The sequence below is a fragment of the Bubalus kerabau genome, chromosome 4 (assembly GCF_029407905.1).
Source record: "Bubalus kerabau isolate K-KA32 ecotype Philippines breed swamp buffalo chromosome 4, PCC_UOA_SB_1v2, whole genome shotgun sequence".
Lineage (NCBI taxonomy): Eukaryota > Metazoa > Chordata > Mammalia > Artiodactyla > Bovidae > Bubalus > Bubalus kerabau.
The window spans coordinates 140,386,983-140,459,071 of record NC_073627.1 but is presented as its reverse complement, the minus strand read 5'-3'; the positions used below and the strand labels follow the sequence as shown (position 1 = coordinate 140,459,071).

The window sequence follows — 72,089 nt, the reverse complement described above, 5'->3', positions numbered from 1 at the left end:
AACCACAATTGTGTAGATGATTTCCTCCAGGGACACATGCCCAGAGATGAACTTCTGGGGTGCGACCCTCTGTGACTGCAGCCTAGGGGCTGGTGACACCATCTGTATGCTACAGGTTTGCTTCTTACCCTTCTCTTGCCTTCCCTTACAGCTGAGTTTAAGCCTATCAATACCCTCCTCAGAAAGGATGGGGTGGGGCAGAAAATGCTGAGTCCAACGAGAAGATTCTGTATCTTGCCCATCACTTAACAAAAGTTTTAGAGGTGGATGAGACTGAATGAAACTATTGTGTGTGAATTTTTACAACAGGCTCCTCACTGTGCTCCTGTTTTCTTTATTCTCTGTGCTCTCTGTATTTCTTCCATCCATTCTCTGTGCTCCCTTTCCAGTGGTTATATGGCCAGTCATTTGATGAACACATCCCTGCTCAACCTAAAATCTTTCATTGATCTCTACTCCTTTTAGGTGGTGGCGGGGGCGGGGGGAGTTTAGCTGGGTGCCGGGGGGGCACCCTGAAGATCCCTGAATTGAATGTAAAATATAAAAATGTGAATGTGTGTGTCACTGTAATTTTATTTTCCCATTAAAAACAATAACCATAGATTGCACTATCATTTGCATCCCAGGTAAGATTAAGAATTATTCATATATAGCAAAGTTCAAGCTCCTTGTCATGGCTTTTGGGTTCCTTCATGACTCAGTCTTTCCTTGTCAAACTCATATCACATTCTCACGCTCCTCCTCTCCTGTTTTGGGGACAGGCCATGAGTCCTCCAGGCCAATGTACAAGCTGCTCCCTCTGCCTGGATACTGTTCCCATCCTTCAGTTCCTCCTCCAGGAAACGGATTATCTCTTCTGCAGTCCCAGGGCATGCTTTTCTGCCTACTGAGGCAGCGTTTCTCAGCCTATATTGTAAAAGCTTATTTATTGGACTGGCTCCCCACTAAACCATGTGCACTCAGAAGGTCAGGACTGTATTTTTTGTTTTTGAGTCCCAAGCACTCAACATAAACCTCCACACAATTGATATTCAGCCTAGAAGATAAAACTTGCAATAACATGGTAATTGATGTCAAAAAAAAAAGAAAATCCTACTGTGTGAAGTGTGGTCCCTCATCAGCCCATAGTTAATGTAATGACTGTAGACTTTGTACATGGACCAGTCTGAAATTCAGGAGGCATTCCAGGGGTCTGGCTGTGCAATCCAAGGCCTTTTCTAATGGGCTGTGGTTGGATGACAGTTCTTCAGTCTGGTTTAAATATTGATAGAGATGATCTGGGTCTTCAGACTGGAATTTCTAGGACAATGGGAAGAATTCCAAGAACTCCCAGCTAGAGTCTGTAGTGTCGTGCAATATGGGTAGTGCAGGCTGGGAGAACACTGAGGATGTGAGAACCCACCCCCACCCCCAACATGGGATTTCATACCATTTCTAGTGCTGCTGTCTCCCCACTTCCATCTCATCCATCTATGTCATCCTCCAAAAATATCAGAATTTCAGCTCCATTTGAGACTATGAGCTGGTCAGAAGACATGAGCTCATCACCAATCCCACAGCAGGTAAATGTGCATATGGTATGGAAGTATTTGGGCTTCCCTGGAGGCTCAGTGGTAAAGAATCCACCTGCCCATGCAGGAGACTCTGGTTCAATCCCTCAGTCAGGAACATCCCCTGGAGAAGGGAATGGCAACCCACTCCAGTATTCTTGCCTGGAGAATCCCAGGAACAGAGGAGCCTGGCGGGCTATAGTCCATGGGGTCACAGAGTCTGACATGACTGAGTGAGCACTCAAGAACACCTTCTCAGGGCTTGGTAAATGGGAGAGCCACTGTGGTTGGTGATTGTGACGTATGCCTAATACCTTAGTGACCATATTTTCCAAACAAAGCTTCGGATAAACAGTCTGACAAGTAAAGATGCATCGAGGGCTTGGACAGGGTGACAGGCCAGAACATTAGACTCGATCATGGTCCAGACAATGACAACTCTATCTCTGTCTTAGGGACCACTGATGGGCATTTTCCTTCTTGTTGTGGCCCTTACCATGGATTCACTTTCTAAGCTACAAAAAAGCATTAGGATAATAACTTACAGAGTTTTTTTCTCCTAAAATAACCTCTAAATGCCTCTCTTCATCAGTATGCTGGTAGATATATCTATTTAATATGGATTCTTTCTCTCTTTCCCTCCCAGTGCTTCTCCTCAGCACTCAGACTGATTATTCTGTGTTTTCATTAAGAACATTTTCCATTTGCCGATCCCCAAAACAACTCTCCATGTGACGGCATCATTTTCTGCAGAGAAGAGTCTTTCCATTTGCAACCAATTCCAAGGCCAGATTCACACACGAATTAGCTTCCAACCCATATGCCTCAAACATACATGGGAAAGTCAAAAGTCAACCCTAAAGACAGCTTCCTGCCCACTTCAGCATATAAATTCCAGGGATTTTTATAATGTCTTGGTGATGAATTTTTCCCCCTGTTTCTGTTCTATTTCTCTCATGCTCTAATTTGGTTAAAAAAAAAAAATTCTAGCAGCTTAATAAATGTCTCCTGAGAACCTTGCAAGGATAACATTAAAGGCTGTGCCTGAGAAAGCATGGTGTGATGATTAATTTCATTACAATGCATTATTTTGATATAGAGAGATCTAAGTTACTTAATAGATTTATCTTAAGAACTGACAAAGAGTCACAGACTAGAGAGAAGATGAATAAAGCTAGGTCCATGCCTTTGAGAAGTTCAAATTAGAATGGATTAGAATGTATACATGTTATACGTATAGCTGAGTCCCTTTGCTATCCACCTGAAACTATCACAACATTGTTAATCGGCTGTACTCCAATATAAAATAAAAAGTTTTTTTTTTTTTAAGTCTGGAGAGTAAGAAAACAGGTTCAGCATCCCATGAAGAGAGCTGCAGGAGAGGTAGAAACTTCCAGCTCTAGGAGACAAAGGAGAGAGCCACTCACTGCATGAGGAAAAGAAGAAAAGCTCCTGTGATGTTGTGATGCATAAAAAGAAATGTAACATTTGGTCTTTCCTCCTCTTTTTGGCTTGCAAATCTCTTGGGATTTCCTAAGCAACAAGAACAATGGAAGCATCTTCTGTTTTAGACTTTTGTCCTTGTTTCTTGAAATAGCTCCAGAGCCATAAAGGTGAAAGGAATGTGTTATGATCGACAACAAACCCCTTTCAACCACACTGGAGTTCATGGTACTGAGATAACTTTCAGAAAGTCACTGAGGAGATGAGGGCTGGTTGCCAGGGAGGCCAACTTTGATGAAAAAGTTGGAACTTGCAACCTCTTCCATGATCTTTAGCCAGGGAAGAGGCCCTGGAGATAGTGTTCAGTCACCAAAGATTTAGTCAATTATGACTATGTAATGAAGTCTTCCCTGGTGGTGCAGCAGTAAAGAATCCACCTGCAATGCAGGAGACACAGGAAACACATTCGATCCCTGGGTTAGGAAGATCCTCTGGAGGAGGAAATGGCAACCCGCTCCAGTGTTCTTGCCTGGAGAATCCCGGACAGAGGAGCCTGGTGGGCTACAGTCCGTGGGGTCACAAAGACCTGGACATGAATGAATGAATAAACAGCAAAATATGAAGTCTCCATAAAAACCCAAAGGAACATGTTCAGAGAACTTCCAGGTTGGTAAACCAGAGTATATCATGTGCCAGGAGGGTGTGGACAAAACAAACTCCATGCGGACAGAAACTCATGTGTGTGTAGGGGGTATCCTTCTAGATCTCACCTTGTGTATCTCTTCATCTAGCTGTTCATTCACATTCTTTATTGTAATTAAAAAATTTTAAATGAATATTGCAATATTCATATCCTTTGTGTAATAAATTGGCAATAATCTAGTAAGTAAACTGGCTTCCTGGGACTGCCCTGGTGGTTCAGTGGTTGAGACTCTGTGCTCCCAATACAGGGGACACAGTTTCGATCCCTGGTCAGAAAACTAAGATCCCAATTATAAAAAAAAAAAAAAAAAGAACAAGGCAAAACAAAAAAACAAACTGGCTTTCTGAGTTCTGTGTACCACTGTAGCAATTTAATCAAACCTGAGGAGAGGGTCATAGAAACCTCAGATCTGCAGCCAGTTAGGCAGAAGCACAGGTGAAATCCTGGACTTGTGTTGACATCTGGAGTGAGGGCAGTCTTGGACTTGAGCTCTTAACCTGTGGAGTCTAATGCTGTCTCCAGGTAGACAGTATCAGAATTGACTTAAATTTATGGGATACCCAGTCAGTGTCTGATGAGGACTGGAGAACTGCTTAGTCACATAGGGGAAAAAAACACATCAGAGCGTCACAGAATAGGCAAAGTTCAAAGAGTTGGGCTTCAAACATAAGCAAAAATTTGCTCTGGTGGATGTAAGACCACGGAGGGAAGCTGAGGAGTGGAGAAGCAGATGTAGAAAATGAGCAAGTGTAATGACACCACATAGAATATATTACAGACTGTATTTAGGTGAACAAGATGGTTGAGTTTTCTTTGGAAAGACCATGGAAGTTCCAGCACTGAGACAGACTCAACACTGCAGAATCATCTCTTTGAGAACAATGGACTAAATTAGTGTTGCTGTTATTTAGTGGCTAAGTCGCATTCAACTCTTTGTGACCCTGTGGACTATAGCCTGCCGGGCTCCTCTGTCCAGAATTCTCCAGGCAAGAATACTGCAGTGGGTTGCCGTGCCCTCCTCCAGGGGATCTTCCTGATCTAGGGATATAACCTGTGTCTCCTGCATTAGCAGATGGATTCTTTTACCACTGAGCCACCTGGAGAGCCCAGATTAGTGTTATGCAAGGGTAAGTTAGATATACAGACTCTTTGTAGTGGGAAAAATTGTTTTCCTGACCCGCAATGTTGACTTAACATATTTTTTTTATGTTTTGTACAAACATTAAATTAGGTATAACTTCTTTATTGCTATTGCTATTGCTAAGTCACTTCAGTCGTGTCCGACTCTGTGCGACCCCATAGACGGCAGCCTACCAGGCTTCCCTGTCCCTGGGATTCTCCAGGCAAGAATACTGGAGTGGGTTGCCATTTTCTTCTCCAATGCATGAAAGTGAAAAATGAAAGTGAAGTTGCTCAGTCGTGTCCGACCCTCAGCAACCCCATGGACTGCAGCCTAACGGGTTCCTCCATCCATGGGATTTTCCAGGCAAGAGTAATGGAGTGGGGTGCCATTGCCTTTTCCGAACTTCTTTATTAAACAACTATAAATTCATATTCACAAAGTGAATAGACACAAAACTCAAAAAGCAATAAAATTCATTAATTTAAAATTATAAGCAGTATTGTCTGGCAGAAACTAAATTTCTATCTCCCCCATGAATAGAGTGTCGAAGGCTACAATTGGAGTTTGAGATGTCTATACTTCTGCATATTATGTGATGATCAAATTCTTATATCACTTCTCTCTTTTTAAATTACTGGAAATTCTTATTCATTTAGTGTGCCATGATAGTATTTCATCTTCGCTTTATGAAATGCATAAATTCATCTATTAATCCCGACTCTGTTCTTTTTCATTAGCCATATATTTTAGTATGTCATTTCCATGATGTCAAGTCAAAGTCTTAATTTATTAAAAAACTTTAGAACCAGTATCACTGAAAGTGTCATTCAGTTGTAAATTATCATTGGAAAATAAGCCTTGTATTTATTACTGGTAAAGGATTTAGTGTGAGGACAGAGGGACCCCGCTTGGTGGCTGTCATTGTGGCATTAAGACTTAAGCTACTCCCAACCAGAGAAGACCAAGTACAAGTTCCCTTTGGGTGCTCCCCTCATCCTCCACTCTGCAAATGTAAACACACTGCTAGGATCACCTGGTTCCAGGTCTGCATTCAGATGCCCTGATTATTTTGCTAATGTATTTACATCATCATCAAAATGAGAAGACACAATTTTAAATCTCCTAAAAAACTTGTGGACTAAAAATATGTTTGTGGACCTCAAGAGTCTGCTGAACCCAGACTGAGTAAAGTTGGACCAGATGATCTTAAAGATCTTTTTCAACTCTGACACTCCCCCATTATTCTAAACATCAGGAAGGACAAACACCAACCTAGACAACAAGTGAGCCATTCACCCTCAGGTTATCCAGATTTATGATCCCCTCCTCCCATTAATGCCCAATATCTTCCTCACTCCCAGACATCTCAAAACTCTGTCCTTACTAAAACCCGCTCCTAGAAAAGAGAAGAACCTCGCCCTTCCTTCATGTCTGAGTATGGATTTAATCTACATCGCTTCTTCCAGAAATACCCATTAAGCCAGAGACCTGCGTTTTCAGGGTTTCGTTTTGACCTTTTTTATTTTTCAGTCCCTATGCAGGCATTCTGAATATCAATAAATAAGTCCCAGGGAAAACTATTTGGTGGGGGAAAAAAGAGAGCTTGGAGGCATACCAGGGACGTAGTGAGCCCTGGGGACATTGCAAACCTGAACATCTGGTGCTTGAACCACATGAGTGATGACAGTGAGAGTCGCACAGCTATAAACTGGGCAGATTTGAAAATTGATCCTGAATCAAACAACTGCTAATTTTTCCTGGTCCCCTCTGGCAATCATCCTTTCAAACTATTCAGGGCTTTAAAATATGAAAATAATAAACTTCAGGCCAACCCCCTCCTTTTCTCTTCCCTTTCCACCAGCTTCCCATCCCCCTCCCTGTAGAAGCCCTTCTGGTCGGCCATCTATATTCAAGTTACACTTTCCAAGCTGTCCCTTCAGTAAGTTCAAGTAGAGTTGATACCCCCACCCCACAACCGTGGCTAAACTATAATTGCCTGCTCCATCTTTTGCCCCTGTTTTGAATAAGTGGTGTTAGATTTGCCACTTTGGCTAATCTTCAGGAATCTGACCTGTCATTATGCAAACTTCTAAAAATATCAGCTTGCACTTCACAGTTTCCATTTTGGTTTCATGTAATTCCTCTTCGCTGTTTTATTTGAACCCGCTAACCTGCTTTGAAGCGGGAAAAAATTGCTAGCTAGCATTGCCTGTCATCTGCTGTGTTTGCTTCCTTTTCAAAAAGCCTCAAATAAGAATGCTGGTCTCTAGGTAGTTGAATAAAAATAAGAAGAATGAAATAGAGGGAAAACTTATTGACACACACATTTCCCTTTGGTCTCTGTGATCACAGTAGAGAACACACCTCTCTTCCATCATCTCTCAACTAGTACACTCTGGAAAGGTGAGACTAATATTAATAGAAAGAATCCAGCACCTACCTAGGTGCCAGGCACTATGTTAATGGTGGAAACTTGCAAAAGCTGACTGGTGCAAGATGGTCCAGAAAGATTCCTGGTGGGGCAAGGGGTAGGCGGGAGAGGCAGAGTTGCAAATAAGAGTCTGAAATCATTCTGTGATGGTAGTGGTTTAGTCGCTCAGTCATGTCCGACTCCTTCCAACTGTAGCCTGCCAGGCTTCTCTGTCCATGGGATTCTCCAGGCAAAAATACTGGAGTGGATAGTCATTCCCTTCTCCAAGGGATCCTCCCAACTCAGGGATCAAACCCAGGTCTCCTACACGGCAGATAGTCTCCTTCATTGGCAGGTGGCTTCTTTACCACTGAGCCACCAGAAAAGCAGAAAGACAGGCTTTTTATGTGAAAACAGCAGTCTGCCCACTTTGGCTGTCCATGGCGGGGATGAGGCATGCCCCTTCAGATTATGAGGTTGCTTCTGTGAAAGCAGATCAAAGTTGGTGAGGGGAAGCACTGTGACAAGAAGCTAGCCACTGCCCTCCCCACATACATGGATGACCTATGGTTCTCTGTAGGCTCTTCCTGGTCATAACTACAAAAGGGAAGAAACAGGGGTACTCTATTCTGTCCTGAAGAGGCGACTGACTGATTCCTAGCCTGGACTCTACTTTTTCAAGAGCAGTTGTCCCTGGCAGACAACTTTCCATGTGGATTGATCCACTGCACCTCCACTGGTCTCCACAGCAGCACAGAAAGAGCTGTCCAAGGTAGGATTTCGGAGATGCTGGCTCCCTAGGCCAGGTTAAACTCATTTTATGGGTTCTGGGCTGAATAATGTGAAGACCACTGTGTCTCTCTGACCCACAGCATGCCTAAAGACCCATCACATCTTGCAAGGTGTCACACTACCTACCATCCAGGGCCAGCCCTGGAAACCTTACCCCAGTGACCCAAGTTCTGATGTGAAGGCCTTACTAAGGCTGCTTCCTTCTCCAGGTCCATTCCTTCTCAGTGAACCTACCCACAATGGGTTTAAAACCATGGTTGAAAGAGCCCAGTGTTTTCTCTTCTGTATTCAGTTTAATCATTTCTAGGTATCTCAACATGGATAAGCATTGGATAGGTTAAACATAAAAATATGATGAGTAATGGACATTACAACTAATTTTACAGAAATAAGGAGAATTATCAGAGGGTACTATTAAAAAGTACAAATTGGATCTCCTAGACAAAATGGACAGATTCCTAGAAATGCACACTCTACCAAGATTGAATCATGAAGAAATAGAAAATTTAAATAAACCAATAATCAGTAAGACTGAACCAGTAATAGTAAAAACCACCTAACAAAGAAAAGCCCAGAACCAGGTGGCTTCACTAGTGAATTCTACTAAGCATCAAAAGAACAATTAACATCAGTTTTCCTCCAACTCTTTCAAAAACTTAAAGAGGAAGAATCAATATTTACATTCATTCCATAAGGTCAGCATTACCCATTACACTGATACAAAGGTCAAACAAAGAAAAGAAAACTATAGATCAATATCCAAATAAGTGAATACTCATACAAAAATCTTCAACAAAGTGCTAAAAGATAGAATTCAATCATTAAAAGGAACATAACCATGACCAAGTGGGATTTATTCCTGGGATGCAAGGATGGTTTAACATATGAAAACCAGTCAATATAACTTAACAACCAAAGTAACAGAATGAAAGAAAAAAATTACTTGATAACTACAATTAACACAGAAAAAAAAAACACGTGACAAAATTCAACACTCTTTGTGATAAAAATACTCAACAGACTAAGACTAGAAGGAAACTATGTCAACATAATAAAGATCACATATGAGAAGCAGAAAGCTAACATTATACTCAGTAGGGAAAGTCTGAAAGCTTTCCCTTTAAGATATGAAACAAGACAAGGATGCTTTCTTTTCACATAGTACTAGAAGTCTTAGAGCAATTAGACATGAAAAAGAAATTATAAGCATCCAAATTGGAAAAGAAGGAGTTAAAAAAATTATCTCTGTTTTCAGATGACATAGTCTTATATGTAGAAAACTCTAAACATTACACACACAGAGGATATACAACCAATATAAAAAATCAATTTCTATATGTTCACAATGAATAATCCAGAAAGAAAATTAAGAAAACAATTAAATTTCCAATAACATTAAAAGAGTAAAATGGTTAGGAATAAACTCAACCAAGGAGGCAAAGTACTTATATATTGAAAACTACAAAATATTGCTTAAAAACTTAAAGAAATCACAAATAAATGGAAAGACCTCACATATTCATGGATTAAAAGACTCAGTATGGTTAAAATGTCAATACTACCCCAGTGATCTATAGATTTAATGCAATCCCTATCAAAAACTCCTGGTAATTTTTGTAGAAATAGAAAAATCCTTCCTAAAATTTACATAGGATTTCAAGGAACCATTTGAAAACAGAACAAAGCTGGAGGTCTCACACTTCCTGATATCAAAACTTATTACAAAGCTATAGCAATCAAAATAGTATGTTACTGGTATAAAGACAAACACATGAACCAATGGAGAGGCTTCCCTGGTGGCTCAGCAGTAAAGAATTCACCTGAAATGCAGAAGCTGCAGGAGATATGGTTTGATTCCTGGGTCAGGGAGATCCCCTGGAGGAGGAAACAGCAACCCACTCCAGTATTCTTGTCTAGGAAATCCCATGGACAAAGGAGCCTGGGAAGCTACAGTCCATGGGGGTCACAAAGAGCTGGACACAACTCCAGTGACTTAGCACACACCCACGCATGCGTGCATACACCAATGGAACAGAACAGAGTCCAGAAATAAACCCTTGCATATATGATCAAATGATTTCAAGGATGCCAAGACCATCCAGTGGGAAAAGGCCAGTCTCTTAAACAAATGATACTTGAAAAACAAGATATTAGTATGCAAAAGAATGAAGTTGGAACCTTATCTTACACCATATACCAAAATTAACTCGAAATGGGTTTAAGACCCATTTCTAGTGTTGTAAGACCCAACACTATAAAGCTCCTAGAAGAAAACAAAGATATAAATGTCATAACATGAGATTTGGCAACGATTTCTTGGATATAACACCAAAAGCACAGGCAGCAAAAGAAAAATAGAGAAATGAAACAATATCAAACTTCAAAAACTTTTGTGCAACAGTGGACACAATCAATCAAAAAGTAAAGGGAATCTTCAGGATGGGAGGAAATGTTTGCAAACCATATATCTAATAAAGGGTTAATATTTAGAATATGCATGTAACTCAGCAATGAAAAATCAAATAGTTTGATTAAAAATGGACAAAGGACTTGAATAGAAATTTCTCCAAAGAAGATACACAAATACAACAACAAAATGAAAAGATGTTCAATATCACTAATTAACAGTGAAAGGAGAATCCAAACAACAGTGAGATACCACTTCTCACACATTAAAATGGCTACTACAAAAAATCAGAAAAATAAGTGCTGGAAAGAATTTGGAAAACTCGAAATCTTTGTGCACTGATGGTAGAAATGTAAAATGGTACAGCTGCTACTGAAAATACTACAGCGATTCCTCAATTCATTAAACACAGAATTACCATATGATCTAGCAATTCAACTTCTAGTATATACTAGAATTGAGAAGAATTGAAAGTAGGGTCTTGAAGAAATATTTGTACACCTGTATTCATAGTAGCATTATTAACAAAAGCCAAAAGGTAGAAGCAACCCAGGTATCCATCACTGGATGAACAGTTCAACAATATGAATTATATACAAACAATGGAATATTGTTCCACCTTTAATAATAAGGAAATTCTTACACATGCTGCAACATAGATGAACCTTGAGGTTGTTATACTAAATGAATTAATAAGCCCATCGCAAAAAGACAGACACTGCATGACTCCACTAACGTGAGGTAGAGCAGTCAAATTCATAGAGACGGAACATAGAATGGTGTTTGCCAGGGACTATAGGAAGAAGAAGTGTGTGTGTGTACTCAGTCACTTACCAGTGTCTGACTTTGTGACTCCATAGACTGTAGCCCGCCAGGTTCCCCTGTCCATGAAATTTCCCAGGCAAGAATACTGCAGTGGGTTGCCATTTCCTTCTCCAGGGTATCTTCCCAACCCAGGGATAGAACCTGTGTCTCCTGCATTGTAGACAGATTCTTTCCCACCAAGCCACCTGGAGAGGAGAAATTTAATAGTACAGTTTCAATTGAGAAGGTGAAAAGCGTTCTGGAGATGGATGTGGTGATGGTTGCAGAACAAGGTGAACATACTTAATGCCAGTGAACTGTACACTTGAAGTGGTTGAGATGGTAAGTTTTATGTGATGTGCACTTTACCACAGTCGTAAAAATTGAAGAAGTCTATACTCATAAACATATGGTAAGATACAAGCTATGTCCTTGAGAAGCTTATGATAGAGGAGACAGAAGAAAAAAACAGGAAATTCCAATAAGATGGAGCAACAAGTTGGTAGGAGAGGACTTTTCTAATGTCCTAGGATTGTGGGCTGGGCCCCCTAGCCAAATTTAAAGGCACCAGGACTCTCAGACCTTAATGAAATCCACGGGAAGAGGTCAGTGGCTGGGAGCAGACACTACGCCATGGAGCTCACCAAGAGGTGTCAGAACAACTCACCTGCATCACCTCCCACCCCACTCCTGTTGGGGAGAGAGGAGGAGCAGTGGACAGGGAGGAGGGTGGTGTCTGTGCATAGATGCTCTTCCCTCCCATTTGGAGAAGAAAGAGGGGCTTGCCCTCCTGCAGGCTATCACCTTCCTGATCCTGAAGAGCGTCAGATATATACACTGAGAGAACTTGCCAAAGCAAAGGAGTCCTGCCTCTTTCAACCCACCTGGGTACCCACTGAAATGAGGGACTGGCAGGTCCTCTATGGAGCTTCCATGTGAACAGAACATGGAGAGAACTGCAGCTGGCTTCTCTACAGTTTAGAGCATATGGAAATGTATGAAGTTCTGCCGGCTTCTCATCCTGAAATTCTGAACATAGGCGGTCCCTTCACCTGAGCTGTCAGGGTTTAAAGGCAGTGTGATGCCATGTGCCCAGAAAGAACATGGAGAAAATTCCTCCTCCTCCCAGTTCTCATAGAGACTTGGAGGATGAGGCAAAGAAGGCGATGGCACCCCACTCCAGTACCCTTGCCTGGAAAATCCCATGGATGGAGGAGCCTGGTAGGCTGCAGTCCATGGGGTCGCTAAGAGTCGGACACGACTGAGCGACTTCACTTTCACTTTTCACTTTCATGCATTGAAGGAAATGGCAGCCCACTCCAGTGTTCTTGCCTGGAGAATCCCAGGGACGGGGGAGCCTGGCGGGCTGCCGTCTATGGGGTCGCACAGAGTTGGACACGACTGAAGTGACTTAGCAGCAGCAGCAGGAGGATGAAGAAGAGGGCACACAGGAACAGCGCTGGGTGAAGCTGAGAGCTTAGCAGAGAGGCAGAAGTGATGGGTAGTCCAGGCCCTAGTGGGCCAACCCAGAGGACAGGTAGGGTGCTCTATGCTTGTAGGGCTGACAGCCAACATGGGTGCCCCACCAGGGATGTCCTCAGCAATGGAGGGGGACTTGGGTGAGCATCCCTCAGGAAAGAAATGTTGCCATCCACCTATTCCAAGAGCACAACTGCAGCAGAGGTGTGTAAGAGACAGAAGCAGATGAAAGCAGGGCGAGGCAGGGGCACAATTGCAACCACAGCCAAGAGCAGCCTGCTCCCTCTTTCTTCCTCTGTTGGCCCCAATGTCAGAGAAAACACACCTTGATAAGTGCAGAGGGACAGTAAAGATCAGTCTTGTTCCCACCCTCAGTCCCCAAGCCATAAGCCCCACCTCTGCATGGGGGAAGGAGGGAGAAGGATACAGGAGGAGATTCGGATCATATATGAGGCTAATTTTTTTTTAAGAGTTTTTGTTGTGGACTCTTTACTTTATTGGATTTGTTGCAATATTGCTTCTGGTGTTTTTGGTGTTTTGGCCTCGAGGCATGTGGGACTTTAGTTCCCCAACCAGGGATCGAACCTGCACATCCCCTGCACTGGAAGGTGAAGTCTTAACCACTGCACCATCAGGGAAGTCCCTGAGGCTAAAGTTTTACATGGAACCAGACCAGGTTTTTATAACTAAAAATCATTAAATTATTAGATTTTTTTCAGAAGATTTTTTAACATTTAAATTTATTTATTTTAACCGGAGGCTAATTACTTTACAATATTGTATTGGTTCTGACACACATCAACATGAATCCACCACGGGCATACACATGTTTAAAATGAACAAAATGTCATTTAAGGACCCATTTCCCCGTGAGCAGGAGCATGGACCTTCAATACAGAACATTTGAGAGCAGCAAGTGGGGAAGAGGTAACATCGTGTTACATCTCTTCTCAGGTGGAAGAGCTTATTTTGTTGAACAGTTATACTGGGGCTTCCCTGGTGCTTCAGATGGTAAAGAAACTGCCTGTAACGCAGTTGAACGGTTGTACTAACAGCAATGCACAAGGCACTGGAGGATGCAGAGGAAGGTACATAGGATGCTTGGGGAGGTTACATAGGATTGCAGACCGTGCTCAGACCCCAAAGTGTTTGGCTCGGGACAGTCTGCATGGATCTGTCAGACCCTCTTCTTTCCCAACTCCCAAGGCTTTGTGCTTTGGGTGCCCTCAACAAGAGGGGTGCAACCCTCATTCTCTCTGCAAAAGCCTTTACTAACCCCAGAGCAAAGAGGTAAGACTGCCCACACTAGCCACACTACTCACAGCACCATAATCTTAAGCACTCTGCCAGCAGTATTATCCTGTCTCTCGAATTTTTCCTACGGCTCCCTGCCATGTCCCATGTCACGGAGACAGGATAACCTCTCCCTTTTCCAGTTCAAGCAGCCTTTCTTAGTTACATTCACAAGTGTGCATAACTCCTAATGCTTGGAGCAGGAGAAGGAGTCCTCTTAAAGGTGTACATCCTATCAAGCTCCTGGGTTTTGCACATATACAACAAAATACAGCATCATGTGGGACTTCCCTGGTGGTCCAGTGGTTAAGAATCTCTGGTCGGGGAATTAAGATCCCACATGCCCTAGAAAAACTAAGCCCACAAATGACAACTACTGAACCTACACACCACAACTAGAAAATCTGTACATCACAACAAAAGATACCGCCTGACCTAGAGAAGATCCAGTATACTGCGACTAAGACCAACGCAGCTAAATAAATATATTTTTAAAAAATACTGCTGTATGATGCAGAGAGGTCAACCCGGTGGTCTGTGACAACCTAGAGGTGTGGGATGGGGGTGGGGGGAGTGGGAGCAAGGTTCAAGAAGGAGGGAACATATGTATACCTATGGCTGATTCACACTGTATGGAAGATACCAACACAATATCGTAAAGCAATTATCTTCCAGTTAAAAATAAAAAAAAATTTTTTTAATATAGCATCATGTGATACGTGAACCAATCTCTTGGGACTAGAGGGGGACAGTGAGCTCATATGAGATCTTGAAGGACAGTAGTCAATGCAAGCATTGTCATCGTGGTGGTAGAAACAATAATAATATTAATCTTAGTAGCTCATCTTTATTGAGAGCTTAAATAAAGCATAGCACCAGGCATGGTGTGTAAGTATTTTCAATATGTCATCTCTTCTTTCTCAGAACAAGTAGCTACCTAACAGAGACAGCTAGGCAAATGACTGTAGATTGTTTATACTTCACACATGAATACCCTTTCTCAGTCTAATGCTAAGCATTTTATTAACCTATTTTTATTGATGAAAAAATTTAAATTTAGAGTGATTGAATAACTTGACCAAACATTATCCAGATAAAAGAAGTGACTTGTCCTTGATCACAGGACATGGATGTATCATAGTATTTTGGGTGAATGGAGGAAGGCGTATATCACCAAATAGTCAAACTCTACCATGTAAACCCCAAATTAACAACACTGTTTGAGGAAGACCTTTTCACATATTGCAAAACCAAAAACCCACAAATTTTTCTAGAATGTTCTCTGGAAAAGGAATTTTGCAATCATTTGCTTCAGTTTCAAATGAAACTGAAATGCATTTTCTGCAATACCTCTATGATAATTTGTAACACATTCATATGTATCAAACCTTTTACTTTTTCAGAAATGCTCTGAGCAGAAAAAAGTAACAGACTACAAGAGTTCACAAATTTCAGTTTAAGCATGGTGTTCTAAAATTGAGTGAGTATCATTTACTAGAATCACTGAAAAGAAAAAACAAGTATTATTGTTATAATCCAGCTTGTATACAGGGAGTTTTTAAAATTTCACCCTCTTATACTTTATTCTCTAGGTCTTTTCACATCTAACAATCAAGATTATTGTGCCAATTAAATAAAATTGAAATTCAGAATACCTGCCCAACCTATTTTATAGTGTGGTTTGGGAAATAATAATACTAATAATAGTTACAGCTAACATTTGTTGAGTGCTGGCTATGTGCAATGTATATATCTTAAATTCATCTGATACTCAAAAAAATATCCCTATGACGTGGGTACTATTATTATCCCCATTTTACAAATAAGGAAACAGGTTCCAAGTAGCTAACTTGAGCTAAGTAAGCAATGGAGACATTTGAATGCAGGCAGGCTGGCTGCCAAGCCCAGGTTCTTAACTGTTAACCATAAAATATGATAGTATATTTTTAAAAGATCAAGAGTTTCTTGACCAGTTCTCAGCCAATCAAGGCACCAAGAAAATATCTCCAATGTTAGTTTAAGCCCCCTCTCTTTTTTAACGATACCTGAAGGGGTTAAAAATCACTGCAATCAAATATTGCCTCATTGGAACTTGGTAACCACTGCATGTGGGTTCCAAAGGCCCCCTGAAGAAGTTAAAAGCATTGCACAAATGTTAGTATTACTAATTTTATTGGCTTGAAATACCAGTCCTTTTTAATAGTCCCCAAATAAAATGATATTGATACTCCAAATTCAGAACTGAGTTTAGATTGTCCAAATATCATTCAGTGTAAAGTTCTTTTGGAATGCCTTCTATTATTTCTCCTTACCCTTCCCAAAACTAAAATTCTTGAACTCTGTGATATAAGTCAGAGAGATGATGGGAGCTACAGTGGGAGGGGGGGAGTGTTTAATAATTATTTTCTCCAAAAATTAGAATTCTCTGCCAAATCACCTATCATTCACAACTGAGGTCATCATGACTTTTGGCTCTTTCCTCAAATCCAAGACATCCTCCAAGAATGAAGACTCACCACTGATGATGTGCAAAGGAATGTGACAAGTCCTCCAAGACCATTTCCCAAGATGAGTTCCAACACCAAGAATGGTCAGTGTTAAGAGCAAGATGGCATCAGCGTACAGCCGGCCTCAGGGAGTAAGAACATCGAAGTCAGTGGTATTCAATCAAAATCTTCTGGTTATTTTTTTTGTAAAAAGACTTCATAGTACTTAATATACATACCTCATATAGTTGTTTCCATGTAGGCCTGTTAATAATTCAGAGTCATGCTACCTTCTGGTACCAAACTTCTTGCCAAATGATCAACAGTAAGCTATGCTCAGAGCCAGAGCAGCAGGCTGACCCGGTGAACTCCCACCCTACCCCCAGCTCCTCGACATTTAATATCCCGAGCTCAGGACAGCTAATGGTGCTTGTGTTAGAAACAGCCAGGACAAAGGTCACCTAGTGAGGAATGTCCCTAGGACCCCACGTAGCCAGCTCAGGGCACTGATGCCGAGGGCGTGATGATGAGAAAGTAAGACCACAACTGTTCAAGCCCTGTTATCCGAGCCAATATAAACACCTAACCACAAATACTTCCCCTTCCTCCTCCAGGATCCAAATGTCAATTGCTTCCAGCTTCAAAGTTCTGAATTTCTACCACACCTCCCTTTGATTCGAGCCTGCTTGGAAAGTGAACAACATGCCTGAATCCATCTGTGTGGCAAAACTGAGTCTCTCTAGCGAAGTCGTTAGGAGGTACTAGGCGTGCCCCAAATCTGGATCCCTGCAATATAATTCACCCTAGAGAAAATTCTGGCCATCTATCAAACGACCACACAGACCATGGGTCATAGAATTCTCTAGGCAAGAATACTGGAGTGGGTAGCTATTCCCTTCTCCAGGGGATCTTCCCAATCCAGGGATCAAACCCCAGATCTCCTGCACTGCAGGCAGATTCTTTACCGTCCAAGTCATCAGGGGAGCCCTAGAGAAAATTCTGGCCATCTATCAGATGAGCACACGGACCACAGATCAGTCTCTGAAAGGCCATTCTATAGGTGGACAGGACCCAGGAGAGAACCGTCCAAGTCGCAGGGTCTGACTAGGTGGGCTCCAGAGCACCTGAAAGATGTCACTCTCCTAAACTTAGGGGTTACTCACATTAAGGGCTTCACCTGGGAACTGTGACAAAAATACAAAGAATGCCAGCTTTTCGCTGTTCCCTTCCCAGCCCCATGTTCACTTGACCAATAATACTGAACAGTGTTACATTTCCAGCCCTGTTCATTACTAAACATATCCCCAGACCTTTAACTCAAAAGCAGTTGATCTAATAATCCATTATAATCATCCTGCTTAATAGTCTACCCGCTCTGAGTGCTTTTTGCATTGGTATGGGTGTTCCAGAGTTTGTTTTTTTTTTTTTTTTTGGCATTTTAAGGACTTTTATATCACTCCCTTTGTGACCAGTACTGTAATGCCTCAGTCCAGCATTTGGGTTTTTCTGTGTTAGGTATCTCCCTTTCCCCATCCTGCTCCAGAAACGTTGCTCTATTCCCAGGCCTGGGTGATGAGAACACAGGAAAACCTGTCAGGTAGGTGCTAGGTTTGGACAGTTCCTCCTGGTTGTTGAATGGCTTGTTAAAGTGGTAATGAGGAATAAAGCTGGAGGTGGAAGTGGAAGTGAGCCCTTTAAGTTAACGATCATGGGCTGACTCATGACTCTATTGGGTGGCACCTTCCAAGCTAAGACTGAATTCTTCACCTTGTCCACCTCTCCTCCACCCAAGGACAGCTGTCTCCAGCCTCATCCTTCTTTCCACTGCTCTAATTCCTGTTTCCAAAAAACAGGCTTTTTTTTTTCCCCCTTGGTTCCAGCTCCCAGGCCATATTTTCATGATACATAATTCCCCTCGGGTTCATAGGTTGGAATGCGACCTCTGGATTCAGAGGGCTCTGGTTCCTGGCAAGTACGAGAAGGCTTCTTGTGAGAGCAACTTAGAATTCACGGTGCTCTGGCCAGCCATTCCCAGAACTCCTGCTGATCTGCACGTTAACTCCATGCGTTCTCGTTTCCCAAAGTGAGAAATTGCCTGACCACAGCCTACTTTATAGGCAAGTGGAAAGGAGCACAAGAGGAAAGGATTTAGGTTTTAGAGTCTGATGGGATCCCAATTCTGTTTTAACCACCAATCAGCTGTGTGCCACTGGGAACATGACTGCTATTTCCTCATTTGTGTGGCATTGGGAACATAGTCTTCATTTCCTCGTCCATAAACTGGGATTAATCACAGCCTCTTAAGAGGCTGCCCTGGAGAAGCAATGGGATGATGGTCATATGATATTGGGCTGGTTTACTTTTCTTCAATAGAATATGCTTTTCTTCCAGTAGCATGCGGATCATCCCACTCTTGTGGTTTTTAGTCATCTTTCAGGCTTTAGTTTATATACTGGTTTGTCAAAGAAACCTTTCTGCCCCCACTCACCAGACTAAATCAAATACCACTTATTCTATTCCTAAAGTAATCTGCATATATTGTATTTTATTCATGTTTTCTTAATTTTTACCTAATACCCCCTTTCTATCCTAGGATCCCATCTGTGAAACCATATTACATTTAGTCATCATGTTTCCTTAAGTTCTTCTGGACTCTGACATTTTTTCAGAATTTCCTCACTGTTCAGGACCTTGATAGTTTTGAGGAGAAAACTGGTTAGATATTTCATAAACTATTCTTTAACCTGAGTGTGCCTAATGTTTGAACCATGGCTAGACTGCATTATGGGATTGGGGGAGGAATTCTCATCACATCTTCTTAAGGGTACATGCTATCAATATGACTTAAGATTCTTTTTTTTTTTTTTTTTCTGTACTGGTCTTTGTTGTGTGGGGGAGCTCTTCATTATAGTGCACGGGCTTTTCTCTAGTTGCAGCATGCAGGCTCTCCAGCTGTGGTACACGGGCTTAACTGCCTGCCTCCCTTTCCACCTTTCTCCCCTCCCCCACCCAGCCCCCAGCATGTGGGATCATAGTCTCCAGACCAAGGATTGAACTTGGGTCCCTTGCATTGAAAAGCAGATTCTTAACCAGTGAACCACCAGGGAAGTTCCTGACTCTTCACTCTCAAGGTTGATCACCTGATCAACCTTGGCTACAACCTGGCTAAAACCCTGATCACCTGGCTACAGGTGTCTTTATCAGATTTCTCTGTTGTAAAGTTTTCCATACTTTACTCTTTGGAAGGATGTCACTACATGCAGCTCACATCTGAGGATTGAGGAGCTATGCCCCTCCTCCTCAAGGGGTGCTAGTCTATAGGGTCTGGCAACATGAAGGTCATGAGGGTCTTTGACAAGATCTATGAAAATAAAGGGCTTCCCTGGTGGCTCAGATGGTAAAGAATCCGCCTGAAATGTGGCAGACCTGGGTTTGATCCCTGTGTTGGGAAAGTTCCCTGGAAAAGTGAAGTGAAGTAGCTCAGTCGTGTCTGACTCTTTGCAACCCCATGGACTGTAGCCTACCAGGTTCCACCATCGATGGGATTTTCCAGGCAAGAATACTGGAGTGGGTTGCCATTTCCTTCTTCAGGAGATCTTCCTGACCCAGGGATTGAACCTGGGTCTCCCACATGGTAGGCATTGTAGGCAGACGCTTTACCATCTGAGCCACCAGGGAAGAGCCTTTCCCTGGAAAAGGGAATGGCCACCGACTCCAATATTCTGGCCTGGAGAATTCCATGGAAAGAGGAGCCTAGAGGGGTACAGTCCATGGGGTCGCAGAGTCAGACACGACTGAGTCACTTTCACTTTTTCAATGGGATGAAAGAACAAAATGTGCTGAAAGTGAACTTGAAGATGAACTATAGATGACTAAGTTTAGACCATAAATTCCATGATGGTGTAAACCATTAGGTTTTGGTGTTTATTTTCAGTGCCTGCAAATACTTTACATTTAAGTATCTCCACATCCTCACAAGTGTTTCCAGCCCTTACCGGGTAAGCTATTTACAAAAAGGATATAAGTTGAAAGCGTCTCTGAAAAGAAATTAGGACTATTAGAATGACCTATAAAAAGCACCTATTTAGTTATGCTACTTTTCCTTTTTTTTTGTAATTGTCATCCAGGTAGGAAAAAATTGGCAGTCCCCTATTTTCTTCATCTTCTTCATAATCATCAGTGCTCCATTTAAGGCAACCTAGAAATCCATGGGTGTTCCTATTCTATTACACTGGAGCACTCCAGTTTAAGAAGGAAATGGGCTATTTAAAACAATAAATTAAGAGCAATAATCTTGAATTAAAATCCCAAATCATATCAGCAAAACCAAGAAGTAAAAATGAAGGAGGAATTTATATGCTAAATTCCTCATCTAAAGTGGTTGGAGACAAGTGATCATATTTCACTTTTGATTTTAACATTTAAGAAAATATAAAATAAAATATACTTTGGGGTTGACTTTCAGGCCTCCTAACTATTGTTGCCAAATGTTTCTTGAGCTAAGGAAGGTAAGAGAAAGTAGAGCTTTGAGACCAAGGGGAAAAAACAAGCCAGGCTGAAGTTATGACATCTCCAATTTCACTGCAGAGCTGGAGTCCTAGACCTCCAATATAAGACATGGTTTTGGCTGGCCTTGTTACTTCAGTCGCTAAGACTCTTTGTGACCCCATCAACTGCAGCACACCAGGTTTCCTTCACTATCTCCTGGAGCTTGCTCAATTAAGTTGATGATGTCACCCAACCATCTCATCCTCTGTTGCCCCTCTCTCCTACTGCCATCAATCTTTCCAAGCATCCAGGTCCTTTTCAAGCTTTCCTGGCTGGCCTAGGGACAATTATTTCAAGGTCACTAAATGGAGAATAAGTCCAAAGAAAAAGAGTCAGAGAAATATCCACCCATTCAAAATGACCCTAAAAATATAAATTTCCAAAAAAAGTCCACAAAAGATATGAAAAAGTCAACAAAATCAATAATCAGAATATGAATTCACTATGGGTAGAAATAAATAACAGGAAAATCTGAAATAGATTTCAAAATAAGTATGTTTAGTGTCTTCAGAGAGAGAAATGAAGGTATAATATCTACAAATAAGAACAAAATTATGAAATGGAAAAAGAACACGTGGATTTTTAAAAGTAAAATCATTAAGTTGAAAAATACAGTTGTCAATAAATTCAGTAACAGGATAATCTCTTTATAGGGCATAATTAAACGAAGAATTAATAAATTGAAATAAAGCACAAAAATATTTTCTCTAAATACACATAGAGAAATAGAGAAATTTTAGAATGAACTGTTGAAAGATAATATGTTGAGAATTCTCAACTTCCATCAAACAGTTGTGTAAGGAGAATCCGAGATACAGACGGAGAAGCAACATTCAAAAAAAAAAACAAAACCCAACTGTTGATAGTTTTCCAGCAATGAAGAGAGACATGAGTCCCTGGATTATAAGTATGTACCAATATTGAGCAAAGGGTTTCCCTGGGGGCTCAGCTGGCAAAGAATCTGCCTGCAATGCGGGAAACCTGGGTTCGATCTCTGGGTTGGGAACATCCCCTGGAGAAGGGAAAAGAATACCTACTCCAGTATTCTGGCCTGGAGAATTCCATGGACTCTATAGTTCATGGGGTCACAAAGAGTTGGACACAACTGAGTGACTTTCACTTCAATACTGAGCAAAACAAAGAAAATAAAACCAGTGAAACTGGAGCATCCAAAAATAAAATTTCTAAGAATATAAATGTCAAAAGTGAACCTTTACAACTCCAGAAAAAAAATGTGTGGATGAATGTCTTTCTGGCCTTGTGGCAGGGTAGGATTTCTTAAATAATACACTGAAAGCACCAGCTTTAAAAAGAAAAGGTTGATAGATTCAACTACATTAAGACTGTTAAAACTTCTGCTCAGAAAAAGACACTTCAAAAAAATACTTATACAACCAACAAAACATTCCAAACAAGAATATATTTTTAAATTTCTACACATCAATAGGAAACAAATAAACAACTCAATAAGGGGAAAATGGTTTTCTGAATTTCATCAAAGGGGAAATCATATGGCTAATAAAGAAGGGAAGAGATGTTCAACCCTTGCTGTAACCAGGGAAATGCAAACTAAGACAAACTGAGATGCTGTTTTTTACTAAGCTGATTTGGAAAAACTAAAGAAATCTGATTACATTGAGTTTTTGGCAAAAGTATGTATCAATGGTATCCCCATGTGCAATTTTGAAGAGTGTGTGCAGTTTTGAAGAGTATAAAAAAGTAAAGTGAAAATGTTAGTCACTCAGTTGTGTCTGACTCTTTGAAACCCCATGGACTGCCAGGCTCCTCTGTCCACAGGATTCTCCAGGCAAGAATATTGGAGTCGGCAGCCATTCTTTGCTCCAGGAGATTTTTCCAACCCAGGGATCGAACCTGGGTCTCCTGCATTGCAGGCAGATTCTTTACCATCTAAGCCACCAGGGAAGCCCGAATTCCAAGGCTAGAATTTATCAAACTATAATAAGAAAGATGCTAAAGCTTTGGCTATAGGGCTGTTTATCACAGAGTCATCTGTAACTATGAAATATTCAAAACAAGATAAATGTCCAACAATATATTGTTTCCTGATACATGGATATGAAAGAAGATGAACAACCATCAAAACTTATATTCTATTATGAAAAAGAAAAACTTATGTTCTATTAAGAATACTTAATTACACAGAAAATATTCAGAGTATATTAAGAGAAAGAAAGCAAATTAAAGATGGTATTGTCCCACGTGCTGTATGCTCAGTCCCTTAGTCATGTCTGACTCTTTTGTGACCCCATGGATTGTAGCCCACCAGGCTCCTCTGTCCATGGAATTTTCCAGGCAAGAATACTGGAGTAGGTTGCCATTTCCTCCTCCAGGGGATCTTTTGGCCCAGGGATCAAACCTGCGTCTCCTGTATGGGCAGGCAGGTTTTTTACCACTGAACCACCAGGGAAGCCCATTGTCCCACAGTTAGGAAAAAGAGCCCCTAAGAATATATACCAATATATTAACAGATTTATACCATGAAAGGAAGTTATAGGTGATTTTAGTTTTTCCTTCATGCTTTCTGCACTTCACAAATTTTCTAGAATGAACACGTATTTATTTTGTAATCAGAAATATGTAATAGATGTTAGTTCTATAGATTACACTGGAGCAGTGGAAATATAAATGTATTTTCCTTTTACATACACTTCCATCCATGTATTCACATTTAAATATATTCAGGGAAATGTAGTATCAGGAGGCATTAATAATTTATATGTAGTGAGCCTGGAGAAGTAATATAAGCATTTCACTTGGCTTCTGTTTTTACTGTCTACTCTACTAATTGGCACAGAAGTTCTACATGGGACCAACAGCCACAAACTCCAAGATATGGCTCAATTAGCCCAAACATTCATGGTCCTTTAGACTAGCTGATTTCTTGGCCTGATTTCTCTTGAACACATGCTTCATTCAGTGTTGGCACGCTCAGATAGTTATTAGGACTTGCTGAAATGTATACAAACTGTGGAAAATTCTTAAAGAGATGGGAATACTAGACCATCTGACCTACCTCTTGAGAAATCTGTATGCAGGTCAGGAAGCAACAGTTAGAACTGGACATGGAACAACAGACTGGTTCCAAATAGGAAAAGGAGTACGTCAAGGCTGTATATTGTCACCCTGCTTATTTAACTTATATGCACAGTACATCATGAGAAATGCTGGGCTGGAAGAAGCACAAGCTGGAATCAAGATTGCTGGGAGAAATATCAATAACCTCAGATATGCAGATGAAACCACCCTTATGGCAGAAAGTGAAGAGGAACTAAAGAGCCTCTTGATGAAAGTGAAAGAGGAGAGTGAAAAAGTGGGCTTAAAACTCAACATTCAGAAAACTAAGTTCATGGCATCTAGTCCCATCACTTCATGGCAAATAGATGGGGAAACAGTAGAAACAGTGAGAGACTATTTTTCTGGGCTCCAAAATCACTGCAGATGGTGATTGCAGCTATGAAATTAAAAGATGCTTGCTCCTTGGAAGAAAAGCTATGACCAACCTACACAGCATATTAAAAAGCAGAGACATTACTTTACCAACAAAGGTCCATCTAGTCAAGGCTGTGGTTTTACCAGTGCTCATGTATGGATGTGAGAGTTGGACTATAAAGAAAGCTGAGCGCTGAAGAATTGATGTTTTTGAACTGTGGTGTTGGAGAAGACTCTTGAGAGTCCCTTGGACTGCAAGGAGATCCAACCAGTCCATCCTAAAGGAAATCAGTCCTGAATGTTCATTGGAAGGACTGATGCTGAAGCTGAAACTCCAATACTTTGGCCACCTGATGCAAAGAACTGACTCATTTGAAAAGACCCTGATAAAAGTGGGAGGAAACAGGGATGACAATGAATGAGATGGTTGGATGGCATCACCAACTCAATGGACATGAGCTTGAGTAAACTCTGGAAGTTGGTGATGGACAGGGAGGCCTTGTGTGCTGTTGACCATGGGGTTGCAAAGGGTTGGTCATGACTGAGTGACTGAACTGACTGATATATATAAAAGTAATGGAGGAAAAGTCATTCTCAACTACTTCATCTATTCATTCCTTCTGCTGCTGCTGCCGCTGCTGCTAAGTCACTTCAGTCGTGTCCGACTCTGTGCGACCCCAGAGACAGTAGCCCATCAGGCTCCCCCATCCCTGGGATTTTCCAGGCAAGAACATTGGAGTTGGTTGCCATTTCCTTCTCCAATGCGTGAAAATGAAAAGTGAAAGTGAAGTCGCTCAGTTGTGTCTGACTCATAGCGACCCCATGGACTGCAGCCTACCAGGCTCCTCCGTCCATGGGATTTTCCAGGCAAGAGTACTGGAGTGGGGAGCCATTGCCTTCTCTGATTCATTCCTTCTAGTCTTCAGTTATTCATTCATCCCTGTTTTATTGTTTCATTTTATAATAATTTATTCAGCATTTATTATATATGATATGATGGGCTTGGAACATGGAAGCATTGAAAATAAGTGAAACACAATTTCTACCCTCTTAAAGCTTTAACTCTCCTAGGTGTCATAAAACATATGAGTGACTAGCTACACCACAAGTAAGAAGGCAATTTATATAATCAGTATATATAACAAGATTGATACATACTCAGAGGTACAAGTCTTTCTGCCTACGTAATTGTAGAAATAATTCTAATTGTATAAAATGCTATTTGAGTTGAGTCTTAAAGCATGGATGGGTTTCTGACCAGTAGAATGGTGAAGGACATTACATTCCAGATGGAAGGAACGGCTCAGTAGGTGGGGCTGTCTGGTGCATGCCCAGGAGATGAATAGCAGATGTTTGGGAAAACCAGAGGGTGTGAGATCACTTTGGAAAGCTAAGCCATGGCCAGATTGTGGAGGACCTTAAATTCCAGGACAGAGTATTTGATACAGATTTGGTCTACAGTGACAAACTCTAGAAGGTTTTTGAACAAGGAAGTCATGTCATGATCAAACTGTGTTTCAGGAAGTTTACTCTGGCATCAGCAACTGGGATTTCAAACTCAACGTGCTTAAAATTGCATTAGTAATTCTTACTTTTCTTTTCTTTCTTCCTCCTCTTCCACATTCTCTTCCTTCTCCATTCCCTGTCTAACAACCACCATCTCTGTAGTAGCTAAAATTTCAAGTTAGGGGTAACCCTTGTACTTACCCACAAATAACATCCAATAAATCACCAAATTTCACACCCACCATATATGAGACACTATGTCTGGCACTGTGCTAAGCTCTTGGCGATACAATGGTAAAGTTTATTGCCTTCTTGTAAGATTAATTTTTATTGGAGTTTAGTTGCTTTACAATGTTGTATTAGTTTCTTCTGTATAGCAAAATGAATCAGCCATACATATATTAATACATATATCCCCTCCCTTTGGGGGATATGTGTATTATATAGCAATCAGCAATCAGTTTTGTTTTTTTTTAATAGAGTATAGCTGCTTCACAATGGTGTGTTTATTTCTACATACAGCAAAGTAAATCAGCTATGCTGCTGCTGCTGCTGCGTCGCCTCAGTCGTGTCCGACTCTGTGCAACCCCATAGACGGCAGCCCACCAGGCTCCCCTGTCCCTGGGATTCTCCAGGCAAGAACGCTGGAGTGGGTTGCCATTTCCTTCTCCAATGCATGAAAGTGAAACGGGAAAGTGAAGTCGTTCAGTTGTGTCCGACTCTTAGCGACCCCATGGACTGCAGCCCACCAGGCTCCTCCGCCCATGGGATTTTCCAGGCAAGAGTACTGGAGTGGGGTGCCATTGCCTTCTCCAATACATATACATAAATCCTCTCATTTCTGGATTTCCTTCCCATTCAGGTCCCTACATTAAGTACAGTTCCCATGCTACACTGTATTTTCTCCTTAGTTGTCTTTTTTATACACAGTATCAATAGTGCATATGTATCAATCCCAATCTCCCAGTTCCTCCCACCCACCCCCTTCCCCCCTTGGTATCCATACATTTGTCCTCTAAGTCTATGTCTATACTTCTGTTTTGCAAATAAAATTATCTTTAAATGGTGGGCTTCAAGTGTAGACTTAGTGATCTAAAAGTGATTGAAATGACAAGGCTAGAGTTCTGTTAGAATGAGGGCAAGATGTGAAGATGTAGATTAAAATTTCCATGTAGAAATGATAGTTTAGGTCAGGGGATTATATATGAGATTAGCCTGGAAGTGAATATACAGAAAGAAGAAAAGATGGCCAAGAACTACATTTATGTAGTGAGCAAGAGGAAGCAAAATCATGTCTAGAGAAGTAACCGGAAAAATAAAACAAGAAATAGGTTTGCGTACAGTCAAACTGAGAGAAGAACTTCAGGAAAAGGAAAAGCAGACACAATGTGAGATACTCCCAAAAGTTCAAGGTGAACAAGGAAATAGTAAAAGTTTATTTGATGTGCAACTAGGCGGGCATTGACTGTCATGTGCTAAGAGAGCAGTTTCTCTATAGTGACAGTTGCGGAAGTCTTGTTTAAGGAGACAAAATGATGAATATGAGGAAGCAGAAGAGCCACATGTTATAAAATAGACAGCTAGTGGGAAGCTGCTGTATAGCACAGGGAGCCCAGCTTGGTCCTCTGCGATGACCTAGAGGGGTGGGGTGGGGATGGTAAGAAGGCTCAAGAGAGAGAGGATAAATGAATACATATAGCTGATTCACTCTGTTGTACAGCAGAAATGAACACAACACTGCAAAACAATTATGCTCCAATAATAAAATAAAAAGAAGAGCCACAATGTATGTAAAGTTGGTGGTGTTCTTTCTAATATAACTTGTTAAAAAAATTATGGCTTCCTATGAATTTGATTGGAATTCATTAAGTGCTCCCAAATTACATCTGTAATTTTTGAGAGTCCTCTCTGTATTTAGGCACTGTTGGGCTCCTTGGGGACAAAGCTCTTATGGTTCGTCAAAGTCCTTTGCCAAGGCCAGAGGGTCTTCAAGGCATCATTTTAAATTGTACTCTTAAAAAACTATCTTATAGCCACACCCATAGTTCGATCTTTACCCAATTTCCTACTTTAAGATTTTTTTCCTGGGAAAGACTTAGGGTAAGAAATACTTTCATTTTCTAAGTTTCATTTCCAAGTTAACTTTACTTTCCACTACTGAGCCTAATTTTCCATTAGATATCCTAATTTCTCCTTGAAAGCCAAGCAGTTCTTTCCTCAGTTCATTTATCACTCCAGGTATCTTATATACAGCTAAAAATTGGCAACAATACTTTCCACATTCTGCCTGGAAATCTCCTTGTTCATTGCCATAAGTTAATTAAATATATTTCTAACTTTTAAATTGCTACAGGTATGAAGTTTGGGCTTCCTTGGTGGTCCAGATGGTAAAGAATCTGCCTGCAGTGCAGGAGAGCTGGGTTTGATCCCTGGGCCGGGAAGATCTCCTAGAGGAGAGCATGGCAACCCACTCAACTATTCTTGCCTGGAGAATTCCATGGACAGAGGAGTCTGGTGGGCTACAGTCTATGGGGCCACAAAAAGTTGGACATGACTGAGAACCTAATACTTTCATGAAGTTTGCCAGTCTTTCCAACATTACCTAATGTGAATCTTTCTCCAGCCTCCAACAGAACTTTCCTGTGATGGCTCAGTCTTCATTATCTGTTCCTTCCTGTATCCCTTCGGCTTGCATCTTCCATCTGATCCCCAAGCTACTGGCGCATGGTTAAGGTTTTTGTTAACCACCCCCATGTAGCAATTTTTCTTTCATTTAGCCTTTGCTGTATTACAAAACACACCAAACAGTTCATGGCTTAAAAAGTTCATTTATTCTTTCTCACAATTGCATGGTTTGTCTAAGCATCTCCTCTTTGGTCTGGGATTATTCATGAGGCTTGATTCAGCTGGAGGGTTGACTGGGCTGGAAGGTTCAAGATGTCCTCAATCATATGTGTGGAAGTTGGCTCTGCTACTTGCAAACATCACTTCTGCCACATTCTCTTGGCCCAAACAAGTCACAAGACCAGGGTTTATTCAAGGGGCTGAGAAAAAGGCTCTTTCTCTGAAAGTGAGGAATGGCAAAGTCACACTGCAAAGGGGTAGACATATTAGCATGAGAGGAAAACAGCCAACCACATTTTGAAAAACAATTTTGAATTTTGCTGAAGTCCTATTTATTTTTATCCCTGGTAAATGCTTTTTGTGTTAATTCAAAAATATTTTGCCTGTCTCAAGACCAAAGTTTTTTTTCTAGAAGTTTTATAAGTTTCATTTTTATGTTTAGGTTCTATGAACTACCTTGAATTAATTTTTGTGCACTGTGTGAAGAAGTGATTGAAGTTAGATTTTTTTCATATGGTATCCAATTGATCCAACACAGTTTGTTGAAAAGACTGTCCTTCCCTCATTCAATTAACCTGTCAACTTTGTCAGAAATCAAATTGCCTGTATGTGTGTAGACCTACTTCCTGACTCTCTATTCATTTCCACTGATCTATTTATCTGTCCTCCTGCCAATACCACACTGTCTTGATTATTGGAGTTCTATAGTAGGTCTTAAAATCAGGTACAGTAAATTTTGGAACTGATTTTTCAAATTTGTTTTGGCATGGGGCTTCCCTGGTGGTTCAGACAATAAAGAATCTGCTTGCAATGAGGGAGACCTGGCTTTAATCCCTGGGTCAGGAAGATCCCCAGGAGAAGGGATTGTCTACCCACTCCAGTATTCTTTCCTGGAGAACTCCAAGGACAGAAGAGCCTGGTGGGCTACAGTCCACAGGGCCACAAAAAGTTAGACACAACTGAGTGACTTAAAAAAAAACAAAAAAAACAAAACCAAAAAACTAGTAGGTCTTAAAATCAGGTAGGGTAAATCTCAGAACTTTTTTCCTCAAAGATGTTTTGACATGTTTAGATTTTTACATCTTCATATAAATTTCAGGTTCAGATTGTCTACTTCTACATAAAAATATTGTTAAGACTTCAGTAGAAGTATGCTAAATCTGTACAAGCAATTTGGAAAGGTTTGAAATTGTAACAAAACTGAACCTCCCAATCTACAAATGAATCTACCCATTCAGTTAGGCTTCTTTTTATTTCTCTCTGCAAATTTCTTTGTTGTTGTTGTTGTTTTTGTTTTCAAAAAGGAGGTCTTGCACCCTCTTCATTAAATTTATTCCTAAGTATTTTGTGTTTTCTTCCATGCTATTGAAAGTGATTTTTAAAATATTTTATCTTCCAATATGAAAAAGACAATTTTGATATATTGCATTTGTATCCTGAGAACGTGATAAACTTTTTAACTATATTTATTTTATATAGCTTTTTAAGAATTTTCTACACAGTTTATTTTCTTCATGCTGCTACTGCTGCTAAGTCGCTTCAGTCGTGTCCGACTCTGTGCGATGCCATAGACAGCAGCCCACCAGGCTCCCCCGTCCCTGGGATCCTCCAGGCAAGAACACTGGAGTGGGTTGCCATTTCCTTCTCCAATGCATGAAAGTGAAACATGAAAGTGAAGTCGCTCAGTGGTGTCTGACTCTTCGCGACCCCATGGACCACAGCCTACCAGGCTCCTCCATTCATGGGAATTTCCAAGCAAGAGTACTGGAGTGGGGTGCCTTTGCCTTCTCCATTTTCTTCATAAACAAATAAATACAGTTTTATCTCTCCTGTTCTAATGCACATGCTGTTTATTTCTATTTCATTCTTCATGCATTGGCTATGACCTCCAGAACAATTTTGAAAAGAAGTACTTTTGAGCTATTTCAATTCCTGAAAGATGATGCTGTGAAAGTGCTGCACTCAATATGCCAGAAAATTTGGAAAACTCAGAAGTGGCCACAGGCCTAGAAAAGGTCCATTTTCTTTCCAATCCCAAAGAAAGGCAATGCCAAAGAATGCTCAAACTACCACACAATTGCACTCATCTCACATGCTAGTAAATTAATGCTCAACATTCTCCAAGCCAGGCTTCAGCAATACGTGAACCATGAACTTCCAGATGTTCAAGCTGGATTTAGAAAAGGCAGAGGAACCAGAGATCAAATTGCCAACATCCACTGGATCATGGAAAAAGCAAGAGAGTTCCAGAAAAACATCTACTGCTTTATTGACTATGCCAAAGCCTTTGAGTGTGTGGATCACAATAAACTGTAGGAAATTCTGAAAGAGATGGGAATACCAGAACACCTGACCTGCCTCTTGAGAAACCTATATGCAGGTCAACAGTTAGAACTGGACATGGAACAACAGACTGGTTCCAAATAGGAAAAGGAGTACGTCAAGGCTGTATATTGTCACCCTGCTTATTTAACTTATATGCACAGTACATCATGAGAAATGCTGGGCTGGAAGAAGCACAAGCTGGAATCAAGATTGCCAGGAGAAATATCAATAACCTCAGATATGCAGATGACACCATCATTATGGTAGAAAGTGAAGAGGAACTAAAGAGCCTCTTGATGAAAGTGAAAGAGGAGAGTGAAAAAGTTGGCTTAAAGCTCAACATTCAGAAAACTAAGTTCATGGCCTCTGGTCCCATCACTTCATGGCAAATAGATGGGGAAACAGTGGAAACAGTGGCAAACTTTATTTTTTTGGGTTCCAAACTCACTGCAGATGGTGATTGCAGCCATGAAATTAAAAAATGCTTACTCCTTGGAAGAAAAGTTATGACCAACCTAGATAGCATATTCAAAAGCAGAGACGTTACTTTGCCAACAAAGGTCCATCTAGTCAAGGCTATGGTTTTTCCAGTGGTCATGTATGGATGTGAGAGTTGGACTGTGAAGAAGGCTGAGCATCAAAGAATTGATGCTTTTGAACTGTGGTGTTGGAGAAGACTCTTGAGAGTCCCTTGGACTGCAAGGAGATCCAACCAGTCCATTCTAAAGGAGATCAGTCCTGGGTGTTCTTTGGAAGGACTGATGCCAAAGCTGAAACTCCAATACTTCGGCCACCTCATGCGAAGAGTTGTCTCATTGGAAAAGACTCTGATGCTGGGAGGGATTGGGGGCAGGAGGAGAAGGGGACAACAGAGGATGAGATGGCTGGATGGCATCACTGACTCGATGGACATGAGTTTGGGTGAACTCCGGGAGTTGGTGATGTACAGGGAGGCCTGGCATGCTGCAATTCATGGGGTCACAAAGAGTCGGACACGACTGAGTGACTGAACTGACTGACTGACTGAGGTCATACATCCTGGCTTTGTTCCCAATCTGAGGAGATAAAAACCTTCAGTACAACATCAAGTGTGTGTTAACCATACCAATCAATCCTAAAGGAAATCAACCCTGAATACTCATTGGAAGGACTGATGCTGAAGCTGAAACTCCAATACTTTGGCCACCTGATGCGAAGAGCTGACTCATTGGAAAAGACTCTGATGCTGGGAAAGATTGAAGGCAAAAGGAGAAGTGGATAGCAGAGGATGAGATGGTTAGATAGCATCACCAGCTCAATGGACATGAATCTGAGCAAACTCCAGGAGAAAGTGAAGACAGGAGACTGGCATGCTGCAGTCCATGGGGTCGCAAAGTTGGATACAACTTAGTGACTGAACAACAACAATAACAGGGTTTTCATAGATTTCATAGGTGCCCTTGATCAGATTGAGAACATTTATTTCCCTCTCTAGATTTCTGAGAGCGTTTATCATGGATGGGTGCATTTCTCCATGAATTTAAATTATTACATAATTCTCTCCTATATTCTGCTAACGTGGTATATTGTATTATCAATAGAATTTTTAAACGGTTGAACCCTGTTGAACCCAACTAATATTTGTGAGGTCATTCCCACTGTTTTACAATGCATTAGCACTTTTATATATTAATAGATTAGACTTGCTAACATTTTTTAAAGGATTTGTCCATCCACAGTCATGCGGCACATTGGTCTGCAATTTTCTTTCTTGTGCCTTGTTTGGATTTGATATGAAGATAATCCTGGACTCAATAAATGAGTTCTGCCCTCTATTTTCGGAAAGAGCTTGATATTATATTTCTCAAGTGTTTATAGAATTTTCCAGAGAAACCATCTGTCCCTGAAGCTTCTTTGTAGAACATTCTGATTCTAAACAATTTATATACATATATTTTCAAATCACTTTTATTTACAATCTTAAAAGAGGATATTTGTTATAAACATCCTTGGTGTCTTTTATAAACCACTATGGATATACTATTTTATCTAAATCTTTTTTTTAAAATATAAATTTATTTATTTTAATTAGAGGCTAATTACTTTACAATATTATATTGGTTTTGCCATACATCAACATGAATCCACCACGGGTGTACACGTGTTCCCCATCCTGAACCCCCTTCTCACCTCCCTCCCTGCACCATCCCTCTGGGTCATTCCAGTGCACCAGCCCCAAGCGTCCTGCATCATGTGTCATGATGTCATGTGTCATGCATCAAACCTGGACTGGCGATTTGTTTCACATATGATTTTATACATATTTCAATGCCATTCTCCCAAATCATCCCACCCTTGCCCTCTCCTACAGAGTCCAAAAGACTGTTCTATACATCTGTGTCTCTTGCTGTCTCGCATACAGGATTATCATTAACAATTTATAAATTTAAGTCATCACAATTTTTAACACATACTTGCATACAGTATCCTTTTATTTTGAAATTTGAGGGTCTGTAAATCTATCCCATTTTAAAAATTCCTGGTATTTTTCTAAGGTTTCCCTGATGGCTCAGTAGCAATGAATAAACCTGCCAATACAGGAGACACAGGCTTGATCCCTTGATCCCACATGTCACGGGGCAATTAAGACCATGTGCCACAATTATTGAGCCTATGTTCTAGAGCCTGGGAACCATGACCACTGAAGCCCACGAGCCCTAGACCACGTGCTCCATGCAACAAGAGAAGCCACTGCAGTGAGAAGCCCACTCACTGCAGCTAGAAAGTAGTCCCCACTTGCCGCAACTAGAGAAAAGCCCACGGAGCAATGAAGACCCAGCACAGTCAACATTCAATTTTCCTTTTAAAATTCCTGGTACTGTTCTCTTTTTTTCATCAGTCTAGATAAAAGCCTATCAATTTTATCAATTTATTTCTAAAAAGGCAACTTTGTATTATGTATTTACTTTATTATTTTTTCCCACTTTATTTATATGTTTTCATCTCAATTGCTTTTTTCTACTTATTTTGAATTTGATTTGTTTCTTTTTATCCAATTACTCATGGCAGAGGATTAGGTAATTGATTTTTATCTCATTCATCTCTAACATGAGTATGTATTTAGGCTATAGGGCTTCCCTGGTGGCTCAGTGGTCAAGAATCCGCCTGCAACACAGGAAACACAGGCTCCATCCCTAGATTGGGAAGAGCCCCTGGAGAAAGAAATGGCAAGCCACTCCAGTCTTTGCTTGGAAAATCCCATGAACAGAGGAACCTAGTGGGCTACAGCCCATGTCATGGGCTTGAAAGAGTCACATACAACTTGGTGACTAATCCATCAGCATTCAGGCTGTATATTTCCCTTCAGAATTATTTTAGTAGCATTCCACATATTTTGATATATTTTCATTATTATTTCATTCACAATATTTTCTAATTTGTTTTAATTTTTTCTTTTAAAAACAGATTTTAAGGATTTATGAAATGAAGTGTTTCATTTTTCAAATTTTGATGAATTTTCTAGATAGCTTTTTGTCATGGATTTCTAGTTTAATTATGTCATGTTCTAGAAACACCCTGCATAATTAATTCATAAAAATGTAATAGACATTATGGCCCTGTATATGTTCTATTATTGAGAATTCCATATACACTTGAAAAAGAATGTATATTATGTGGTTACTGGATATAATAATCTATAAATTTCAATTAGACCAAGATGGTTGATATTGTTCAAATTTCCCATACCCTCACTGATATTTTTCCTACTTGTTCTAGCAATTACTGATAGATATTAAAATATTAATTTAACTATAATTGTAACATTTTCAATTTTTTCTATTAGTTCTGTCAATTTTCATTTCTGTTTTAAAACTTTGTTATAAAGTGTGTACATACTAGGATTGTTATGTCTTTTTTCCTCCTATGGTGAGAAGTTTTTAATTTTTATCAAGATTATAATATGACAAAATATAAAGATAAGCATGTTTTTGTTATCTTTCAAACATACTATAAAAGTTAACGATATTATATAAACAAAACTTTAAATACCATATATAGTATTATGTAGATAAAGAGATGAATTAAAAAATGAACAGATGAATAGACACATAACATTAGCATGTGTGTGTGTGTTAGTCGCTCAGTTGTGTTCAACTCTTTGCAACCCCACAGACTGTGGCCTGCCAGGCTTCTCTGTCTATGGGATTCTCCAGGGAAGAATACTGGAGTGGATTGCCATTCCCTTCTCCAGAGGAACTTCCCAACCCAGGGATCAAATTCTGGTCTCCTGCATTGCAGGCAGGTTCTTTACCATTTGAGCTACAGGGACGTCCTAAAAGGATTGGCAGTGATGGGATTCAAACCCATGCCCCCAAAGAGACTGGAGCCTTAATCCAGCACCTTAGACCTCTCAGCCACACCACCACTAGCATGATGTCTTTAGAAACAAACATTTAACATGAATAACATTAAATAGATGAGCTCTTAATTAATTTACTTCAACACATTCCATGACTAACAGAAAAAAAATGGCTGAACTAATAAGACTGTGATATAGTGTATTAATCAATGAAACAGTGTATCATTTTGTTGTTGTTCATTGTTCAGTCGCTCAGTCATGTCTGACTCTTTGTGACCCCATGGACTGCAGCAGGCCAGGCTTCCCTGTCCTTCACCATTTCCAGGAGCTCGCTCAAACTCATATCCATTGAGTTTTTGGTGATGCCACCCAACTATCTCATCCTCTGTCATCTCTTTCTCCTCCTGCCTTCTATCTTTCCCAGCATCAGGGTCTTTAGCAAAGAGTCAACTCTTTGCATCAGGTGGCCAAACTTCTGGAGCTTCAGCTTCCGCATCAGTCCTTCCAATGAATATTCAGGGTTGATTAGCTTTAGGATTGACAGTTTTGATCTCCTTGCAGTCCAGGGGACTCTCAAGAGTCTTCTCCAACACCACAGTTCGAAAGCACCAATTCTTCGGTGTTCAGCCTTCTTTATGGTCCAACTCTCATATTCACACATGACTACTGGAAAAACCATAGCTTTGACTATACAGAGTTTTGTCATTAAAGTAATGTCTCTGTCTTTTAATATGCTAAGTTTGTCATAGCTTTTCTTCCAAGGAGCAAGAGTCTTTTAATTTCATGGCTGACGTCACCATCTGCAGTGATTTTGGAGCTGAAGAAAATAAAGTCTTTCACTGTTTCCATTGTTTCCCCATCTATATGTCATGAAGTGATGGGACAGGATGCCATGATCTTAGTTTTCTGAATGTTGAGTTTTAAGCCGACTTTTTTCACTCTCGTCTTTTACCTTCATCAAGAGGCTCTTTAGTTCCTTTTCACTTTCTGCTATAAGGGTGGTGTCATCTGCATATCTATGCTTATTGATGTTTCTCCCAGAAATCTTGATTCTAGCTTGTGATTTATTCAGCTCAGCATTCTGCCTGATGTATTCTGCATATAAGTTAAATAAGCAGGGTGACAATATACAGTCTCAACACACTCCTGTCCCAATTTTGAACCAGTCTGTTGTTCCATGTTCAGTTCTAACTGTTGCTTCCTGACCTGCATACAGATTTCTCAGGAGGCAGGAAAGGTGGTCTGGTATTTCCATCTCTTTAAGAATTTTCCACAGTTTGTTGTGATCCACACAGTCGCTTCAGCGTAGTTAATGAAGCAGAAGTAGAAGTAGATGTTCTTCTGGAATCCTCTTGCTTTTTCTATGATCCAATGGATGTTGGCAATTTGATCTCTGGTTCCTCTGCCTTTTCTAAGTTTAGCTTGTACATCTGGAAGTTCTCTGTTCACATACTATTGGAGTCCAGCTTAGAGGATTTTGAGCATGATTTTAGCAGCATGTGAAATGATGCAATTGTGTAGTAATTTGAACATTCTTTGGCATTGCCCTTCTTTGGGTTGGAGTGAAAACTGACCTTTTCCAGTCCTATGACCATTGCTGAGTTTTCCAAATTTGTGGGCATATTGAGTGCAGCACTTTAACAGCATCATCTTTCAGGATTGATGGAATTCCACAATGATATAGTGTATTAATTATATACTATAATTCCAGCTCAGCTGGAATTCCACAATGATATAGTGTATTAATCATTTCAATAAACTTTGTAATAGCTTTATTAAGATATAATTTAGCTACCATATAGTTCTCACATTTAAAGTATAAAGTTTAATGGGTTTTAGTATATTCACACAGAAAAGGCAATGGAACTCCACTCCAGTACTCTTGCCTGGAAAATCCCATGGAGTGAGGAGCCTGGTGGGCTGCAGTCCATGGGGGTTGCTACGAGTCGGACACAACTGATTGACTTCACTTTCACTTTCCACTTTCATGCATTGGAGAAGGAAATGGCAACCCACTCCAGTGTTCTTGCCTGGAGAATCCCATGGACGGAGGAGCCTGTTAGGCTGTAATCCATGGGGTCGCTAAGAGTTGGACACGACTGAGCGACTTCACTTTCACTTTTCACTTTCATGCATTGGAGAAGGAAATGGCAACCCACTCCAGTGTTCTTGCCTGGAGAATCCCAGGGACGGCGGAGCCTGGTGGGCTGCCGTCTATGTGGTCGCACAGAGTCGGACACGACTGAATCGACTTAGCAGCAGCAGCAGCAGTATGTTCACATAGTTGTGCTAGGGTTGTGTCTTTTTTTCTTTATAAAATTACCCTCTCTTGTCTCTGGTAATACTCCTTGTCTTTAAGTCTTTTATTTGATATTCATATAGCCAAACCGACTTTCTTATCCTTAGTATTTGCATGGTGTATCTTTTATCAACCTTTACTTTTAGCCTCTGTGTCTTTATATTTAAAGTGTCTCTTATGTAAACAATACAGTTGGGCCTTATTTATTTAACCAGTCTGAAAATATTCTCTTTAATGCATTTATCAATATGGCTAGGCTTAATTCTATAATTATTCTAATTGGTTTTATTTGTCATTTCTCTTCTTTGTGCCTTTTCTCATCCTTTCCTCTCTTCTTCTGGGCTAACCAACTATATTTTGGTATTCTATTCCATCACTTCTACTGGCTTTTCAGCTATCATCCTTTGTATTTTTTATAGCTGTTGTTTTAGAGATTACATTACTCATCCTTAATTTGTCACAGTCCATTTTAAATTAATGACATTCTACTTCCCTTGTAATACAAGAATTTTACACCAGTCCTTTTCTGGCAGCTTGCCTCCCCACCCACTCTACCTCCATCCCCAGCAAATGAACCCAAATACAGAGCATCTTTCCTCCGTGATCATCTTGGAGGAGCTCACCCCTCAAGAATTTAGTTCTTTTAGATTTCCTTGTGTCCATAGCTCTTTAATGACATTAAATAAGACTATACTTTTTGTATTATCTTGTGATTTCCTGTTGTTTTAGCAGGTCTTTCAGTGTGTATCAACATGCTAACCAGAAGCAGAACTCTGCATATTATTTTTAATATTGTTATTTGTAGCTGTGCAGTTTATGCTTTTATGGCTGGGTTTGTTGTTTTTTTTTTTTTTTTTTTCAAATTGGTAAAGTCCTGCAGAAACAAATTCTGTGAAAAGAATAAAATGTCAGTCTAGATAATATCATGCCTGATATACATTTTTTTTTCAATATTCCTTCCTGAAGCACAGTGGAAAAAATTTTTTTTTCCCAAGGAATTTCAGTTGCTTAGAAATAACAATAAAAAACTAGTTCTTGAGGCAGTGCCCCAAAAGAAGTAACTCCTAAAAAGTGCTGAGCAAAGCAGCACCAGGGAAGGGAGCCCTGGGCTTCTCAGGGAAAAGTACACCAAGGAACCAAGTCAATAGGTATGTGTAAGTACTCTTGTATTTGCTTTTCAAAAAGCTTTAGGGCACAGTCAACTTTTACAAAAAGAACGCAACTCTGAAGGAAGCAGTGAGAATTGATGGGCATGAGGGACTTCCCTGGTGGTCCAATGGTTAAGAATCTGCCTTCCAATACAGGGGAAACAGGTTCTATGCCTGGCTGGGGAACTAAGTTCCCATGTAGTTCAGAGCAACTAAGCCCATGCACCACAACTAGCGAGTCTGTATGCTGCAAAGAAAGATCTCCCATGAGGCAGCTAAGACGCAATGCAGCCAAAGAAATAAATGATTCTTTAAAAAGAACTGATAGGTGTGAAATGACCCTGGAGGTAATGAATTGAGAGGTGAGAGTATTTCCCTATTCTAATTTAAAGGTGGGTAGTGTCCAGCATTCTTGCCTGGAGAATCCCAGGGACGGGGAAGCCTGGTGGGCCGCTGTCTGTGGGCTCTCACAGAGTTGGACACAACTGAAGCGACTTAGCAACAGCAGTGTCCTGTCTCAGGCAGAAACCTGAGAGTGTTCCTGCAGGCTGTCTTACCACAATGATTACCAAAATAAATTAACAGGATGAATACAGATGGGAAAGCAGAGCTGTGTAGGTAAAAGGAGTGAGGGCTGAGATCAGAAAGAGTTAATCAGCGTATGACGCCAAGTTCAAACTGGAGCAACTAGGAGAAGCAGATTCTAGGATCCAATTCGAGATCTGAACCACTAGAGAAGGACAGAGAAGCCAACACTTACACTAGGCTGTTGTCCAGCTCTCCCTCTGCTTTAGCTGGCCGTACACCTAGAACTTCCTAGACTCAGTATCTCACCCTGTGAACTAAACAGTCAGCACTTAATTTATCCACCATCTTGATGAACAGTTTATGGGGATGGAGCTGGAACAGAGATTGAGAGAGAGAATAATATTTATTGAACAACCAAACCCTATTATGCACTGAAAGGGCAATTCCTATTTGAAAATTACCCCCATGGCTTAGTTATTTTGGTTTATCTTTCCTTTGCACTCCTGTAGCCTGGCAAAAAGAGTAGAAGAAATGAAGGCAATTACAGGTGCTTTATAAATACTGGAGCATAACAAAGGCAGCTGGTGGGAGGTGGGAGTGGGTAAAGACATGTTTTCAAGACATCAGTTATTATACAGTTTTTGAAATTTAAGATTTGGCCTTTTCCAGGTTCATCAGTCAGCCTAATTAGGAGCAAAGAGATTTTGAGTTTCCAAATTCTCCTTGAGGGCCCTTCCCAGAGCCCTTGCTGGGCATTCTTTGTCTACTGAGCTTTCCTGCTGTATCCGTCACTCCTTGCTTGGTGGAATTCGAAGTGGTAACATAAAACCCAGGGAAAGGAACCAGTTTTTAATACCCAAACCACCAAGTCTGAATCTGTGTTTGTAGGCCTCCAAGGCTTCATAAAGTGAGAGGATAACGTCAGCTTAGGACTTACCTCAAACCACGAGACATTTAAATTCTGATTTATGATGTAGGCTGGATCAGCACAAGCTATCAAGAAGTCTCATGTTCCATCCCTGTTTTTATAAATGTAAAGTTAAAGTCAAAGGACTGAACCTGCCTGGTTAATGGAATAGATTGTGGAGCTGGCAGAAGTAGTTGGAGGTCAAAGGAACAGACCAGCACAACTTATGTTTCCTTCTCAGATTTGCCCACAACTGCAAAATGATCACACTTCCCAGGTGGCACAGTGGTAAAGAATTCATCTGCCAATGCAGGAGATGCAGGTTTGATCCCTGGGTCAGGAAGATCTTCTGGAGGAAGAAATGGCTACCCACTCCAGTATTCTTGCCTGGGAAATCCCATGGACAGAAGAGCCTGGTGGGCTGCAGTCCATAGGGTCACAAAGAGTAGGACACAACTCAGTATGCTCACACATACACATAAAATGACCACAATCAGATTCCTCTTACTGTCTTAGAGTCCCTACCTCCAGCCCCAGTCAGGAGGAGACTCTGCCTTGGACCTTGCACTTAGAGGGCCATGTTCTGACCCTACCACTAAGGGGGAGGACATAGGGTCAAGGGGAATATGCCCACCTGGAACCCATGCCTGCCCTCTAGACATTTCTCCATGGAACCCTGTAATTCCTGGCACAAATGCCCCGAGACCACTTTCAGGTCTTGCACAGTTTTCTTCCAAGACTCTCCTCCCAAATGTTGACCGAACCACAAATATGGTTACCAATTACCCAACCACTGAGCAAAGAATGCCTGTAATCAGAATATGTGACTGGAACTTGGTCATGGGTTGTGTCTATGTAACAATATGTGTGCCAGTTGAAGGTCTCAAAGATGACATAGATCTGGTTAAAGGTAAGAAGATGACAGGGGGCTTCCCAGGTGGCTCAGTGGTAAAGAATTCGCCTGCAATTCAGGAGACCTGTGTTCAATCCCTGGGTTGGGAAGATCCGCTGGAGGAGGGCATGGCAACCCACTCCAGTATTCTTGCCTGGGAAATCCCAAGGACAGAGGAGACTGGTGGACTATAGTTCATGGGGTCACAAAGAGTTGGACATGACTGAATGACTGAGCACACACGCACGCAAGAAGATGAGAGACAAGCTGAAGACTGGCTCCTTCTGGCTGCTAAGGAATCCCAGAATTTAAATACAATCTAGCCTTCCAGGCCCTGATAAAAATGTACTCGTTAAAGTATGAAGCTAGAGCATATTTTATTCAACATTTTTAAAGGCTGAGTTATAAATTTTAAATATTTAGACATATGTATGTGGGCCACCATTTATATTCTTGTCTTGGGCCCCACAAATACTAAAAGAGAGCTTATTTCCACAACTTTTCCTTTTCCTGGGTCATAAACATACTGGCTATAACTAACAATGGGTGTTTAAAGGTCCTTAGAAACCTCAAGAATATCAAACTATTTTTATTTCTCTCCGTTCAAGTTTCAAGTCATTGTGGAGAGCAGTCTAGAATTTGTTCAGGTTAATAGCAAAGTCATTCATTACAAAGAGTTAAAAAATGTATGGCAAACTGTAAAATCTACAAAGTACAGGTATATTTTCAGAAAACTAGTACAATTCTAGCTGCTATTAATTTTTCAAATCCATATAACATACTATGCTTCTATGTCCATACTGCCAGATGATCACAAGTATTTTTTTTAATATTTTATGTATCTTTTTGGCTGTACCAGGTCTTAGCTGCAGCGTGGGATCTTCGATCTTCATTGCAGCATGCAAGAACTTTAGTTTCGGCATGTGAACTCAGTTTGAAGCAAATGGGATCTAGTTCCCTGAACAGAGACCATTCTCAGGGCCCCTGCATTGGGTGTGCACAGTCTTAGCCATTGGATCACCAGGGAAGTCCCAATCATGAGTAATTTTTTTAATTTATAAAATAAAAATCAGTGGCTCTTCCATAATGGGGCATGGTATGTTTATGCTATGGATGTTCATAATAACTATCAGTTCAGTCGCTCAGTCGTGTCTGACTCTTTGAAACCCCATGGACTGCAGCATGCCAGGCTTCCCTGTCCATCACCAACTCCTGGAGTCTACTCAAACTCATGTCCATTGAGTCGGTGATGCCATCCAACCATCTCATCCTCTGTCATCCTCTTCTCCTCCTGTCCAATCTTTCCCAGCATCAGGGTCTTTTCAAATGAGTCAGCTTTATCACATCAGGTGGCCAAAGTATTGGAGTTTCAGTTTCACATCAGTCCTTCCAATGAATATTTAGGACTGATCTTCTTTATATGGACTGGTTGAATCTCCTTGTAGTCCAAGGGACTCTCAAGAGTTTTCTCCAACACCACAGTTCAAAAGCATCAATTATTTGGCGCTCAGTTTTCTTTATAGTCAAACTCTCACATCCATACATGACCACTGGAAAAACCATAGCCTTGACTAGATGGACCTTTGTTGGCAAAGTAATGTCTCTGCTTTTTAATATGCTGTCTAGGTTGGTCATAACTTTCCTTCCAAGGAGTAAGTGTCTATTAATTTCATGGCTGCAGTCACCATCTGAAGTGATTTTGGAGCCCCCCAGAATAAAGTCGGCCACTGTTTCCACTGTTTCCCTATCTATTTGTCATGAAGTGATGGGACTGGATGCCATGATCTTCATTTTGTGAATGTTGAGCTTTAAGCCAACTTTTTCACTCTCCTCTTTCACTTTCATCAAAAGTTTCTTTAGTTCTTCTTCACTTTCTGCCATAAGGGTGGTGTCATCTGCATATCTGAGGTTATTGATATTTCTCCTGGCAATCTTGATTCCAGCTTGTGCTTCATCCAGCTCAGTGTTTCTCACGATATACTCTGCATATAAGTTAAATAAGCAGGGTGACAATAAGCAGCCTTGACGTACTCCTTTCCCTGTTTGGAACCAGTCTGTTGTTCCATGTCCAGTTCTAACTATTGCTTCCTGACCTGCATACAGATTTCTCAAGAGGCAGGTCAGGTGGTCTGGTATTCCCATCTCTTTTAGAATTTTCCACAGTTTATTGTGATCCACACAGTCAAAGGCTTTGTCATAGTCAATAAAGCAGAAATAGATGTTTTTCTGGAACTCTCTTGCTCTTTCAATGATCCAGCAGATGTTGGCAATTTGATCTCTGGTTCCTCTGCCTTTTCTAAAACCAGCTTGAACATCTGGAAGTTCACAGTTCACGTATTGCTGAAGCCTTGCTTGGAGAATTTTGAGCATTACTTTGCTAGTGTGTGAGATGAGTGCAATTGTGCAGTAGTTTGAGCATTCTTTGGCATTGCCTTTCTTTGGGATTGGAATGAAAACTGACATTTTCCAGTCCTGTGGCCACTGCTGAGTTTTCCAAATTTGCTGGCATATTGAGTGCAGCACTTTCACAGCATCATCTTTTAGGATTTGAAATAGCTCAACTGGAATTCCATCACCTCCACTAGCTTTGTTCATAGTGATGCTTCTTAAGGCCCACTTGACTTCACATTCCAGGATATCTGGCTCTAGGTGCGTGATCACACCATCATGATTATCTGGGTCATGAAGATCTTTTTTGTACAGTTCTTCAGTGTATTCTTGCCACCTCTTCTTAGTATCTTCTGCTTCTGTTAGGCCCATACCATTTCTGTCCTTTATCGAGCCCATCTTTGCATGAAATATTCCCTTGGTATCTCTAATATTCTTGAAGAGATCGCTAATCTTTCCCATTCTATTCTTTTCCTCTATTTCTTTGCACTGATCATTGAGGAAGGCTTTCTTATCTCTCCTTGTTATTCTTTGGAACTTATAACTAACTATAAGATAATGTAATAAGAACTGTCATAGAAATGTGCCTGTGGAGCTATACAATAGGGACATTAAAGTACTCAGTTAAAAACACCCAAGAAGAGGCTCAGTACACGTCAGGACTGGACAACCTAGGGACCAGCACAATAAGTGAATATAGACCCAGGTACATCACCATGGATTTCAGAACACCGGGGGAAAGAGAGGCTTATAAAAGCTTCTCAAAAGAAAACATTGCAATATTGTAAAGTAATTAGCCCCCAGTTAAAATAAATACATTAATTAAAAAAAGAAAAATGTAGCAGATAAACAAAACAATGGTTAAATCTCAGAAAAATACATACTTGTGCGAGGAAAGAAAAAAATTACAGTACTTTATGTGACTCTGCCATGAATAGGATTTACGGACTCACATTAATTTAAAGACTGATGATAGAGCCAACCAAAATTATATGTTTGTTTTGGGAGGATGGAAATATTAATATTGTGCATATATTTGCTGGTAGAAGAGTGACAGGGGTGAAATCTACATCTTCCATAAGTGGAAGATTATTATAATGTGTATGCTTCCCTGCTGGCTCAGTCAGTAAAGAATCTGCCTGCAATGCAGGAGACCTGGGTTCGATCCCTGGGTTGGGAAGATCCTCTGGAGGAGGGCATGGCAACCCACTCCAGTATTCTTGCCTAGAGAATCCCCATGGACAAAGGAGCCTGGTGGGCTGCAGTCCATGGGGCCACAAAGAGTCAGACAAGACTGAGTGACTAAGCACACTTTATGTGTTAAACTGAAAAATCAAAAATGGTACTATGCACAGATTACTTAGATACATGGTGGTAAATATTTTTTAAGACTATTTTTAAAGTGGATCATTTTTAGTCTTTATTGAATTTGTTACAATATAGTTTCTGTTTTAATTTTCACTTCTTTTGGCTGCAAGGCACATGGTATCTTAGCTCCATGACCAGGCACTGACCCACAGCCCCTGCACTGGAAGGTGAGGTTCATCATGATTCCCAGGGAGGCAAATACTCTAAAAAAAAAAACAAACGCAAAACTTAGAGTTGAAAGTGGTCACCTCTGGGAAACAGGGTATCAGCGACGGTATAGAGAAGGGGCATGAAATTTTGTGTTACATAATACCTTCTGTAGAGATGGTTGATACTTTATGAACATACCTAACTTTGATTAAAACTAGATCTTTTAAAAAATCTGGATTTTAAAAGCTCTTGGTTGGAGGAAAAAATAAGTGAGAGGGCTTCGCCAGATGACAGTCAAAATATTTAAGTGCATACCTGGATTCTTAGTGTAAAAAGTTTACTTTCACATACACAATCTGACAAAATTCTACCAACTTTTCCCTGTGATAGGTTATTACCACCCTCGTTTTATATGTTAAGAAATTCAAGTTTAGGGATGTGAAATGCTTTGTCAAAGTTCACACTCGGGACTTCCCTAGTGGTCCAGTGACTAAGACTCCGCACTCCCAATGCAGGGGGTCCGGGTTCCATCCCCGGTCAGATCCCACGTGCCACAACTAAGAGTTCACATGCCACAGCTGAAGATGCCACAGGCCACAACTAAAGGTCCAGCATGCTCTGCACGTCAGAATGGAGACTGAAGATCCCACAGGGGCAACTATGACCTGGCACAGCCAAATAAATAAATTAAAAAAAAAAACAATCAAGTTCATATACAAGGATGTGGCCAAAGTGAGATGGGACCACAGGTCTTCTGACTCAGGTCCTTCCTTTGTACCATGGCTGCCTTCTAAAGCAGTTCTCTTGAGCCTAGGGTATTTTGTAAATGCAAGGCTCCCTTATTCTTAGGGTATTAGTGGAAATGGAGGTATTTGGCATTACAGAAAGGAAGGACTTTGCAGATAATCTAGCTCAACCCTCTTATTGTACATCCAAGTAATGTGAAGCTCAGAAAAGACTTTTCAGGCCACCAAAATATTAAGTGGACAGGAGAAGAATTTCATCAATAGAAAGCTTAGCTTAAACTTTCTTCAGCTGCTGAGGTTCAGAAGTCTTTGTATCATTCTGACAAGGAAGGATCTATTTCATCTTGAAAAGTGAAAGTGTTAGTCACTCAGTCATGTCTGACTTTTTGCAACCCCATGGACTGTAGTCTACCAGGCTCCTCTGTCTACGGAGTTCTCCAGGCAAGAATACTGGAATGGGTTCTAAGCCCTCCTCCAGGGGATCTCTCCAGACCAGGGATCAAACCTGGGTCTCCTGCATTTCAGGCAGATTTTTTACCATCTGAGCCACAGAAATTAGGGTTCATCAAGACAAAATGCATAGTCTGATTCAACAAAGAAATGAAATTTTCCCTTGAGCAGTCACTTCTAGTTCACTCCTTCAGGGTAGGGTCTTCATAGATTATACAATAAAAGGGAGGTAAGATTTTTTCCTGCACGAATCTGGTCCTGTGCCACCTTGCCTGTCTTGAGCATGGATGTAATGGAATCCTTCCATGGTAACCTATCCAATTCTATTGCTGCTATGAGAAAACCCAGTGAAAGGAAATCCTTACCACATTTTATAGCTTCATTCATTATCAAAGTGGCCTCATAGACTTGTTTCCCAAGCATTTATAGCTTGATGACCTGACAGCTTTCTACTCAGAAATGACCATGTGAAATAGTCCAGCAAAGCTCCCCACATGTCAAGAACTGAGGAAAGTTTATTTTGCTGGCAGTGCACATGGCTTTTCAAAAAAGTAAGTTCTTTCTGAGGTCAATTAAACCTGCGTTCAATAACATCACATGGGAGACAAGAGGGCTTGCAATGTCGGTTATTGATTACATCTAGGTCACACCTAGAGAGAGGCTCTTCTGGCCGAACTTGATTAAAAATCATTTCCAAATCTAAATTTCCACAACATTATATTATTTCCTTTATTCCCATCCATCATCTCTCCTCCATATCCCCCCACCTCCCTGAGTTTTCAGAATATGTCCAGTCATGTGTGCTTCTCCAATTGTACATTATTCAGCTGAAAGAAAGCCTGACCTTGGGATGAGGCATGGCACCATCAGGGAAAGTAATGGATACTTTCTTGTCAAGGTAAACAGGAAATTAGAACAGAGAATTCTAACACTTCATTTACTAGCGTCATCATGAAATGAGATCCACAATATAAGAGCGCTTTCCGGGGCTCAAAACTTAGTTATACTTCCTATTTTACATAAGTTACTTAAGCTTACAAAGCCTCCACTCCCCAGCTCTAAGATGGCGTTGATGACGTCTCTTTCACCCACTGTTATGAGTATTAAATGAAAAAACACAGACAATATCTATACCTACACTTCCAGCCACAATACACTTTGAATGTTAATTCACTTCCCTAAACTCTGAAAGTATCAAAACTCCAAGGGAAAAAATACATATAAATCTCTTACTTCCCTGCGTGCGTGGTTGCTAAGTCGCTTCAGTCGTGTCTGACTCTTTGCAACCCATGGACTGTAGCCTGCCAGGCTCCTCTGTCCATGGGATTCTCCAGGCAAGAATACTGGAGTGGGTGCCAAGCCTTCCTCTAGGGGTTCTTCCCAACCCAGGGATCAAACCTGTATGTCTTGTGTCTCCTGCATTTGCAGGAAAGCTCTTTACCACTAGTACCATACCTTACTTCCCTGACTTGTCAGTAAATATGCAGTATTGATGCCTCGGCCACAGGCTGGCCTCATTTGCCAGTAAGATGACACCTTATATCTAAGGGTAGAAAATTGTAATCGCTTACTTAGATAAACTTAATAAAATAGAGTTAGATGCCAAAAGTGGAAAAAATGAAATTATGCCCCTAGGTTGTTGATGCTTCTTCCAGAGAATAAATGAAAATAAAAAATTTTAAGATCTGATCATGGATTCAATTATAGTGTGAACCAAATAAAGTGCCTATTTGCAGCAAATAGTCTATTTCTGTTATTATACAATACAAAAACGTTAAACATTTGTGGAGGTTCATATGTTCTGGTTCTACTCATTAGCTTTGTAACCTTGAGGAAAGTGAAAGCGTTAGTCGCTTAGCCGTGTCCGATTCTTTGCGACCCCATGGACTGTAGCCCACCTGACTCCTATGTCCATGGGATTCTCCAGGCAAGTATATCGGAGTACGTTGCCATTTACTTCTCCAGGGGATCTTCCTGACCCAGGTATTGAACCCAGGTCTCCCGCATGGCAGGCGGATACTTTACTGTCTGAGCCAGCAGGGAAGCCCCAACCTTGAGTAAACAGTTTCTTAATTCTGAACCTTTGTCTTCTCAGTTGTAAGATGAATCTTACCTTCCTTAAGGCATAAGCACCTGATTCACACTAAGTTGACAAATGATAGCATTTATTTTTATAAAAAATGATATAATTAATCATCATAACACAGGTGGGATCCTTATTTTGTTCATCAAAATTAAAACCAAGTTACACCAAGTACTAGAACAATTCAGTCAATTTTGCTTCTCTTGACTAGATGCTTCCTCAATGATTAAAAATAAGATTAATTCCACTGATACATTCTTCCAACAGGTTCCATTATTTACTTGTATTGATCATCTATGATTATCAAGTTCACACTATTGGATAGCTCTAAAGGAAAAACAAAAGGGGCTCTGACATTTATTTTCTACTCTATACAAGGCACTGGGCTACAGGCTTCAACACACATCAATTGTGTTATATGTTCCTACTAAAAACTATACAAAGGAAGAACTAAGCTGACCATTTTATTATTTACACCTAAAGGAAACTGAGAGGCTTCCCTGGCGGCTCATTGGTAAAGAATCCACCTGCCAATCCCAAGACACTGGTTTGATCCCTGGGTCGGGAAGATCCCCTGGAGAAGGGAATGGCAACCCATTCCAGTATTCTTGCCTGGGAAATCCCAGGGACAGGGGAACCTGGCAGGCTACAGTCCATAGGATCACAAAAGAGACATGACTTGGCAACTAAACAACAATAACATAGGAAACTGAGGTTTGCGGAAGTTAAAGGCATTGGCGATGGTATGTGGCAGAGCTTGGGTTAAAATCAGGGTAACGTCAGACTTCAAAGCCCATACACCCCATTCGTCGGAGACTGAGGTGTTCCTTCAGGATTACAAAAGATGGGAGGCAGCTTGCATTTGAAGAGCATTTCTTTTTCAGAGTCCTGTGAGAAAGAATCTCTACGTGTAGTCTAAAGAGAGCAATGTTTCCTCCAATTTATTGGTTCTCTTTTATTTAGCATTTTCCAAATCCTTGAAAAAATGAATAAAAATTTATCTCCCAGTGAAAAATGAATTCATCAAAATGCATGGATATCTCTTGACTGCAATGAGATTTTTTCTAAATCTCCTGGTTTGTCGTTGTTGTTTAGTTACTAAGTTGTGTTTGACTCTTTATGACTGTGGCCCACCAGGCTCCTCTCTCCATGGGATTTTTCAGTTAGGAATACTGGAGAGGGTTGCCATTTCTTTCTCCAGAGGATCTTCATGACCCAGGGATTGGACTTGAGTTTCCTGCTTGGCAGGCAGATTCTTAACCACTGGGCCACCTGGGAAGTCCCAAATCTTTTGTTTTACATACCATCTGAACATACCACCTTCACTAAATTGTGGTTCTTCTCTCTCTTGTTCCTTCTGTTTCATTCACATGGTGCTCTGGGGTTAAAAGATGTACCTACTTGTAAAAAGAGAAAATCAAAAGTACTATTTTTATGAAAACATTCCCATTGATCAGAAGGAGAAAATGGATCCACTTTTCCAAGAGATCAAAACAAGCATTCTTTTGAGCTAAACATGAGTCCTTCACACTAGGGTAATACCTATTAGAAGTTTTGTTTTGTGAAAAAGCAATGCGCCAGGTAAAGTTCAGACAAGTCCACCAGAGTATGTCTTTGTCCAGAAGACGGAAGAGAATGAATGTTCATTGAGAGCATCTGCAACTGTCTTATACCTTGTCTGATGCTGCAGTCTTCCCAGGACTTAAAAAATAGGGACCTTTATTCTCATTTGAGCCTACAAATAAGCTCAAAACCAGTTAAGTAAACTTCCTTTGGGGCTTCCCAGGTGGTGCTAATGGTAAAGAACCTGTCTCCCAACGCAAGAGACATAAGAGATGCCGGCTCAGTCCCTGGGTTGGAAAGACCTCCTAGAGGAGGGCATGGCAATCTATTCCAATATTCTTGCTTGGAGAATCCCATAAACAGAGGACTTTGGTGGGCTATTGTCCATAGGGTTGCAAAGAGTCAGACATGACTGAAATGACTCAGCATACATAAAAATTTCCTTTTAAAAAGTCCTAGAGGTAGAAGAATTTGGATTTGAATCCCATATTTAACTGACTCAAAATGAAAGTAATTTTCATTAATTGCATCCTTATCACACACAAGGCAATTTACATGACCTTCAATGCTCACAACAACATTACAATGTAGGTGTTGTTCTCTTCATTTTTAAACATCAGGAGACTGAGGTTTAGGTAGGCTAAGAAACTTTCTCAACATCACATGGCTAGGAAAGTATAGAGCCAAGATTTTAACAGGCTTACCTCTTTCTAAAGCCATCCCTTTTCATAGCTCCATGCAACTTCCTGGCAGAGTTAATAACCACACTGACCTTAGTTAAGACAAGTTTGGAGTGGACATGGAAGCAAGGAGAACCTGCAGCAGAATGCCACTGTCTTCTTGGAATCCATGCCAGTCAGGAAGCCAGTGAAAGGCATCGTTAGTATGTGCCATGCCATTGGAGAAGCAGATTTTTGAAAACAGAAAATAAAAAAGGAAAAAATAAAGGAGTCAACCCATGGGACAGAGAAAAAGAACTACAAGTTCCCAAAGTAAAGTTGTGACAATACAGTCATAGCTAATATCAGATAGAAATATACATGCAATCATCTAAAGAAATTCATAACCCAAGAAAGTCTCTGATATTATTTTAAAAAATGAACAAATGAGGAAGAAGATCTCTCTAAGAACCTTGGGCATGTTTTCACTGATGAAATAAAAGAACTCAAGATAACAAAATGGTCTTTTTATAGGTAACTTTAGGAAAACATTAAAAAATATAAAGAACATGAAATATAAGAAAATAAATAATAATGTCACAGTCAGCAGACACAACACCTGCCTCAGTTGCATCTATGCCTGTAGACTGTCACTTTGGAAAAAAAGGAATTCTCTAGCAATTGGTTCCTAAGAGCCCCTCACAGTTGTATGGAAGAATATGTAGGCTCCCCAAAGTCATCAGCTTTCAAGTCCCAAATTAAATGTTTAAATATCTCATGGAAGAAAAGTGATGAACAGAATCAAAAAGATGCAGAAAGCGGAGGAGGATAGCAAGAGGATCTAAGAATGATGGGGAAAAGTAGACAAGAAGTGCAAAGTACAGTGCATCTGTATGTACATATGGTTGAAATTGGAGTCAGAGAGAAATTACTCAGAGGCTAATTAGTGCTCAGAGAGAATGCCTTTGTCACCGGCTTGATCCCAGTACTTTGTTACAGCCGTGAACAGCGAGGGTTGGGCTGCACTGCCTTAGGGTAGTGAGTAATGGCTTGCACCATCTGTGGCTGTTTTCAGGCCCCTGAACCCAGAAGGATCCACCCTCTGTAGGAGCCATCACACACTGTGTACTGAGTGTGTGCTGTCTCCACTGCCTGGGCAGAACCTTTACAAGGGTGAGGATTCTTGATCTTGGAATAAGGAAGATTGTTCCCGGGAATAACCTGAAGTCACAGCCTTGAACAGGTTCTCTTCTCTAACATTTCCCTTCCTTTCCTTGCTTTTCTTTTTCCTTGTCTCTTCTTCCTTCTTTTCTTTTTAAAATAGATGTTGAACTGCTGGTCCTTGAAGAAGGAAAAGGAGAAGGAAATGTTGAGTGGAACTGTCTGTGATAGAGGGGAAAGAAGATGAGAAAGTTTCTATAGATGGAAAATACAGAGGAGGAGGAGGACAAAAAGAGGAAGAAGAGGGAGAGGAAGAAGAGGGAGAAGAAGCAGCAGCAACAAGATTCAGAAAAAAAAATGGTAAAAAAAAGAAAAGCATTTCTGATGCTTAAAGATAATTATGAGAGATACTTATCTTAAAGATACTAATCTTATACTACTCTTAAAGATAAGTATGAGAGACCATGGATTATTGTTAGGTGTTGGTGTCATACCTGAGCACCACGTTTTCTCATTATAAAATGGAGGTGATTGTACACAATCTTCATGGGATTTTGCTAGACTAATATAACACCATTTTTTTCATAAAGTGTTGTCAGAACTAAGGGAGTTAATGAATAAATATAATACTAAAAACATATCTAGCACATAGAAAGTTCAATATTGTTAGCAACTGTAACCGTTGTTTATGTTGTTAGCAGTAATACTAGGATGATTGAAACATCTATAAAGTACCAAATATCACTAGGTGCATGTAAGTTTTTAATAAATGACTACTATGACAATAAAAGTGGAGGAAATGGCAACCCACTCCAGTATTCTTGCCCGGAGAATCCCATGGACAGAGGAGCCTGGCTGGCTCCTTGTCCATGGTATCACGAAGAGTTGAACATGATTTAGCAACTGAGCATACACACATGACAATAATAGAGTTATTGCTACCATTGTTATTGCTATTTAAATAAAAATGGGACACAAACATAATTAAAACATTAAAGAATAAAAACATATGGTTTTTATTTTTCAATTTGTTAATGTGGTGTATTACATTGATTGATTTGTGGATATTGAAGAATCCTTGCATCCCTGGGATAAAGTCCACTTAGTCATGTTGTATGATCTTTTTAATGTGTTGTTGGATTCTGATTGCTAGAATTTTGTTAAGGATTTTTGCATCTATGTTCATCAGTGATATTGGCCTGTAGTTTTCTTTTTTTGTGGGATCTTTGTCAGGTTTTGGTATTAGGGTGATGGTGGCCTCATAGAATGAGTTTGGAAGTTTACCTTCCTCTGCAATTTTCTGGAAGAGTTTGAGCAGGATAGGTGTCAGTTCTTCTCTAAATTTTTGGTAGAATTCAGCTGTGAAGCCGTCTGGACCTGGGCTTTTGTTTGCTGGAAGATTTTTGATTACAGTTTCAATTTCCGTGCTTGTGATGGGTCTGTTAAGATTTTCTATTTCTTTCTGGTCGAGTTTTGGAAAGTTGTACTTTTCTAAGAATTTGTCCATTTCTTCCACGTTGTCCATTTTATTGGCATATAATGGTTGATAGTAGTCTCTTATGATCCTTTGTATTTCTGTATTGTCTGTTGTGATCTCTCCATTTTCATTTCTAATTTTATTGATTTGATTTTTCTCCCTTTGTTTCTTGATGAGTCTGGCTAATAGTTTGTCAATTTTATTTATCCTTTCAAAGAACCAGCTTTTGGCTTTGTTGAATTTTGCTATGATCTCTTTTGTTTCTTTTGCATTTATTTCTGCTCTAATTTTTAAGATTTCTTTCCTTCTACTAACAAATTGAAAAATAAAAACCATATGATTATCTCAATAGATGCAGAGAAAGCCTTTGACAAAATTCAACATCCATTTATGACAAAAACTCTCCAGAAAGTAGGAATAGAAGGAACATACCTCAGCATAATAAAAACTATATATGACAAACCCACAGCAAACATTTCCTCAATGGTGAAAAATTGAAAGCATTTCCTCTAAAATCAGGAACAAGACAAGGGTGCCCACTTTCACCATTACTATTCAACATAGTTTTGGAAGTTTTGGCCACAGCAATCAGAGCAGAAAAAGAAATAAAAGGAATCCAAATTGGAAAAGAAGAAGTAAAACTCTCACTATTTGCAGATGACATGATCCTCTATGTAGAAAACCCTAAAGACTCCACCAGAAAATTACTAGAACTAATCAATGACTATAGTAAAGTTGCAGGATATAAAATCAACACACAGAAATCCCTTGCATTCCTATACACTAATAATGAGAAAACAGAATGAGAAATTAAGGAAACAATTCCATTCACCATTGCAATGGAAAGAATAAAATACTTAGGAATATATCTACCTAAAGAAACTAAAGACCTATATATAGAAAACTATAAAACACTGGTGAAAGAAATCAAAGAGGACACTAATAGATGGAGAAATAGACCATGTTCATGGATTGGAAGAATCAATATAGTGAAAATGAGTATACTACCCAAAGCAATTTATAGATTCAATGCAATCCCTATCAAGCTACCAACGGTATTCTTCACAGAGCTAGAACAAATAATTTCACAATTTGTATGGAAATACAAAAAACCTCGAATAGCCAAAGCGATCTTGAGAAAGAAGAATGGAACTGGAGGAATCAACCTACCTGACTTCAGGCTCTACTACAAAGCCACAGTTATCAAGACAGTATGGTACTGGCACAAAGACAGAAATATAGATCAATGGAACAAAATAGAAAGCCCAGAGATAAATCCACGCACATATGGACACCTTATCTTTGACAAAGGAGGCAAGAATATACAATGGAGAAAAGACAATCTCTTTAACAAGTGGTGCTGGGAAAACTGGTCAACCACTTGTAAAAGAATGAAACTAGAACACTTTCTAACACCATACACAAAAATAAACTCAAAATGGATTAAAGATCTAAATGTAAGACCAGAAACTATAAAACTCCTAGAGGAGAACATAGGCAAAACACTCTCTGACATACATCACAGCAGGATCCTCTATGACCCACCTCCCAGAATATCAGAAATAAAAGCAAAAATAAACAAATGGGACCTAATTAAACTTAAAAGCTTCTGCACAACAAAGGAAACTATTAGCAAGGTGAAAAGGCAGCCTTCAGAATGGGAGGAAATAATAGCAAATGAAGCAACTGACAAACAACTAATCTCAAAAATATACAAGCAACTCCTACAGCTCAACTCCAGAAAAATAAATGACCCAATCAAAAAATGGGCCAAAGAACTAAATAGACATTTCTCCAAAGAAGACATACAGATGGCTAACAAACACATGAAAAGATGCTCAACATCACTCATTATCAGAGAAATGCAAATCAAAACCACAACGAGGTACCATTTCACACCAGTCAGAATGGCTGCGATCCAAAAGTCTACAAGCAATAAATGCTGGAGAGGGTGTGGAGAAAAGGGAACCCTCTTACACTGTTGGTGGGAATGCAAACTAGTACAGCCACTATGGACAACAGTGTGGAGATTCCTTAAAAAACTGGAAATAGACCTGCCTTATGATCCAGCAATCCCACTGCTGGGCATACACACTGAGGAAACCAGAAGGGAAAGAGACATGTGTACCCCAATGTTCATCACAGCACTGTTCATAATAGCCAGGACATGGAAGCAACCTAGATGTCCATCAGCAGATGAATGGATAAGAAAGCTGTGGTACACATACACAATGGAGTATTACTCAGCCATTAAAAAGAATACATTTGAATCAGTTCTAATGAGGTGGACGAAACTGGAGCCTATTATACAGAGTGAAGTAAGCCAGAAAGAAAAACACCAATACAGTATACTAACGCATATATATGGAATTTAGAAAGATGGTAACAATAACCCTGTGTACGAGACAGCAAAAGAGACACTGATGTATAGATCAGTCTTATGGACTCTGTGGGAGAGGGAGAGGGTGAGAAGATTTGGGAGAATGGCATTGAAACATGTATAATATCATGTATGAAACGAGTTGCCAGTCCAGGTTCAATGCATGATACTGGATGCTTGGGGCTGGTGCACTGGGACGACCCAGAGGGATGGTATGGGGAGGGAGGAGGGAGGAGGAGGAGGGTTCAGGATGGGGAACACATGTATACCTGTGGCGGATTCATTTCGATATTTGGCAAAACTAATACAATATTGTAAAGTTTAAAAATAAAATAAAATTTAAAAAAAAGAATAAAAACAAAGAAAAGATATCATAAATGAAAAGACAGAAAATAAGAAGACAATGCAAAAACAAGATCAAAGTAACAATAAGTAAGACAAAAGTTCAACTTCCATACAAAATAACTATATACCATAAATTAAAACCAGAAAGTGAAACAAGAAAAAATAAAAAATAAATTAATCACATGTTAGAAATGAGGAGAAAATATAATTTGCAAATAGTATGATTGTACAATAGGAACACACAAGAGTATCAACTAAGATATTATTAAAACTGACTAGAAATTTCAGAAAAGTTAAAAAATAAGATGGCAAAAATAAAGATTGTTTTTATATACAAAGATATATAAAGAATACGTAAAGACAGAAGATCTCATATATCATAGTGTAAAAAATAGAACTAGATTTAGAGCAAGGATAAAAGTTAGAGATTAAAATGTATATTTACTGATTTACTCATGCTGTCTTGAAATAAACTGAACAGTTCAGTCAATTCAGTCGTTCAGTCATGTTTGACTCTTTGTGACCCCATGGACTGCAGCACACCGGGCCTCCCTGTCCATCACCATCTCCTGGAGCTTGCTCAAACTCATGTCCATTCAGTTGGTGATGCCAGCCAACCATCTCATCCTCTGTCATCCCCTTCTTCTCCTGCCTTCAATCTTGCCCAGCATCAGAGTCTTCAAATGAGTCAGTTCTTCACATCAGGTGGCCAAAGTATTGCAGTTTCAGCTTCAGCAACAGTCCTTCCAATGAATATTCAGGACTGATTTCTTTTAGGATAGACTGGTTGGATCACCTTGCAGTCCAAGGACTTTCAAGAGTCTTCTCCAACACCACAGTTCAGAAAAGTCAATTCTTCAGTGCTCAGTTTTCTTTATTGTCCAACTCTCACATCCATTCATGACTACTGGAAAAACCATAGCTTTGACCAGACAGACCTTTGTTGGCAAATTAATGTTTCTGCTTTTTAATATGCTGTCTAGGTTTGTCATAGCTTTTCTTCCAAAGAGCAAGCGTCTTTTAATTTGATGGCTGCAGTCACCATCTGCAGTGATTTTGGAGCCCAAGAAAATAAAGTCTGTCACTGTTTCCATTGTTTCCCCATCTATTTGCCATGAAGTGATGGGACTGGAAGCCTTGATCTTAGTGGCATGATCTTAAACTGAATAAGAAATGTGCAAACCTTGATAAAGAAAGTCTTTGTCTTTGCTCTTGGACAAAAGGCTTAAATAAGTTCAGAAACCAAATATATTTCTTCTGGGGAATATAAAATGATTCTTCAATTTATTTCGAAGAAAAAAACTCATGAAATTTCGCACAAAAAATAGAAGAATAATGACAGCTAATTCGTCCAACTTGCATTAAGTAAATACAAGCTGTACTATGTGAAACCCAAGGCACTCCTCCTGTATTAAGAGGAGCCTGGTGGGCTGCCGTCTATGGGGTCGCATAGAGTCGGAAATGACTGAAGCGACTTAGCAGCAGCAGCAGCAGCCAGCATTTATTAGTTGTTTCCTTTTGTTACATACACTGTCAAGTGCATTCAGTTCAGTTCAGTTGCTCAGTCGTGTCCGACTCTTTGTGACCCCTTGGACTGCAGCACACCAGGCCTCCCTGTCCATCACCAACTCCTGGAGTTTACTTAAACTCATGTCCATCCAGTCAGTGATGTCATCCAACCTCTCATCCTCTGTCATCCCCTTCTTCTCCTGCCTTCAATCTTTCCAAGCATCAGGGTCTTTTCCAATGAGTCAGTTCTTCGAAGCTTCGAGGTATGTAAGTGAATTACATACATTAACTAATTTTTTCTCATGCATAACAATGCTGTGAGGTAGGTATTATTTTTATCTTCACCCAAGAAGAAAGCAGAGCCATCAGATTAAGTAACAACTATCACTGGGACTTCCCTAGTGGTCCAGTGGCTAGGACTCTGAGCTTCCAATCCAGACGGCCTGGGTTTAACCCCTGGTCAGGGAACTAGATCCCATATGCCACAACTAAGAGTTGGCATGCTGCAAGTAAGACCTGACACAGCCAAATAAATAAATATTAAAATAAAAGGGTATATTTTATTGTATGTTACATTACACCTCACTTTACATTTTACTTCAATGAAGCTGATTTTTCAGAAATGCTAACTGGAAGCTCCAAGTGCATGTGTAAATTATGAGCTTTTCTGGTTGACATCTTTCAACTCCTATAAATTTCCCCTTCCAATTTTTGGGGGCATTACACCTCTATATTCTTTTATTGCCATTTTAATTGGGCTTTTAGGAGAATGGGGAGATAACTGTATTCACTTCTTTGTGTGAACACACAAATTGAACTGTGTGTTCATTTTGCCATGTTTAATCAAAAGTTCAGAGGTGGTATTTCAAATCAGTGAGAAAGGCTGGAGTACTCAGTTAGGTATAGGGTGGATCTTAAACGTGTGTGTCAACACACACACACAACAAAAGCTAACTATGTAAGGTGATGGATGTGTTAACCAACCTTAAGGTGGTAATCATTTCATAATATGTACATATATCAAATCATCATGTTATACACCTTAGATATACACAATGTTATTTGTCAGTGATATCTTGACAAAGCTAGAAAGTGTGAAATTTCTGAATGACAAAATTAAGGCAAACAAAATAAAAAATACTAGAAATATTTCTAATATACCTGGTCAATGCAGATTAATGTCCTTAAGGCACAAAATACTTCTATGAATAAGAGGAAAAAAAAGATAACCTAATTTTAAAATAAAAGACATGAAAAAGTGGCTCACAGAAAGGAATATAAATGGTAAACAAAATAACTGTAAATCGTTGAGCTTTTTTGTAACTAATAAATTCTAATTAAACCTATATACTTTTGGGATTTCCCTGATGGTCCAGTGGTTAAGACTTGGTGCTTTCACTGCAGGGGGTGCAGGTTCAATTCCTGGCTGCGGAACTAAGATCCCAAATGCCAAGCAGGTTCAAAAAATAAATAAAAAATGTAAAACCTATATACTTTTGTTCTGTAAGTGGCTAATTTTCTTTTCTTTAAGAACAATACCTAATGACTAACAATGGTGAAGGCAACTGACTATTCTCATGGAAATATAAATTTGGTTCAACTTTCTTTGGGGTAATTCAGCAATATGGTGACTGCAGCCATGAAATTAAAAGACGCTTACTCCTTGGAAGGAAAGTTATGACCAACCTAGATAACATATTCAAAAGCAGAGACATTACTTTGCCAACAAAGGTTCGTCTAGTCAAGGCTATGGTTTTTCCTGTGGTCATGTATGGATGTGAGAGTTGGACTGTGAAGAAAGCTGAGTGCCGAAGAATTGATGCTTTTGAACTGTGGTGTTGGAGAAAACTCTTGAGAGTCCCTTGGACTGCAAGGAGATCCAACCAGTCCTTTCTGAAGGAGATCAGCCCTGGGATTTCTTTGGAAGGAATGATGCTAAAGCTGAAACTCCAGTACTTTGGCCACCTCATGCGAAGAGTTGACTCATTGGAATAGACTCTGATCCTGGGAGGGATTGGGGGCAGGAGGAGAAGGGGACGACAGAGGATGAGATGGCTGGCTGGCATCACTGACTCGATGGACGTGAGTCTCAGTGAACTCTGGGAGTTGGTGATGGACAGGGAGGCCTGGCGTGCTGCGATTCATGGGGTCGCAAAGAGTTGGACACGACTGAGCGACTAATCTGAATCTGAATCTGAATATATTAAATCTTAAATGCAAAACATACCCCATAACCAGCAATTCAATTTCTGGAAATCTTTCCTGAGGAAATTATTTTAAAATGTGTACAAAGATTTTTGTTACAAGAATATTAATAACAATATTGTTTCTAATAGTAAAATGAAAAAATGTGAGCAATTGTAAGTTGATTAAACAAAATGCAGTCTTTTAAGAATGTTGTAGGTGAATATTGTTTTCCCATGGAGAAATACTGGTTATACATTGCAAGTAAAACCAACAGAATTATAAAAATTTATACAGAGCATAAAACCACTGTGTAGGGAATAAAAGTATGTATAAATATGCACATAGAGGAAATTATCTGGAAAGAAACACATACAGTAACTCTCAGGAATTATCTCTGAGTGATGAGATTATGAATTTTTTTTTTTAATTTAGCACAGTTTTGTATTTTTTGTGATGAATATGTATGACTTTTTTAATTAATAGAAAAAGAATTTTTTTTTTTACTTTAAAGAAGAGATTCTATCCAGACTAGTAAGAGAAATGTAAAACATTTAGGAATAAACTCAAGAAAAAATGAGTTATGTATGTCAATTAATTAAGACAAAGGAGCCAAGAATATACAATGGGGAAAGGATAATCTCTTCAATAAGTGGTATTGGGAAAACTGGATAGCTACATGCAAAAGAATGAAGCCACTGTCTTAGACTATACACAAAAATCAAGACAAAATGGATTAAAGCCTTGAAAAAAAATGTATATATAATGGCAAGTCCCAAACTTCCTTTCCCCAGTTGTTGTTTACCTGCTAAGTCATGTCCATCTCTTTTGTGATGCCATGGACTATAGCCTGTCAAGTTCCTCTGTACATGAAATTTCCCAAGCAAGAATACTGGAGTGGGTTGCCATTTACTTCTCCAAGGGATCTTCCCGACCCAGGGATTGAACCTGTGTAATAGATCTATGATCACTCATAATACTAGCTGCCTTCTCTGTGGATGCCACTGATTCCCTGGCCCCACTGATGTCATGCTTGGTCCTGAGGCTCATTCTGATGAATAAAAATGAGTCCAGGTGTGGTTCTGGGAACATCCCAGATGAGGGCTGTTCCTCAATCTGGATCCCAGAGTGAGGATGACAAGACGCAGAACTGCACTCAAGCCATATCAGACATGTGTAATGAGCAAGAAATAAACCCCTGTTGTAAGCCATGGCAAATTTAATGTGATAAGGAAATGAAAGAAAAGATCTGCTGGATGCTCTTGGAAAAGCTTTCCTGAATCCTTAAAAAAGGCATGACGAGTAAATCTCCTATTAAGAGTTACTGAGGGCACATGTGACCCCTGATGCCATCACCGGCCAACCTAAATCATGAGAGAGACCAGGCTCAGCATGAAACCAACGCTGGAGAAATGGAAACAAACTAGATCCTTAATATCCTGAGCCACTGGATCCTACTTCTGAACTCCAGATTTCCTTATTTAAACCAGTGCAGGGACTCCTCTGGTGGTCCAGTGATTAATAATCCGTCTTTCAATGCAGAGGACACAAGTTTGATCCCTGGCAGGAGGAGGGGGGTGAGCCTAAGATCCCACATGCCACGAGGCAACTAAGCCTCTACGTGGCAACTACTGAACCTGAGCACCACAGCTAGAGAGTCCATGCACCATACTGGCGGTTCCATGTGCCACAACTAAGAGCCAAGGCAGCTAAAAAAATAAATGAATCAGTACAAGCTTCTTTTTACCTGTAGTTGAAAGCATCCCAACAGATTCACAAAACTAATCCATGAAACCTGATCCTGGGGCCACCGGCCACTGAAGAATTTTGAGACAGCTGTGATGGAAAAAAGGCAACATACTGAAAAGACACATCCAGTGTTTGTGAAGAAATGCTCAAAATGGATTGGAAGAGAAGCAAGACTACCAATTCCAGGAAAAGTATAATCATCCACAGATAGTTTAACGGCAGTGAGGACTAGGGCATTCAATCAACAGGTGAGAGACATTTTGGAGAACTGACCGGACTCATTCCCTGAAGGAGATGCATGCATGCTCAGTCACTGAGTTGTGTCCGATTCTTTGTGACCCCACGGACTGTAGCCGACCAGGCTTATCCACCCATGGGATTTCCCAGGTAAGAATACTGGAGTGGGTGGCCGTTTCCTTTCTCCATTTCTGAGGACAGTCCATGAGAAATAAGTTCCTTGATTTTAATTATGCCATGACAAAGTCTAATATATCAACATTCATAAAGGACAGGCACGTGTGCATCTCCTCAGGCAGTTGAGAGCTTTTGTTTGTTGTTTTTCAAATAATGTTGTGCTGCTGACTCATGTTTGCCTTGTGCCCTGCTGTGACCTCTCGATATTCAGGGCTCTAATCACACTCCTCATTATTATTAATAATCAGTGCTTATGAAATTATACTACACTCTGACTTGTTATCAAGTCCTGGATGTATGCAAATAGATTAATCAACCAGCTCCGTGCTTAAAACTTTGAATGGAACTTTAAGTGTGGTGGAAGTACCTGCCCTGGCTCTTGGCTGTCTCCTCCAATCAAGCCTGAGGTGTGTTTTCCTCCTAACTTTTAATTGCATGACCTCTGAGAACCTAATTTCCAGAAAACCCATTTATTATTTTAATGCTCATTTGGCATTATTATTTTCCCAAAGCAATCTTTTTGTCTCTAAATCTCTTAGGAGTTGAGACGCAAGCCAAGAAAAGCTTCATTTTCTCCTCCTGGCCCTCAAAGGAAGCAGAAATGAAACATTAAAAAAAAATCTTAGTTTCTAACTGGGGATAGGAGGAGGGAGTGAAGAAGGATGGGGGGAGTAGGGAGAAAAAGATTGGAAGGCATTTGCGTGGGTCCCAGATGGAAAGCAATCCAGCAAATTGCCTTTAAACAGCAGTGTCCCTGCAAATAGGGCACTCTAGCTGTTTTGTGTCACTTGAAAGCATCTTGTTGATATTTTTATAGATTTTATGATACATTCTAAAGCTTGCATCAGGAACAGCCACTTGGAGTTCTGGCAGTAATGAACATTGTTATACTCACAGCCTGAGTAGTCTTTACTTCAAAGGGAGGCGTTGATTTGATCTTTCATCTTCTCAGCTGTTGCTTACCAGCTTCCTTCAGATACTGTTTGAACTAAAAACCCCACGTTTCCTGGTTTGAGTGAGCAATTCCCATGGCACGTCTAATCCTCTCACTTGGAAGCTACTAAACTGTGATTGAATGATGCTATTAACAAGAAGGAGGTAAATACATTTAAACCCACAGCCTTAGACTTTCCTCAAATAATAACCAACTTATGTCTTCGGGAGACTTGTTTGTTTACCAAAATAAGAGGCTTGGGAAGCGAGAAATAAAAATTAAATGATGAATGAATGAATGCATGAAAAATGAATACAGTAACAGGCAGTTGAGTTTTATGGTATTAAAGAAGGCTTCTCATACTCCTCAAAGCAGAAAGACAAGAAGAGGAAGGAAAAGTACATTATCTACACTTTGGAGATGTTGAACTGGGTTTTCCACAAGGAAAGGAACTTAAGTCTTTGGCTGGCCTTATTCTGGGCCACTTTCTATTAAGAACCATTTTAGTTAAGCCACACCAACTTCCTCATTGGCATTCAAACTTTACTTATTTTCTCCCACCACTGAAAATCATACTGTGTGGCTACTTACACATTTAAATATAAATTAATTCAAATTAATACTGAAAATTTAGTTTCTCAGCTGCATTGTTTTGAAACATGCAGTCATGTTTCAAGTACTCAACATAGGCTAGGGGCTACCATGGTGACTCCATGGACTATATTGGCCCACCAGGCTCCCCTGTCCATGAAATTTTCCAAGCAAGAATACTGGAGTGAAAATCCCCATTTCCTTCTCCCAGGGATCGTCCCAACCCAGCAATCGAACCCATGTCTACTGCATTGGCAGGCAAATTCTTTGCCACTGAGCCACCTGGGAAGCCACTAAACAATATAGACACAGAACATTTCCAACATCTCAGAGAGTTCTATGGACCGAGCTGCTCCAGAGACCTCCAGTGTTCCTTGTTCTGCTCTAATTATGATTAAATGGATCAATTGTAATCTTATTTCATAACAGTTTTCATCATTGATCTATGCATGGTCCAACATTTATTTGTTTCTGTTAACTCTGTAATAAACATCCATGAAACCACAATTCAAAATTAGAGTCAGGACCTTGAAAATAACTTACATATGATCATGTGTCCTCCTCCACCTACCATTCTGCTGTCTCCTCACACCTGAAATTACTACCGTTGTGGTTCCTCTGTTGATCCACACCCTCACTTTCCTTTTCATTAACTTCATGTATTTCCTTTTCATATATTCACATTCTTATGCATGTGCATAATTCTGTTGGTTTTTAACTTTAAGAAAATATGTTAAATATAATTTTGGAAGACTTTTAAAATCAAGCATAATACTGTTGATGGTGCAATAGTTTGCTTTTCTGATATATAATATGCTATTCATTGTGTGACTATACCGCAGGTTTTTCACTTACTCTCCTGTTGATGGGTGTTTTGGGTCACTATAGGCTTTTGCTATTGTGAACGGTTAGTTCACCTATGAACATTCTTTTCTTCCCCGTTTTTTGGCTGTACTGGGTGTCCTTTGCCGGGTGCAGGCTTCTCCAGTTGCGGCGTGTGAGCTAAGTTGACCGACGGCACATTGGATCTTCGTTCCCTGACCAGGGATTGAACCTGCATCCCCTGCACTGGAAGGCAGATTCTTATCCACTAGACTACCAGGAAAGTACCTGTGAATATCCTTATACATATTTCCTATTGTAAATGTGCAGGAGTTTCTCTTGGGTGTGTACCAAAGAGTAGAATTATTGGTCATAAGATACATGAATGTTCGACTTCAGGAAATAAACAAATTGTTTTCCAAAGGGGTTTTGCCATTTTACTCCAACAAGCCAGGCAAAGGAAATCCTATGGAGTCACATCCTTTATAGCACGTGGTATTGTCATTTTTCGGAGAAGGCAATGGCACCCCACTCCAGTACTCTTGCCTGGAAAATCCCATGGATGGAGGAGCCTGGTGGGCTGCAGTCCATGGAGTCGCTAAGAGTCGGACACAACTGAGCGACTTCACTTTCACTTTTCACTTTCATGTATTGGAGAAGGAATGGCAACCCACTCCAGTGTTCTTGCCTGGAGAATCCCAGGGACGGGGGAGCCTGGTGGGCTGCCGTCTGTGGGGTCACACAGAGTCGGACACGACTGAAGCGACTTAGCAGCAGCAGCAGCATTGTCATTTTTAGCCAACTCAATAGGTGTTGTGATCTCAATTCACATTCCCTAGATTACTAATGGTGTTAAACATATCTTCAAGTTTTTATTGGTTACATGGGCTTCCTATTCTCAAATGCCTGTTCGTGTCTTTTGCCCATTTTTATGCTAGATTGTTTGTGCTTGTCTTATTGAGGTATAGAAGCTTTTCATATGGTCTTGGTAAGTTTCAAAATGTTACTACATAGTTGTTTACAGTATTTTTACTATATATATGGTTATGTACTCTTTTGCAATTGGTAACATTATTTATTTGTATTCTTACTCTCTTGAAAAGCTTTTCCAAAGATTTGTCTAGTGTTTTTGTGTCAAAGGGTCAACTTTTGGCTTTGTTGATTATCTTTGACCCTTTGTTATTGATGTTTACTTCATTAATTTCTACTCTTACTTTAATTATTACTTTCTACTTTCTTTGAGTTCACTCTATTGTTCATTTATACAACTTCTGATGATAGACACTTAGGTCATCAATTTAAAGCTATCTTTATTTCTAATGAAATTATGTCAGGCTATACAGTTCTCCTGAAGCACCAGTTTTGATGAATTCCTTTTTTGCTTAGCTTAATCATTCCAAGAAATTTGAAGAGGTCAAAACTTCCCTCCTTTATGAAGCTTTATTCCATTCATTTATGGACCTTCCCATGCTAGTCCACAGCCATACATTCAGTTTTACAACTCTACATTACAATTAAGTAGAATAAACATGGGCTTCCCTGGTGTCTCCCCAGTAAAGAATCCACTTGCCAATGCAAGAGACATGAGTTTTATTCCCCAGTCCTGGAAGATCTCCTGGAGAAGGAAATGGCAACCCACTCCAGTATTCTTGCCTGAGAAATCCCATGGACAGAGGAGCCTGGTGGGCTACAGTCCATGGGGTCGGTACAAAGAGTCAGACAAAGAGTCAGATGCAACTTAGCAACTAAACGACAATGACAGAATAAATATAGGTTTTGAAGTCACAGTCAAAGCCCTGCTTATTTAACTTCATTCAGAGTACATCATGAGAAATGCTGGGCTGGATGAAGCACAAGCTGGAATCAAGACTGCTGGGAGAAATATCAATAACCTCAGATATGCAGATGATATCACCCTTATGGCAGAAAGTGAAGAAGAACTAAAGAGCCTCTTGATGAAAGTGAAAGAGGAGAGTGAAAAAGTTGGCTTAAGGCTCAACATTCAGAAAATGAAGATCATGGCATCCAGTCCCATTACTTCATTGCAAATAGATGGGGAAACAGTGGAAACAGTGGCAGACTTTTTTGGGGCTCCAAAAATCACTGCAGTTGGTGACTGCAGCCATGAAATTAAAAGATGCTTGCTCCTTGGAAGGAAAGTTATGACCAACCTAGATAGCATATTCAAAAGCCAGAGACATTACTTTGCTAAGAGGCCTGTCTAGTCAAGGCTATGATTTTTCCAGTAGTCATGTATGGATATGAGACTTGGACTATAAAGAAAGCTGAGTGCCGAAGAATTGATGCTTTTGAACTGTGGTGTTGGAGAAGACTCTTGAGAGTCCCTTGGACTGCAAGGAGATCTAACCAGTCCATCCTAAAGGAAATCAGTCCTGAATATTCATTGGAAGGACTGATGCTGAAGCTGAAACTGCAATACTTTGGCCACCTGATGCAAAGAGCTGACTTATTGGAATAGACCCTAATACTGGGCAAGATTGAAGGCAGAAGGAGAAGGGGACGACAGAGGATGAGATGGTTGGATGGCATCACCAATTCAATGAACAAGAGTTTGAATAAACTCTGGGAGCTGGCAATGGACAGGGAGGCCTGGTGTGCTGCAGTCCATGGGGTCGCAAAGAGTCCAACAAGACTAAGCAACTGAACTGATACTGACTTGAAGTCACAGAGACATGTCAAATTCCATTTTTGTCATTTTATAGCTGGTTTACTTTAAGCATAACAGTATATGTCATTTTTCTTCTTAAACATGGAAAAGACAAAAGCTAATTCTTCATTTTTTTTTTAATGCAAATGTAAGCTTATCTATGTGAAGCTGTCTAGTATTAGTCCCGGTATGTGTGTGTGCTAGTTGCTCAGTTCCTGGTATATACTATATCAATTCACTCTTCTTTTTTTCCCTTTCTTTCTTCCTTTTATCCAGAGAACAAGATTCCAGGTTTGGTTTTTCCTCTGAGAGCCACTGAAAATTATTTCTACCTAAGAGATCTAAAATGTAAAAGAAGTTGGCTAGTTTTCATCTCTGTCTTTATTTTTCTCTTGTGATATTCCCCACTCCACTTCCTCTGTGTTGGAGAAAATGAGAGCATAGTAGCAGCTGAGTAGTTCTATCCATGTTTGTCCTCTATGGTTAGTGTTATAGATTACTTGATCTTGACCATGAGACTTGGTTTCAGTTCAGTTTAGTCATTCAGTCATGTTCGACCCCATGGACTGCAGCACGCCAGGCCTCCCTGTCCATCACCAACCCCCGGAACTTGCTCAACCTCATGTCCATCCAGTTGGTGATGCCATCCAATCATCTGATCCTCTGTCATCTCCTTCTCCTCCTGCCTTCAATCTTTCCCAGCATCAGGGTCTTTTCCAATGAGTCAGTTCTTCACATCAGGTGGCCAAAGTACTGGAGTTTCAGCTTCAGCATCAGCCCTTCTAATGAATATTCAGGACTGATTTCCTTTAGGTTTGATCTTCCTGCAGTTCAAGGGATTCTCAAGAGTCTTCTCCGACACCACAGTTCAAAAGCATCAATTTCTTGGTGCTCAGCTTTCTTTCTTGGTTTGGCTACATATTAATAACCTGCTGGACCAACTCATCAAGTTGCTGTACCTGGCATTCTGTCAGTTTAGCTCATTTCCCTAAGAAAACTCTCTTGTTGAAAGATCACATTCACCGACTTAACGTTTCTTTTAAGCTCAATGTTGATTTCCTCTATTAGAACTACCTCTTTCTTCACTGTCTCATTGAAGTCAATGAGGAGATTTGGTTCTGGCCCTAATGCATTAACTCTCTAATATTTTCACACCTCTCTGCTGCTGCTGCTGCTGCTGCTAAGTCGCTTTAGTCTTGTCTGACTCTGTGCAACCCCGTAGATGGCAGCCCACCAGAATTCCCCGTCCCTGGGATTCTCCAGGCAAGAACACTGGAGTGGGTTGCCATTGCCTTCTCCTCACACCTCTCTAAGGAGCTACTATTTACAGAGGCACTCCCACAGTGGTGTGTGTGTGTGTATGTGTGTGCATGCTCAGTAATGTCTGACTCTTTGCGACTGCAGCATGCTAGGCTTTGCTGTCCTTCACTATCTCCCTGAGTTTGCTCAAACTCATGTCCAGTGAGTCGGTGATGCTATCTAACCATCTCATCCTCTGTCACCCTCTTCTCCTCCTGCCCTCAAATCTTTCCAGCATCAGGAGAATACACCAGGGGTAGAATATACCTTCTACATCCATTTTTTCCTCACAGCACCCAAGCACAAGAGGGCATCAGAGGATGAGATGGCTGATTGGTATCACCGGATGCAATGAACATGGACTTGGGCAAGCTCTGGGAGACAGTGAGGGACAGGGAGGCCTGGCATGCTGTAGTCCATGGGGTTGCAAACAGTTGGACACAACTGGGTGACTGAACAACAACAAAGTATTTGAAAAAGACTCAACAAAATGGAATTTATTTCCAAAGTCAACTGAAAAAAAAGGTACTCAGTGAACATTGGGGTGCATGTGTCTTTTTGAATTACAGTTTTCTCTGGGTATATGCCCAGTAGTGGGATTTCTGGGTATTATGATAGTTCTAATTTTAGTTTTTTAAGGAAACTCCATACTGTTTTCCATAGTGGTTGTACAATTTATCCTCCCACCTACAGTGCAAGAGTGTTCCTTTTTCTCCAGACCCTCTCCAGCATTCATTGTTTGTAGATTTTTTTAATGATGGCCATTCTGACGAGTGTGAGGTAGTACCTCATTGTAATTTCGATTTGCATTTCTCTAATAATTAGTGATGTTGAGCATCTTCCCATGTGTTTAACCTAAATGGGAAGGAAATCCCAAAGAAGAGGGGATATATGTATATGGATAGCTGATTCACTTTGCTGTACAATGGAAACTAACACAACATTGTAAAGCAACTACATGCCAATAAAAATTAATTTTAAAAAATAAAGCAAAAAGGCACTCAGTATAGAGAAAGTAAAGTTTTCAGAAATGCACTAATTTCTTTGTATCTATCTGAATACTAAGAAATAATTAAAGGTAATTCTCTGTTCTAAAAGAAGCATACTCACGCAGAGGGAATTTCAGAGAAAATGAGATAGACAATTTAAAATTCTGACCTGTGGAAGGAAGGCTTAGGAATTGAGTTTTTAAATTTTTTTATTACTCATTATGAAAAATTCCAATTGTCTTTACAATGTTACAATTCTACATATAGTTTCAAAGCACTTTAAATAAATTTACATGAGCTCATATATGTTCCATAAATGACTAGTGCTGACAAGTACAAATGCTGAGAAAGGTGGTAAAACTGGACTTTATTATTTCCATTTATTTAAGAATGGATGGAACATTCAGATTGTCCATGATGCTACAATCTCTTGTGTTGAAAGCATCAATTTCTAAATAAATGGAAAATGTTTCAAATTCTTTAGAGAAAAGCATTCACCAATGCCAGGTATTTTTTCTTTTCTACATCACAACGTTTGAAATAGAAGTAATTTTTTGGTATTTCCAGGATTAAAATTTTAGTTTGCCTGTCAGTTCAGTTCAGTCGCTCAGTCATGTCTGACTCTTTGTGACCCCATGAATCGCAGCACGCCAGGCCTCCCTGTCCATCACCAACTCCCGGAGTTCACCCAGACTCATGTCCGTCGAGTCAGTGATGCCATCCAGCCATCTCATCCTCTGTCGTCCCCTTCTCCTCTTGCCCTCAATCCCTCCCAGCATCAGAGTCTTTTCCAATGAGTCAACTCTTTGCATGAGGTGGCCAAAGTACTGGAGTTTCAGCTTTAGCATCATTCCTTCCAAAGAAATCCCAGGGCTGATCTCCTTCAGAATGGACTGGTTGGATCTCCTTGCAGTCCAAGGGACTCTCAAGAGTCTTCTCCAACACCACAGTTCAAAAGCATCAATTCTTCGGTGCTCAGCCTTCTTCACAGTCCAACTCTCACATCCATACATGACCACAGGAAAAACCATAGCCTTGACTAGATGAACCTTTGTTGGCAAAGTAATGTCTCTGCTTTTGAATATGCTATCTAGGTTGGTCATAACTTTCCTTCCAAGGAGTAAGCGTCTTTTAATTTCATGGCTGCAGTCACCATCTGCAGTGATTTTGGAGCCCCAATAAATAAAGTCTGACACTGTTTCTCCATCTATTTCCCATGAAGTAATGGGACCGGATGCCATGATCTTCGTTTTCTGAACATTGAGCTTTAAGCCAACTTTTTATCCCCCAACAAACACTGATAGATAAAATTCTCTTTGGGAACACATATTCTACCTGTTTGTGTAATATCTCCCTTCATACAATTCTTCATTAATATACCTAGGTAAATGAGTTCACAGTATTCTTAAGTGGCATATTTCCTATATCTTTTAACTAGAAAGGCTGTAAAGATTTAAAACAGAAGACATGCCCTTTTACTACAAGGTTATACTTATTATATTTAGAATTTTAATTAGTCAAAACAGTACAAAAGCACGGGTATCGGTCAGGACAAACTAAAGTATGCTACAGTAACAAACATCTCCTGAATCTCGGACAATTTAACTCTTTCTCTTATCACCTGTCCAATATGAGTAGTTAGGTGGCTCGGCTCTGCCATTTAATCACTCTCAGGGACTCAGTCTGATGGAGGTCAATGCTTCCACACTCACCACATGAATGACTGTAGAGAACAGCTGTGTACCCACTGGCAACTAAGTGCCTCTCCCCTTAGCCAAAACACACATCACTTCCATTTCTATGTCATTGATTAAGAACATAATGGAAGGAATTCCTTGGCAGTCCAGTGATTAAGACTCAGAGCTTTCACTGCCGTGGGCCTGGGTTTGATCCCTGGTTGGGGAACTAAGATCCCACATGCCATACAGCATAGACAAAAAAAAAAAAAAAAAACCATAATGTAACCACATCCAAGCAAATCTTATCATATTCATGACTTTTTTTGTGTGTTTGTTTGGCTGTTTCTGGCTTAACCTCTACTCCTTCACTTCCCAATATATTCATCATTAACCACATGTAGCTAAGGAGCTCTTGAAATGTGCTGGTCCAAATTGAGATGTGCCAGAAGTACAAATTACACACTGGATTTTAGACTCAGTACAAATAAGAATGTAAAATATCTTAATCATTCTTAATATTGATGACATGTTGAAATGAAAATATTTTAGATATATTGGAGAAATATATTACTAAAAAAAAATTTACCTGTTTCTTTTTACTCTGTTTAATGTGACTATTAGAAAATGTAAAAATCCTTATGTGCCCCCACCTTGTATTTCTATTGGATGGTGTTGCCCTGGTGAAGTCAGGATTTTGTCAGCCCATTCAAGGGCCTGCTCTTTCCCTTCTCTAGGGACCAGCTCTAGATGCGCTAAGTGCACATGACTTCAGATGAAGGAGCTCGTCTGTACAGCTTCCCTCTGTTCTTCTCAAGTATCCATGGACATGAACTTCATCCCACCTGGTCTTTCTTGGGCAGTCTCTAGACTCACTGCATCCAGCTGAGGTCACTACTCCCAGCAAGACATATGGTGGATACCGTCCATGTCTGGACAGTGACGAATCTCAGGGAGACTGAGAGGTCTCTGCTCGTCCTGCATCCATATCTGGCCCATCTGACTTTCTCAGCAATTGATGGTTCATTGTTCTCTAACTATTGAATTCAGGATAAGGCTGGATAAGGTTGACAGTTTCCTTGAGTAACACTCCCAAACTTATGTGCACTTTTTATTGCAGTAAAATACACACCACATAAAATTGACCATTTTAACTGTTATTAAGTGTACAGTTCAGTGGCATTAAGTACATTCACACTGCTGTACAA

The 72,089-nt window shown here is 40.2% G+C and overlaps 1 long non-coding RNA gene and 1 other non-coding gene across 3 annotated transcripts; both read right to left on the bottom strand.

Moving 5' to 3' along the window:
- Positions 1–28,815: 28,815 nt before the first annotated feature.
- LOC129651658 (uncharacterized) lies at positions 28,816–62,940 on the bottom strand. 2 transcript variants are annotated; one of them, XR_008714260.1, is made up of 5 exons: positions 62,798–62,940; positions 61,487–61,575; positions 50,729–50,860; positions 49,766–49,861; positions 28,816–29,085 (listed from the first exon to the last, which is right to left on the bottom strand). It is a non-coding gene; the product is annotated as an uncharacterized LOC129651658 (long non-coding RNA). The 2 variants fall into 2 exon arrangements; XR_008714261.1 differs by lacking the exons at positions 49,766–49,861; positions 50,729–50,860.
- TRNAL-AAG (transfer RNA leucine (anticodon AAG)) lies at positions 35,486–35,567 on the bottom strand. The gene has a single exon. It is a non-coding gene; the product is annotated as a tRNA-Leu (tRNA).
- Positions 62,941–72,089: the final 9,149 nt, after the last annotated feature.